Source organism: Arachis ipaensis, chromosome B3 (genome assembly GCF_059453495.1).
Source record: "Arachis ipaensis isolate K30076 ecotype BB chromosome B3, ASM5945349v1, whole genome shotgun sequence".
Classification (NCBI taxonomy): domain Eukaryota; kingdom Viridiplantae; phylum Streptophyta; class Magnoliopsida; order Fabales; family Fabaceae; genus Arachis; species Arachis ipaensis.
In genome coordinates this window covers 50840734-50912822 of record NC_142438.1, presented here as the reverse complement: position 1 = coordinate 50912822, position 72089 = coordinate 50840734, and the positions used below count along the sequence as shown (strand labels likewise).

Sequence of the window (72089 nt, the reverse complement as noted above, 5' to 3'; positions counted from 1 at the left end):
AATTCATAGAACTCAACAGGGCTCCTCTCCTAAACCTAAGAGGTTTAGAAACTCATACTGATGAGAAATACAATGGTAAAATGTGTATAATGGTAAAAGTGATGTAAAAGTGTTCGAATAACATGAATTAAATCCCTTAAATACTAAACTACTAACTAGTAAGGGTAAAACAGTCTTTTTAGTGCTAAAATCCACTTCTGAGGCCTACTTGGTGAGTGTTTGGGCTGAGCTTTGATGAGATTCACGTGCTATGAGGCTTCTAGGGCATTGAACACTGGCTAGGGGTCCTCTCTGGGCGTTTGGACGCCGGGCTCTGCTCTTTGGGCGCTGGACGCTTGGAAGGGGGCAGGAGGCTGGCATTGGACGCCATTTTTGGGTCTTCTAATCTGAAACAAAGTATGGACTATTATACATTGTTGGAAAGATATGGAAGTCAGCTTTCCATATCCATTGAGAACACTCCATTTGGATTTCTGTAGCTCCAGAAACGCTCTTCCGATTTCAAGGAGGTCAGATCTGGACAACATCTGCAGACTGCAGTGCTTTCTCTGTCTCTGAATCAGACTTCTGCTCCATCTCCTCAATTTCAGCCAGAAAATATCTGAAATTGTACAAAAACACAAAAACTCATAGTAGAATCCAAAAATTTGAATTTAACACTAAAACCTATAAAAACTTAATAAAAACTCAACAAAACATACTAAAAACTATATGAAAATGATGCCAAAAAGCGTATAAAATATCCACTCATCACAACACCAAACTTAAACTGTTGCTTGTTCCCAAGCAACTAAAAATATAGTAGGATAAAAATAAAATTAAGATACAATAAATCTTTAAGTTTTCAATGAAGCTTAGTTACAATTAGATGAGCGGGACTTAGTAGCTTTTTGCTTATGAATAGTCTTGACATCTCACTATCCATTGACACTCAGAATGGTTGGCTTCTTTAGGAACTTAGAATCCAGATGATATTATTGACTCTCCTAGTTCAGTTCTTTTTTATTCTCGAACACATCTTTTTAGAGTCTTGGTCGTGACCCTAAGCACTTTGTTTTCCAGTATTACCACCGGATACATAAATGCCACAGACACTTTAACTGGGTGAACCTTTTCAGATTGTGATCCAGCTTTGCTAGAATCCCCAGATAGAGGTGTCCAGAGTTCTTAAGCATACTCTTTTTGCTTTGGACCTCGACTTTAACCGCTCAGTCTCAAGCTTTTCACTTGATACCTTCACGCCACAAGCACATGGTTAGAGACAGCTTGGTTGAGCTGCTTAGACTAGGATTTTATTCCTTTAGGCCCTCCTATCCACTGATGCTCAAAGCCTTGGATCCTTTTACCCTTATCTTTTGGTTTAAAAGGTTATTGGATTTTTGCTCTTGCCTTTTGGTTTAAAGAGCTATTGGCTTTTTCTTTCTTTTTCTATTTTCTTTTCTTTTTCGCCATTTTTTTTCGAATGCATCATGCTTTTTCTTTTTCTTTTGTTGCTTTTTCTTGCTTCAAGAATCATATTTTGGATTTTTCAGATCATCAATAATATTTTTTCTTTTTCTTCATTCTTTCAAGAACCAGCATTCTAAAATTCCAACTTCAAATATGCACTGTTTATTCATACATTCAGAAACCAAAGCAATGCTACCACATCAACATAATTAAACTATTCTTATTTTAGACTTGAAATTTATGTAGCTCTTAATTCTTTTCAAATAAAAACTTTCTTTTAAACAAGGTGAGAGATGGAAAATTTTAAATCTTTAAAGCATAAATGCAAATGATCATGTAACAAGAGCAAGAGAACAGATAAAACATAACAAAAAACAGAAAATACACAAGAATAGGAGATAAAGAGAACGAATCCACCTTTAATGGTGGCGGCTAGTACTCCTTCTTGAGGATCCAATGTGGTGCTTGATCTCTTCAATGTCACTCTTTTGTCTCTGTTGTTCTTCCCTTATGGCTCTTTTCAGGAGTGGTAGAAGTCAAAAAGCAAAGATTTTCCAACACCAAACTTAAGAGTTTTGCTTGTCCTCAAGCAAATATGATAGGTGGGGAGTCTGTGGGACCCACTGGTCTTGAGAGGCTAGGGAATCCAGATTCTCTGTTTCTCTGCATTGGCATTTGAACGCCCAGGGGCTGCTCCCTGACTGGTGTTCAATGCCAGCAATGCTGTCCATGAGGGGCATTGAACGCCCAGCAGGGATACCCTGGCTGGCGTTCAACTTTAAAACTCCATCCAGAGTGTTCTATTTTCACTGTTGTGAAATTCTGTCTCTGTTCTGACTGTTGCATATGATCATGACTCTAAAAATAACTAAAAGAAAATCAAAATGAAAGAAAATAAAAATAATTGATTAAGATTGGGTTGCCTCCCAACAAGCGCTTCTTTAATATCATTAGCTTGACAGACAGCTCCTTTCAAGAAGGAAGATAGTTATAGAGGAATAAATCCATACTCCTTACTGGGAGCTTCCTTCCTGCGCTCTCATGGAATAGCTTAATAAGCTCAAGAGACAGGATTTTGTTCACTGCCTGAGGCAGGATTGGGCTTGCAACGATATGCTGGTGTCCCTCTTTTCCACTTCCCTCTTCTATGGTGAATACCATGATGAGATAAGTGAACACCACCATCATCCATGGTAAAAATCCTTCAGTAGGGATATTTTTGTTTTTCCAGCCCCTGGGTATCTTCCTTTTGAGGCCTTCCTCCTTTGTGGATAGTGTACATCCAACAGCAAACTTACGTTTGGTCTTAGGAGGGGTTGAATTAGTTTCATCCAAGGTGGAAAGCTTGGATGCTGAATCTTTTAGGCAAGTGCCTCCCTTGTCAGGGGGTAATAGAGGGTCCAAAACCTTGAACACCATCCAGTCCTTATGCAAGGTAATCTTTGTTTCTTGTGCCTCTTGGATTCCTAGCTTCTCCATTACAGAGAGTGGCATGAGGTTGATGCTTGACCCTAGGTTACACAGAGCCTTCTCAAAGGTCATGGTGCCTATGGAGCAAGGAATCAGAAAGCGTCCAGAATCTGGAAGCTTCTGAGGTAGCTCCTGCTGAACCAAAGCATGGAGTTCTTTGGAAACCAATGGAGGTTCTTTCTCCAAAGGCTTTGTACCAAATAGTTTGGCATTCAACTTCATAAGAGCTCCTAGGTACCAAGCAACTTGCTCTTCCCTAGTGTCTTCATCCTCATCCGAGGATGAGTGTTCATTAGAACTCATGCACTGCAGAAGTGCATGCAAAGGAACCTCTATGGTCTCTATATGAGACTTGGCTTCCTTTGGTTCTGGGATAGGGCTTTCTTGAGTGGGAATTAAGCACTCAGAAGGTGTGCTTTTACTGGCGTTCAACGCCAGCTCTGATAGCTCTTTGGGCGTTGAACGCCCAGGCTGTGCACCCTTACTAGCGTTAAACCCCAGTTCCTCTATCCTTTTGGGCGTTGAACGCCCAGCAGGGGTATCCTTGCTGGTGTTGAACGCCCAACACTAGCTTCTCTGGCTGGTTGGGCATTGAATGCCCAGTGAGGGGTTTAAAGAGTGGAAGATTGACGGTTTAGAATTCAGAATAAATACTCGTTGTAAGTATAGTTACTAAACCAAGCAATCAACCTTTTTTACAAAAGTTTTGGTTGTCACAAGTAACAAACCCCTTTTAAAATTGATAACCGAGTATTTAAACCTCGGGTCATCTTCTCAAGGAATTGCAGGGGAAGTATGTTCTTATTATTGGTTATGAAGATTGTAAATTGGGGTTTTGAAGGTGAGGAACAAGTAATTTAAATTGCAATTGAAGTAAGTAAAAGACTGTAATTTAAATAAATAACTGTAAAACACACTTTTGGCAAGGTATGAGAAATTAGAAGTCCTATCCTAGTTATCCTTATCAATGATGATGAAAATTGAATCTTAATTCCACTTAGTTAACCTTTGCTAGAGCAATGGAAGGTCAAGTGACTAATTAGTTAGATCCTCAAATCCTAGTTAATCCTTAAGGAAAGATTGAGATTATTGAAGTTCAATTCAATTAGCAAAGATAACGATTATCAATCATGTTGAGTTTGATAACTCCTGAGTTACTGATTTCTTAACCAAGACCAAAAGGGAAAAAGTAAATCTACTGGAATAAAAATGTCTTCAGATTGGGAAAGAAAGCAGTAATAAACTGAAATACCTCAATTAACATTAATTCAAAAGAATAATATGTAACATGGAAGAATTCATAAATTAAATTGAGAAAACAAGTAATTAAAAAGGAATGTTGAACCTGATAAAAAGAGATAATCCTGAAAGTGAATAAAATCCTAAATCTAAATCCTAATCCTAAAGAGAGAGGAGAGAACCTCTCTCAAAACTAAATCTAAATCATAATAATTGTGAATATGAAAGATTGATTATGAATGGATGCATTTCCCCACGTTATAGCCTCTAATCTATGTGTTCTGGGCTGAAAACTGGGTCAAAAACAGCCCAGAAATTGCCGGGGAAGAAATCTGCCATGCTGGTTTTTCGTCACTGCGATGCGTCCGCATGGAGCACGTGGTCGCATCGTCTACCGTCAGGAAAACTATGGCATATTATATATCAAATCGAAGCCCCGGACGTTAGCTTTCCAACGCAACTGGAACCGCGTCGTTTGGACCTCTGTAGCCCAAGTTATGACTGTTTGAATGCAAAGAGGTCAGGCTGACAGCTTTGCAGTTTCTTCAACTTCTTGTATTCCTTCCGCTTTTGCATGCTTCCTTTCCATCCTCCAAGCCATTCCTGCCCTATAATCTCTAAAAACACTTAACACATATATCAAGGCATCTAATGGTAATAAGACAGGATTAATATTAGCAATTGTAATATCAAAGAAGCATGTTTTCAATCAAAGCACATAATTAGGAAGGCAAATGTAAAACCATGCAAATAGTATGAATAAGTGGGTAAAGATTGATAAAATCTACTCAATTGAGCACAAGATAAACCATAAAATAGTGGTTTATCAACCTCCCCACACTTAAACATTAGCATGTCCTCATGCTAAGCTCAAGAGAAGCTATAAAAGAAGTAAAGAGGAATGGTAGAATGTATGAAATGCAACCTATCTATATGAATGCAACTACATGCAGAATGTTTCTACCTACTTGGTTAAAAGTAAATAAATCTTCAAGAATATACATAAATCAGATTTCACTAATTCAAATTATGAAAATAAAGTACAAATAGACTTGCAAGAAGAAAATAGCTCATGAAAGCAGGGAACAAGGGATTGAGCATCGAACCCTCACTGGTAGTGTATACACTCTAATCACTCAAGTGTTTAAGGTTCGATTATCTCAATTCTCTACTAACCTTGCTTTCTAAAGCTTGCTTCTCTTCTACCAATCAACAAAAATTTAATGCACAGATACACATATCAAGAGGTCTTTTAAGGGTTGTAATAGGGTTAGGGTCAAGGTAGGATTGTATTTGGCCAAGTGGACTAAAATCTGAATCCTTAATTAACTTAAAATTTCCACCTAACTTTAGACAATCCATGTAATCATAATACAAAACCTAACTATCCATTAACCATGTTTTCCACATATTCATGCATTCTAATTTTAAGTACAGTACATATGCATTGCTTTCTTTGGGGCATTTTGTCCCCTTTTTGCTTAATTGTTCTTTTTTTTCTTTTCTTTTTCTCACTTTTTTTTATATACATATTTTTTTTCTTTTCTTTTATTTTTTTCAATGCATATGATTAAATTATTAGATGCATGAATCATGTCCTAAACATTTTTTTTTCATATTTTCAGAAAATTCTAACATACTCAATTCTCAAACCAAATGTTTCCAAATTCAACTTTCCCACACTTAATTCATGAGCACTCTCACTAGTCTAAGCTAACCAAAGATTCAAATTAAGGACATTATTATTTTCCGCTTAGAGTTAATGATGTGCTAAAGTAAAGAATAAAGGGGTATAATAGGCTCAATATTGGTTTGCAAAGAATAATGAAAGGGTAAGGCCATATGGGTATGTAAGCTCAGTGAAACAAAGGCCTCAATCATGTAAGTGCATGCATACATCAAACTATGGAAATATAGAATTAAGCAAGACAAAGATCACAATTTTAGAGAGAAAAACACACACCAAAAATAAAATATTGGTTGATAAAATGCAACCAATTCAAATAGGCTCAAAAATCTCACAGGTTTTGTGTGTTCGAGTTCTGAACCATGTTCCAGTATAATATTTCTTCAAACAAGTGTAACATTAAATTTTATTCAAATTAGTGAAATGCTCTAAAAGGTTTCTTGAAAAAGAAAATATTACTTCAACCAAGTGGTAAAATATGCAAAAAAAAAAAATCAAACAAACATGCAAAGGCAACAACTAACTACAAAGAAAATTTAAACATTGGTGTTGAGACAAGAAAGTACTAACCCATGGAGATCGGTATCGACCTCCCCACACTTAAAGATTGCACCATCCTCGGTGCATGCTGAGATGTGCAGGTGGACGGGTTGTTCCAACTGATGTTTTTCTTCAAGGATTGTTCAGATGGACTTGTTTATCTCCCTTTTTAGAAGTTTCTCCCTTTTTCCGTCTTTGGTGGCCAGCCTGAAAGAAGAGAAAAAGAAGAAAAGTAACCCAAAAGATAGAAAATAAATAAAATATGGGTATTAATGCCAGATGATAAGGGTCTCATTTACATGGAAGCTTCAACATGTTCGTGAGAAAACAATAGAAGCATATGGCATATCAGTGGTGCAGAAATTGCAACAAAGGGGAGGAGTGTGGGTAATGAAAATATCAATATAAGTTCATGTCAATGCAAATGAAGTGCAAGTATCATAAAAGATTGGCATTGGCAGATAATTAATATCATCCCACAGTGTAAAACAAGTTACTAAGCACCAAAGTAAATTCAAGAAAAGATGCAACAGTTAAATAAGAATTTTTTTAAACCAACGAAAAAAATAATAAATTTAGAAATAAAAATATGCACAAAATTAAAATGCAATGAATGAAAGTAAGCAAATAAATAAAATAAAATAAAATAAAAGTGAAAAAGGATGAGAAGTTTAAAAAGATGAAGAAAAAAAAAGTAAGAAAGGAGAGAGAAAGAAGAGAAGATAGAAGAAATTAGGAGTAGGGAAGAAAAGATAAGATAATTGGCACTAATCTCGGTAAGTTGTGTGATGCAGACGACGCGGACGCGTGGGGCACGCGTTCGCGCGACTTGCGCTTATTCGGATTGACGCGGTCGCATCGGTCACGCGGTCGCGTGACTCGTTTATGCTACTGGCGCGAGGGCAGCCTCGCACTCGCACAACTCTCTGTTCAAAATCTTATTTTGCCAAATTTCGGGTGACGCGATCGCGTGGGTCATGCGATCGCGTGAGTGGCCAATATTAGGATATGACGCGGTCGCGTCGGTCACGCGGTCGCGTCGTAGGGCTTGTGCGTTTAGCACCAGTCCATCATCACTCCAGCATAACTTTCGGTCAAGCACCCTTTTCACGTCGATATTCAGGTCACGCGGCCGCTTGGGTGACGCGGTCGCGTGGGAGGCATTTTTCCCACATGATGCGGACGCGTCAGCGACGCTGCCGCGTCGCGTGCGTGCTTCTCTTTTTTTTATGCAGGATGCAAAATGATATGGATGTTATGAGAAATTCCAGGTTCAATGAAATAAAATAAAATAAAACTCAAAAACAAACAAAACGAAATAAAATTAAAATTAAAATTGCAAAGGAACGATCATACCGTGGTGGGTTGTCTCCCACCTAGCACTTTTAGTTAAAGTCCTTAAGTTGGACATTTGGTGAGCTTCCTGTTATGGTGGCTTGTGCTTGAATTCATCTAGAAATCTCCGCCAATGTTTGGAATGCCAACAGCCTCCGGGATCCCAAACTAGGCGCAGAAAGCCTTCAAGTAAGTTAAAGCAAGTGACAAGGCCCCAAGAGTGTTGATTTCTAGATTGAATTCTGGGGTCCCAAATCTTGCTTTTGCACCCGTCTTCTTGTTGAGCAATATTGTTCCATCCGGGTGGTTCAGCTTTAGAATTCTCATTGAAGCATCCAAACAGCTTCCTAGACCCATTCAATTGAGCTCTGCACCAACCTTTGCGTTTAAACTTAAAGCTTCCAACCATAATGAACCTTGCAGGACAATTCTTACCACTGACCGCCTTCCTCTTACTCTTAATGCCACAAAGAGCTCTAAGTTGACCATCCGTCTCCAGTAGCCCATATTCAAGTGGAATTAGAAAGCTAAGGGATATGAATTTTACCCACTTGAATGTTGTGAAGGATGATGGCAACTTAGGGGGAGGGGTCTCCAATAACTTCGGCAAGGTAATTTCAAGCTCCACTCCCCTGTGCTCTTTGACAGCTTCCACCTCTTTGCAAACTTCTTTAATTTCAACCTATTCCTCTTGGTAGCTTTCTTCCAATTCAATCTCTTCTTCATTACTTACCAAGGGCATGGGAGGTTGTGCTTCTTCTTCTTGAATCTCCATCTCTTGATCAACCTCTTCCAAGTCCTTAACCATGACGTGCCTTGGAGGTTGTACACTCTCCTCAACATCAACATCAAACACCGTGGAAGGAGGCTCTGTGACTGGACTTTCCAATGGAGGTACAACATCTCTTAAGTTTGCAACCACTTCTTCCTTTTTAATAATTGCTGCTTTGTCCAATTGTTTAAGTATAAAATCATACTCATCCTCGATGATTTTCTTTCCATGACAACTCCTTTCAACTACTCCTTCATCTTCAAGGGTCTCTCCTACCTTTACCCGTAGGGCCTCCTCTAGCTCTTTATGAAGTATGGATTCGTGAAGATGATTCCTTCTTTCCTGTTCCATATCAATAGCATAATTGGGATCATCTTGATCTTGGATTGATGGATGTGGGTGCTCTTCCATGGAGGGTGGTGATGGAATGAAAAGATCATTATGTGGTTGAAAAGGAAGTGCACTAGAGCTTGAGGGTTGAATATTGGAGGTAGAGGGTTGGTTCATGCGAGATATAAGATTTTGGAGTGTAGAGGTGAGACCAATGATATTAGAGATGAGTGTATTGTTATCCGATGGAGGTTGGGGTGGATCTATGTATGGCTCATTCGGTTCATAGGGTGGTTGGTATGGTGGATGTGGGATAGGGTCATATGGAGGTGAATGGTGGAAAGGGGCTTGTGAGTATGGTGATCCAAAGTCATGTTGAGGAGTGGTTTTATAGGCATATGGTGGTGGTTGTTGATAGTCCATTGGAGGTGGCTGTTGCCATGAGGGTTGATCAAATCCTTGTGGCTCCTCCCATCTTTGATTGTTCCAACCTTGATGCATGTTCTCATTATAATTTTCTCTTCCTGCAATATAATTGTAACCAGACTCATAGCCAAAGGGGTGAGAGTTCATAGTAGCAAATAAAAATTAAAAACGAAAATAAAAACAAATTTTAAATTAAAAGGTTATTTAAATTTGAATTTGAAAATTAAATTTTGAAATTTGAATTTAAAAAAAATTTTTAATTTGAATTTTGGAAATTGAAAATTGAAATTTGAAATTTTGAGTTTTAAATTTTGAATTTTTGAATTTAATGAGGAAGGAGAAAAACAATAAAATGACACCAAACTTAAAATTTTTTAGATCAAAACGAAGAAAACAACTAAGAACAACTTGAAGATCAAGATGAACACGAAGAACAAATTTTTGAAAAAAAATTTTAATAACTAAATAAAAGCCAATAACCTCTTAATTTACGAAAAAGTAAAAATAAAAACAAAAATAAAAACAAATAAACAAGCAAAAATAAAATATTTACAATAACCAACAATAAGGTACACGTTTGCAATTCCCCGGCAACGGCGCCATTTTGATGAGAGAACTTCTGCATGGTCTAGAAATTTGCGGATAAATCCTCGTTGCAAGTATAGTTTCTAAACCTTCAAAAGTCCTTTCATACAAACGTTTTGGTTGTCACAAGTAATAAACCCCTTTTAAAATTGATAACCGAGTATTTAAACCTCGGGTCGTCTTCTCAAGGAATTGCAGGGAAGTATGTTCTTATTATTGGTTATGAAGATTGTAAATTGGGGTTTTAAAGGTGAGGAACAAGTAATTTAAATTGCAATTGAAGTAAGTAAAAGACTGTAATTTAAATAAATAACTGTAAAACACACTTTTGGCAAGGTATGAGAAATTAGAAGTCCTATCCTAGTTATCCTTATCAATGATGATGAAAATTGAATCTTAATTCCACTTAGTTAACCTTTGCTAGAGCAATGGAAGGTCAAGTGACTAATTAGTTAGATCCTCAAATCCTAGTTAATCCTTAAGGAAAGATTGGGATTATTGAAGTTCAATTCAATTAGCAAAGATAATGATTATCAATCATGTTGAGTTTGATAACTCCTGAGTTACTGATTTCTTAACCAAGACCAAAAGGAAAAAAGTAAATTTACTGGAATAAAAATGTCTTCAGATTTGGAAAGAAAGCAGTAATAAACTGAAATACCTCAATTAACATTAATTCAAAAGAACAATCTGTAACATAAAAGAATTCATAAATTAAATTGAGAAAACAAGTAATTAAAAAGGAATGTTGAACCTGATAAAAAGAGATAATCCTGAAAGCGAATAAAATCCTAAATCTAAATCCTAATCCTAAAGAGAGAGGAGAGAACCTCTCTCAAAACTAGATCTAAACCATAATAATTGTGAATATGAAAGTTTGATTATGAATGGATGTATTCCCCCACTTTATAGCCTCTAATCTGTGTGTTCTGGGCTGAAAACTGGGTCAAAAACAGTCCAGAAATCGCCGGAGAAGAAATCTGCCACGCTGGTTTTTCGTCACTGCGACGCGTCCGCATGGAGCACGCAGTCGCGTCGCCTAGAGTCAGAGCAACTATGGCATATTATATATCAAATCGAAGCCCCGGATGTTAGCTTTCCAACGCAACTGAAACCACGTCGTTTGGACCTCTGTAGCTCAAGTTATGACTGTTTGAATGCAAAGAGGTCAGGCTGACAGCTTTGCAGTTCCTTCAACTTCTTGTATTCCTTCCGCTTTTGCATGCTTCCTTTCCATCCTCCAAGCCATTCCTGCCCTATAATATCTGAAAACACTTAACACACATATCAAGGCATCTAATGGTAATAAGAGAGGATTAATATTAGCAATTGTAAGATCAAAGAAGCATGTTTTCAATCAGAGCACATAATTAGGAAGGCAAATGTAAAACCATGCAAATAGTATGAATATGTGGGTAAAGATTGATAAAATCCACTCAATTGAGCACAAGATAAATCATAAAATAGTGGTTTATCAGGGTTCCTCACTGGCGTTCAGCGCTAGAATGCCTGCCTGTTTGGGCGTTGAACGCCCAGCCAATGCTCCCTGGCCGGCGTTCAACGCCAGCTCTGCTGCCAGGATGGGCGTTGAACGCCCAGTGAGGGATTTCTCACTGGCGTTCAGCGCCAGGCATGCTGCCAGATTAGGCGTTGAATGCCCAGTGAGATCTTCCTCACCAGCGTTCAATGCCTTCCCAATCTCTCCAGATTCGACCTTTGCCTTAGTGGAAGGTATCAGATTTAAACTTAAGCCAAGATCATATAGGATTTTGTCAAAAATGATATTTTCATTAGTCCATAGGATCTGAAAGGTCCCTGGATCTGGCATCTTCCTTGGCAGCCCATTCTGAATTAGGATACTATACTTCTTAGTAAGTACCTCTATTTCATCTCCCCTTAGGTCCTTCTTTTCAAAAAGAATACCTTTTAGATAGGCCGTGTATGGAGTCTTCTTTTCCAATACCTCTGTAGAAGAGATATTGACTTGCAGCTCCTTAAGAACTGTTGGAAAATGAGCCAGCTGCTCATCTGCCAGTTCTTTCTACACGCCTAGGAGAGATGGCTTTTGAGGCTCTATCACCTCTCCAAAGGCATGCTCTGTCGGAGTCACAGGCTCCTCTTGCACACCTAGAGAAGATTCAACTCGAGGTTCCTTCTCCTCTGTAGGAGCATGCTCAATGGCATTCTCAGGATCCTTCTGGTCCGTGATTGCCTTAAGTCCCTCAGTAGCATGCTCCTGAGGTTTGGCTTTCTTGGTACTAATGAGGGCCAGACACTCTTCTCTTGGATTCACTTCTGTGGCTCTGAGAAGAGTGTTAGGGTGTCTCTGCAGCTTCTGAGGAAGGTTCCTCTGAATGACTGCATTGCACTCCTTAGTAAGAGCTACTGTCTCTATTTCCCTCTAATCCTTCTTATGACTCAAAATGTCCTTCATGAACTTAGCATAAGAAGGCATATGTTCAAGAGCCTCTACAAAAGGGATCTTGATCTTTAATGTTCTGAGATAATCCGCAAAGTGAGCAAACTGTTTATTTTCTTCCTTTTGACAGAGTCTCTGAGGAAATGGCATCTTAGCCTTATACTCATCAATCTTGGTTGATGAAGGCCGAGTGCCATGTGTGTTGGAAGGGGGGTTACTACCTTGCTTAGGAGGGTTGTTATCAGTAAGTGACTGACCTCCTTTGCTTGGGCGTTCAACGCCCATGCTGCTGTCCCCTTCCTAGCATTCAACGCCAGGGACACTACCCCTTGTGGGCGTTCAATGCCAAGGGTGCTGCCTCCTTGGGCGTTTGAACGCCCAGTCTCTGCTCTTTCCTAGCGTTCAACGCCAAGAGTGATACCTCCCTGGGCGTTTGAATGCCCAAAGTCATCTTGTGCAGAGACCTGGTTGTACTGAGGTTGGGTGTTTAAAGATTTCCTGCTCCTCAGTTGAATAGCCTAGCATTCTTCTGTTATCTGCTGCCTTGTTTGACTCAGCTGGGCTTTTACATTCTTGTTAGAAGCCTGAGTTTTTCGCAAAGCCTCTTGCAAGTTCAGTAGTTGCTGGGCAAGGGCATGCAGTTGCTGAGTCAATGGGTCATTCTGTTCTAAAGGGTTAGGTTCAGTAGTTACTGCCTTAACCTCTCCTTTTATAGAAGTCTCAGTAGTTGAGTACAGATGCTGATTAATGGCAATTGTTTCAATAAGCTCTTGATCCTCTCCAATGGTCTTTCTCATGTGTATGGAACCACCAGCAGAGTGGTCTAAAGACATTCTAGCCATGTCTGAAAGTCCATAATAGAAGATGTCTAACTGTACCCATTCTAAAAACATTTTAGTGGGACATTTTCTTAGCATCCTCATATACCTCTCCCAGGCATCATAAAGAGATTCACTATCTCCTTGTTTAAAGTCTTGGATGTCCAGCCTCAGCTGGGTCATCTTTCTTGGAGGAAAGTATTGATTTAAAAACTTGTCTACTAACTGTTTCCAAATTTTTAAGCTAGCTTTAGACTGGTTATCCAACCACCTCTTTACTTGGTCCTTTACAGCAAAAGAAAAAAGCAATAATCTGTAGACATCTTGGTCTACTCCCTCATTGTGTACTGTGTCAGCAACCTTCAAGAAATCTGCTAGAAATTCTGTAGGTTCTTCCTGAGGAAGCCCAGAATACTGGCAGTTTTGCTGCACTAGAGTAATAAGTTGAGGGTTGAGTTCAAAGCTACTTGCTCTAATGTGAGGTATGCTAATACTTCTTCCATAGAAGTCAGTAGTGGGATTTGTATAAGATCTCAGAGTTCTTCTGAACTCTTCATTCCCATTTGGGTTCATGATGAAGAAAGGTAGAAGATGAAGAAGGAAGAAGATAGAAGGAGTAGAAGAAGAGATAGAAATAGAGAAGATAACAATAATTAAAATATTTTTTTGTTTTTATTTTATTTATTTATTTAAATTGAAATTAAAATTAATTAATTAAAAAGAATTTAATTCGAAAAAGAAGAGAGAAGAGTAGAAGAGTTAGTTAGGAAGTTTGAAAAAGAAGAGAGAGAAGATAAGCAATTAATAAAAAGAGATTTGAATTTAAGATTTGAAATTTGAATTTTAAATTTTGAATTTTTGAAAAAGTCAACAAGATAAGATACAGATTTGAAAAGAGATTTGATTTCTGAAAATGTTTAATTTTTTTTTAATTTAAAATTTGAAATTTGAAATTTTAATTTTTTTTTTGAAATAAGATAAGATAATATTTTGAAAAAGACATGATTTTTAATTTGGAAAAGATTTGATTTTTGAAATTTTGAAAACTAAGATAAGATAAGATAAAAATTTAAAATCAAAATCTGAGTTTTTATTTAAAAGATTTCAAAAATTTGATAAAAATAAAAATAGAAAAGATATTTTTTATTTTTGAATTTAATGAGGAAAGAGACAAACAAGTAAAAAGACTTAAGACTTAAAATTTTTAGATCTAGCCCCCTTAATTTTCGAAAATTTTGGAGGGAAACACAAAGGGACACCAAACTTAAAAATTTTAAGATCAAAACAGAAAAAAAGACTCAAGAACACCTTGAAGACTAACAAGAACACAAAGAACAAGACTCAAAAACTTTAAAGAACACAAGAACGTAAAAAGAACACTAAACTTAAAATTTTTAGATGAAAATGAAAGAAAATAAACAAGAAGACACCAAACTTAAAGAATTGACACAAGAATTAAACAAAGAAACTATTTTTGAAAAATTTTTGAAAGAAGACCTTATAGGGGACGAAAATTTAAACCAAGAACAAACACAAAAGACTCAAACACCAAACTTAAAAATTGAAACAAGACTCAAACCAAGAACAAGGATTGAACAAAGAAAAGAAAATTATTTTTGAAAAGCTTTTTGATTTTTTCGAAAATTGAAGAAGAAGAAAATAAAATTAAAAGACTCAAATAAAATAAAATAAAATAAATTACCTGATCTAGGGAGCAAGACAATCCGTTAGTTTGTCCAAACTCAACAATCCCCGACAAAGGTGCCAAAAAACTTGGTGCACGAATCCCCACACCTTCGTACAGCTGTACCAGCAAGTGCACTGGGACGTCCAAGTAATACCTGAGCGAGTCAGGGTCGATCCCACGAGTATTGTGATTTGAAGCATGCTATGGTTATCTTGCAGGTCTTAGTCAGGCGAATCAGAAGTTGATAGATAAATATTTGTGAGATCTAAACTAAGTTGACATGTAAAAAGGGTATAAAGCAAAAGGGGTAGAAAATACTTTGTAAGTTTGAATGTAAACAGGGATAGGAATAGGGTTAAGGATTGGAGTTGCTTTGTCTTTCTGAATTAACTCTGGTAGTACTGTCTTTTTTGCTTGTGAGTGCTCTTCTTCTATGGCAGGCTGTATGTGATCAATGCCATTGGCACGGTAATCAATCTCCTCTACTACATATCAAATGCCATTGGCCGTGGTCATTCAATCTGACGAAGGGTGAAGCTCTAGTAGTTCATTCTATTGGCGATCCTACTCAAAATGCCACAGACAAGGTTGAATCTTCCGGATCAGAGAATGCTGCTTCTTTGGATTCCAGCCTATACCACGGAGACCCTAATCTCCCCGGAAATCGGCTGAACTGGTGTCTCGAGAAGTCCCCAACGAAGTCGTGGATTAGCCGTCTGAGAGATGTATAAACATAGCTGTTGGTTTGCGCTTTCCAGTCACGTATTCACGCGAACCCAAGTAGACATGGGTGTTTGTTAGGCACGTTCGTCTTAGTATGATGAACAGAGCTGATTGTCACTAATCATCCTATTCACCATGTTGAAGAGCGAGTATACATCTTAGAAATAGATCAAACACGGATCAAAGAAGAAACAATAATACTTTTATTAATTCATAGGACCCAGGAAGGCTCCTCCCCTAAACCTAGGAGGTTTAGAAACTCATACTGATAAGAAATACAATGGTAAAATGTGTATGATGGTAAAAGTCAAGTAAAAGCGTTCGAATAACATGAATTAAATCCCTTAAATACTAAACTAATGACTAGTAAGAGTAAAACAGTCTTTTTAGTGCTAAAATCTACGTTTGGGGCCCACTTGGTAAGTGTTTGGGCTAATCTTTGATGAGATCCACGTGCTATGAGGTCTCTAGGGCGTTGAACACTAGCTAAGGGGTCCTCTTTGGGCGTTTGGATGCTGGGCTCTGCTCTTTGGGCGTTGGAAGCTTGGAAGGGGGCAGGAGGCTGGCGTTCGACACCAGTTTTGGACCTTCTAATCCGAAGCAAAGTATAGACTATTATATATTTCTGAAAAGCTCTAGAAGTCAGCTTTCCATAGCCGTTGAGAATGCTCCATTTGGACTTCTGTAGATTCAGAAAATCTCTTCCAAGTGCAAGGAGGTCAGATCCGGACAACATCTGTAGTGCTTTCTCTGTCTCTGAATCAGACTTCTGCTCCAACTCCTCAATTTCAGCCAGAAAATACATGAAATTGTACAAAAACATAAAAACTCATAGTAGAATCCAAAAATGTGAATTTAACACTAAAACCTATAAAAACTTAATAAAAACTCAACAAAACATACTAAAAACTATTTGAAAATGATGCCAAAAATTGTATAAAATATCCGCTCATCAGGCCTCTTCCCACCTTTTTTGAACAAAAGTTAATAATTTTAAGTATATAAAATTATTATATATTATATAATTTTATTTTTATTTAAAAAATAGAGTAAGTAATTGTCTTATATAAATAATTATATATAAAACTCAAAAGCAAGTAACAATATTTAACTTGAAGAAAATATTATTACTAATCACTTTTATTCAATGAAGAGTAAGTATGAGATGAGTTGCCAAATATACTATTACTTTTTATTTTTCTTTTTGCTTCATGATGCCTACAAATAAGAAAGAAAGTGATGATAGAATATTTATTTTAAATTAAATGAAACTAAATAAAATAAAACACAAATGTTTCATTGAAAATTTTTTAAAAAGAAAATAATTAATTATTATAAAGATAAAAATTAATTGTTATTGAAGAATTATCAAGATCCTTATTAGCGAAATCCCTTGACTCTTTCTCTTTTTCTTCTCCATGGCCATATTCTAAGCAAACTATCTCGTTGTCATGTGTAAAATTCGAGAGATTAGTAAATAATTAGCGAATAAATTAATTATTAATCAGAAAATTAGAAAATAGAATGTTATCATTTAATGTGGTAAAATTAATTAAAATATGAATTTAGACACTAATTTTAAAGAATTTAGCCCAAAATTGGACCAAACGGGCCAAATTGGACCCAAAATGGGCCCAACAAGCACACCTAATTAAATGAGCTTAAGCTCAATCTCTTTCTTCTTCAAGAAAAATGCTGAAGAACACAGCCAAGGGGAGGAGAAGTTTGTAAACCCTTGGTCTTGATTCCATCTTCCATAACTTCTCGCTCCGAGCTCCGATCACTGCACTGTTTGCTGCCACGTGACCGCAGCATCTAGCTCTACAAAGCCCAGAACTTAATTAGGTAAGGAAGCCACATTTTCTTTTTCAATTTTCTCTTCCCTAATTTCGAAACTCAATATGAAATTATGTTGAATTTTGCATGATTTCGGTGTTTAGGTTCGAGTTAACTTACGAGTATTGTTGGGTTTAGCTCGTTTGAGCTGTGGGACAAGTAAGTACCTTCAAACCCTTTTTATATATGTTGAATTAGTGAATTTTATTTTGATTATAGTGGTAATTTTGATAATAAATTGAAATTGAGTGTTGGATAGAGCCAATTTGAGGATTTGGAAGCTTGAGGTCAAGTTTAGGAAGCCGGGTTTTGTTAGTGAGGTTTTGGAATCTTGGAAACTTGTGGTGCGGGAACACTTGAGGTGTCCGGGTTTATCGGGAAATCAACTAAGGTATGGTTTTAGTTTCTCGTATTTAATATATAATGTCTTGTGAAAACTTAGGCTAAACGACCTAGGATAATTTGGATTGAGAATGTTGAACTTGATTGATAGACAGTTGACAATGTATGTGTGTGATTTGATGAGGCATGACAAATTTATTGTTTTGGCGGTATGAATATAGTTGATGTGGTAAGAAAGTTAATGAATGATGACTTTGATGATGGTAAATGAGAATGTTGACGGTGGATATGTTAAGGTTAATGATTTTGATATTATTATTGGAAATGTTAGAAGAATTTGTATGCAAGATTGAGGTATAATTGATTTTTAGTAGAATGTCGGGTTGTGATGCTGAATTGGTATGTTGTGGTGTTGTTTATGTGTATAGAAAGTTGATATTCAGATTGATTTTTGGTGAAAATAGAGGTTTATGAACTTTTGTGAAAATCTGATTTTTGGTCGAATGATGAACGGATTTTGATGGTTTAGAATTTCACAATAAATCCTCGTTGCTAGTATAGTTTCTAAACCACAAAGAATCCTTTCATACAAAACTTGTTTGTCACTAAAGCAAACCCAATAAAATTAATAACCGAAGTATTTAAACCTCGGGTCGTCTCTCAAGGAATTGCAGGGAGGTGTAGTTATTATTGGTTATGAGATTGTATCTTTTTGGGTTTTTGAAATAAGGAACAAGGAAATAAAATGCAAGAAATTAAATTGATAACCAGAAAAACTCTTAGCAAGGTATGAGAACTAGACGTCCTATCCTAGTTATCCTTATCAATTGTGATGAGAATTGTCCATTGCTCCCACTTAGTTAACCTCTAACTATGAAGGAAAGTCAAGTGGACTAATCAATTTGATTCCTCAAGTCCTAGTCAACTCCTAAGGAAAGACTAGCTTTAGAGGAATCCAAACCAACCAGCAACTTTCAATTAACAATCAACAAAGGAGTTTGATAACTTAAGAGTCTCCAATTACTCAAGCAAAGACAAGAATATAAAAATCTAACTTAAAACTCTCCCAAGCATTTTATCAAACACTTGGAAGGCACAACATAAAAACATAGAAAAGTAATAGGGAATGTAAAATCTAAAACCAACAATTGCAAGCATCAATAATAACAATTAAAGCAAGAATCAATAAACATGAAATACCTCGAATTGCATTAAATAGAAAATCAAGTCTAACATTAGAGTTCATAAAGCTAAATTGGGAAGATAAATGAACCAACAAGAGAAATAGATAAACTAAAAGACCAGAACAAATAAGAGTAGAAGAGAACTTAATTAAAGCAAAGTAGAATTCTCAAATTAAGAAAAGCTAAACCTAAAATCCTAACCTAGAGAGAGGAGAGCCTCTCTCTCTAGAAACTACATATAAAACCTAAATTATCTGAATGAATTCATGAATGAATGAATGTTGTGTGTTTGAATGAATAATGTGTGATTCCCCCATTCTGCAGCCTCTATTCTGTGTTCTCGGGCTTGGAACTGGGCCAAAAAGGAGCCCAGAAATCGATCCCAGCGCTTTCTGCAAGTTTCTGCACGTGGCGCATGTCACGCGTACGCATCACTTGTCTTCTGCGCTAGGCACGCGTACGCGTCGCCCATGCGTACGCATCGCTGCCAGTTTCTCAAAACTTCATTTTTCGCGTTCCTTCCACTTTTGCATGTTTGCTTTCCATCCTGTAAGTCATTCCTACCCTATAAAGCCTGAAAATACTTAACACACAGATCACAGCATCGAATGGTAATAAAGGGTAATTAAAATTGATAGTTTAAAGGCCTAGGAAACATGTTTTTAATTATATCACAGAATCAGGAAGGATTTGCAAAACCATGAAAATTATATGAATAAGTAAGCAAAGAATTGATAAAACCGACTCAATTGAGTACAAGATAAACCATAAAATAGTGGTTTATCACCGAACTTCGGCGAGCCATAACTTGGCTTCCGACCCCCCAAATTGTTTCAAACTTATTTCATATGAAAATTGGGTCCATGAAGTTTACGCTGTTCGAAGAACGGATGAAAAATATTTTAAAACAAAAAAGTTATTCGAATCAAAAGTTTGGAGTGCAAAATTGAAAATTCTGTAGAATTCAGCATTTTTTGCCAATCAGCAGGTCTTGTGTACGCAACCACCTGCACGCGATGCGACCAACCTTTTCGGGTTGGGCATCTCGCGTACGCGAGCAGGGTGCTTGCGTACGCGAGTGGGGAAAAACTCACCCACGCATACGCATGGCCCACGCATATGCGTGACCCCTGAAATCAGCAAAGTGAGTTTTGTGTTTTAAAACATAATTTTGAACCTTTAAACCTCTATTTTTACTCTTTTAGACCCTAAGGATTAGTTTTAAGTGTAGTAACGAGATTAAGCTATAAAAAGGGAGGTTACTTGGAAGTGAAGAAAGGTTTGACTTGTGATGTGACTGAGTTGAGGGGTGAAAGTTGAGATTGGCGATGACTGATTACGGCCAGAATGGTCGAGATGGCAAGGTCTGGGTGCGAACCTGCTTGCATATTAACTTGAAAATGTGTTTGGATGGCAAGTTGAGGACAGAGGATTCCCTCTCTTGTCATGATGGGAATGTGGAGAAGGTGAAAAGGTACTTTCCTTCGTATTGTTTCTCCTATATTCTTCTCTGGTTGCAAGGTGGAAAGGTACACTCCTTCGATGTGGAAAGGCACTCTCCTTCGTGAAACCTCCAGGAGAAGGTAGAAAGGCACTCTCCTTCATTAAAGTTCCTTCTGGGGATGCACAACCTAGAGACAAATGTCTGGGTTAGCTACCAGATGTGTCGGGTTATAGCAAAGTAACCGATACGTGAGCTCACGGCCAGCAGGACAAGCATGCATCATGGTGCATTTGTATGTTTTGTTTGAGTGTACATCATCTTGGCTTGCTTAATTGTTTATTCATGCTAATTGCTAATTGCCTACTTGTTATATATGGTTTTTGTATGTGCTTGCCTTGTCTATTTTGCTTGTCTAGGCACCGGAGTTGGAGGATTGGAGGAAAGGCAGAGGATTTGAGGGTTTTAATACGGTTTGGCTAGGTTTAGGATCCTTTAGAGAACCACCCTGACTTATGGTTTCCGCTTTAGTTCTTTAAGTTTTATAATTTAAGTGTTAGTGGTGTGCGAAATCGTAATCTTCAACAATGGCGCCAATGGCTTGGTGCTCTCAAACGTGAATCACACTTAGTCACAATTCCGCACAACCAACCAGCAAGTGCACTGGGTCGTCCAAGTAATAAACCTTACGTGAGTAAGGGTCGATCCCACGGAGATTGTTGGCTTGAAGCAAGCTATGGTCACCTTGTAAATCTCAGTCAGGCAGATTCAGATAGTTATGGAGATTTGATAATTAAAACATAATTGAAATATAAACTAGGATAGAGATACTTATATAATTCATTGGTGAGAATTTCAGATAAGCGTATAGAGATGCCTTTCGTTTCTCTGAACCTCTGCTTTCCTGCTATCTTCATCCAGTCATTCCTATTCCTTTCCATGGCAAGCTTTATGTAGGGCATCACCGTTGTCAATGGCTACATCCCATCCTCTCTGTGAAAATGGTCCAATGCGCTGTCACTGCATGGCTAATCATCTATCGGTTCTTGATCATACTGGAATAGGATTTACTATCCTTTTGCATCTGTCACTACGCCTAGCACTCGCGAGTTTGAAACTCGTCACAGCCATCCCTTCTCAGATCCTACTCGGAATACCACAGACAAGGTTTAGACTTTCCAGATCTCAAGAATGGCCGTCCATGGGTTCTAACTTATACCACGAAGATTCTAATATCTCAGACTCGGTCCTCTGTATTAGATATCTAAGAGATAGTCATTCTAGCTTGTTTGCATGTAGAACAGAAGTGTTTGTCAGGCACGCGTTCATAGGTGAGAATGATGATGAGCGTCACATAATCATCACATTCATCATATTCTTGGGTGCGAATGGATATCTTAGAGAAGGAATAAGCTTGAATTGAATAGAAAAACGGTAGTACTTTGTATTAATTCATGAGGAACAGCAGAGCTCCACACCTTAATCTATGGAGTGTAGAAACTCTACCATGGAAAATACATAAGTGATAAGGTCCAGGCATGGCCGAATGGCCAGCCCCCCAAAACGTGATCAAAGGATCAAAAGATAATCCAAAGATGTAAATACAATAGTAAAAAGTCCTATTTATGCTAAACTAGTTACTAGGGTTTACAGAAATCAATAAATGATGCAGAAATCCACTTCCGGGGCCCACTTGGTGTGTGCTTGGGTTGAGCATTGAGCTTTACACGTGTAGAGTCTTCTCTTGGAGTTGAACGCCAGTTTGTAACCTGTTTCCGGCGTTTAACTCCACTTTGCAACCTGTTTCTGGCTTTTAACTCCAGAATGCAGCATGGAACTGGCATTGAACGCCAGTTTGTGTCATCTAAACTCGGGCAAAGTATGGACTATTATATATTTCTGGAAAGCCCTCGATGTCTACTTTCCAACGCAATTGAGAGCACACAATTTGGAGTTCTATAGCTCCAGAAAATTCACTTTGAGTGCAGGGAGGTCAGAATCTAGCAGCATCTGCAGTCCTTCTTCAACCTCTGAATCTGATTTTTGCTCAAGTCCCTCAATTTCAGCCAGAAAATACCTGAAATCATAGAAAAACACACAAACTCATAGTAAAGTCCAGAAATGTGATTTTTATTTAAAAACTAATAAAAATATACTAAAAACTAACTAAATTATACTGAAAACTATGTAAAAACAATGCCAAAAAGCGTATAAATTATCCGCTCATCACAACACCAAACTTAAATTGTTGCTTGTCCCCAAGCAACTGAAAATCAAATAGGATAAAAAGAAGAGAATATACTATAAATTCTAAAATATCAATGAAACTTAGCTCCAATCAGATGAGCGGGACTTGTAGCTTTTTGCCTCTTGAATAGTTTTGCCATCTCACTTTATCCTTTGAAGTTCAGAATGATTGGCATCTATATGAACTTAGAATTCAGATAGTGTTATTGATTCTCCTAGTTCAGTATGTTGATTCTTGAACACAGCTACTTTATGAGTCTTGGCCGTGGCCCTAAGCACTTTGTTTTCCAGTATTACCACCGGATACATAAATGCCACAGACACATAACTGGGTGAACCTTTTCAGATTGTGACTCAACTTTGCTAAAGTCCCCAATTAGAGGTGTCCAGGGTTCTTAAGCACACTCTGTTTTTGCTTTGGACCTTGACTTTAACCGCTCAGTCTCAAGTTTTCACTTGACACCTTCACGCCACAAGCACATGGTTAGGGACAACTTGGTTTAGCCGCTTAGGCCAGGATTTTATTCCTTTAGGCCGTCCTATCCACTGATGCTCAGAGCCTTGGATCCTTTTTATTACCCTTGCCTTTTGGTTTTAAGGGCTATTGGCTTTTTGCTCTTTCTTTTTGGTTTAAAGAGCTTTTGACTTTTTCTGCTTGCTTTTTCTTTTTCTTATTTTTTCTCGCCATTTTTCTTTTCTCTTTTTTTTCTGCAAGCTTTTGTATTCACTGTTTTTTCTTGCTTCAAGAATCATTTTTATGATTTTTCAGATTATCAAATAACATTTATCTTTTTTCATCATTCTTTCAAGAGCCAATATATTTAACATTCATAAACAACAACTTCAAAAGACATATGCACTGTTCAAGCATTCATTCAGAAAACAAAAAGTGTTGCCACCACATCAAAATAATTAAACTAGTTTCAAGGATGAATTCGAAACCATGTACTTCTTGTTCTTTTGTAATTAAAACATTTTTCATTCAAGAGAGGTGATGGATTCATATTCATAACTTTAAGGCATAGACACTTAGACACTAATGATCATGTAATAAGACACAAATATAAATAAACATAAAGCTCAAAAATCGAAAAACAGGAAAATAAATAAACAAGGAGATTAAGGAATGAGTCCACCTTAGTGAGGGTGGCGTATTCCTCTTCTTGAAGAACCAATGGTGCTCTTGAGCTCCTCTATGTCTCTTCCTTGTCTTTCTTGCTCCTCCCTCATAGCTCTTTGATCTTCTCTAATTTCGTGGAGGATGATGGAGTGCTCTTGGTGATCCACCCTTAGTTGTCCCATGTTGGAACTTAATTCTCCTAGGAAAGTGTTGATTTGCTCCCAATAATTCTGTGGAGGAAAGTGCATCCCCTGAGGCATCTCAGGGATTTCATGGTGAGGAATTTCCTCATGCTCATGTTGAGGTCCATGATCTCTTATTTGCTCCATCCTTTTCTTAGTGATGGGCTTGTCCTCTTCAATGAAGATGTCTCTGGCCTTAGGTGCCATAAATGGTTATGAAAAAAAAAACAATGCTTTTACCACACCAAACTTAGAAGGTTTGCTCGTCCTCGAGCAAAAGAAGAAAGAAAGGATGAGAAGAAGAAGAGATGGAGGAGATGAAGGTGTGTGAATGGTTCGGCCACTGGGGGTTTAAGGTGGTTATGATGTGTGAAAAGGAAGGAGTGATGGTTTGAATTTGAGTGGGTGGGTGTAGGTGGGTGTATGATGGTTTTGGAGGGGAATTGGAGGTTATTTTGGGGAAGAGAGTTATGAAAAGGTGTGAAGAGGAGAGAAGAAGTGGTGGGGATCCTGTGGGACCACAGATCCTGAGGGGATCCTGTGGGGTCAACAGATCAAGTGGGGTCAAGGACTTAACATCCCTGCTCCAATTAGGCGTGTAAAACGCCCTTGCTGTGCAATCCTGGCATTTAACACCAGACTGCTGCCTGTTTCTGGCATTAAACGCCCAAATGCAGCTTGTTTCTGGCGTTTAACGCCAAGTAGATGCTTGGTTCTGGCGTTAAACGCCAGCTTGGTGCTTGTTTCTGGCGTTAAACGCCAGACAGATACTTGTTTCTGGCATTTAACACCAGCATGCCTCTCCTCCAGGGTGTGCTGTTTTTAATGCTGTTTTTCATTCTGTTTTTTATTTTTTCAGTAGTTTTTGTGACTCCACATTATCATCAACCTAATAAAACATGAAATAACAAAGAGAAAATAAAATAGATATAATTAAATAACATTGGGTTGCCTCCCAACAAGCGCTTCTTTAATGTCAATAGCTTGACAGTGAGCTCTCATGGAGCCTCACAGATAATCAGAGCAAGGTTGGAACCTCCCAACACCAAACTTAGAGTTTGAATGTGGGGGTTCAACACCAAACTTAGTGTTTGGTTGTGGCCTCCCAACACCAAACTTAGAGTTTGACTGTGGGGGCTTTGGTTGACTCTGCAGTGAGAGAAGCTCTTCATGCTTCCTCTCCATGGTTACAGAAGGAGATCCTTGAGTTTTAAACACAAGGTTGTCTTCATTCAGTTGAAGGACCAACTCTCCTCTGTCCACATAATCACAGCTCTTGCTGTGGCTAGGAAGGGTCTTCCAAGGATGATGGATTCATCCTCATTCTTCCCAGTGTCTAGGATTATGAAATCAGCAGGCATGTAAAGGCCTTCAACCTTTACTAACACGTCCTCTACTAGTCCATAAGCCTATTTTCTTGAGTTGTCTGCCATCTCTAATGAGATTCTAGCAGCTTGCACCTCAAAGATCCCAAGTTTCTCCATTACAGAGAGTGGCATTAAGTTTATTCCTGACCCCAGGTCACACAGAGCTTTCTCAAAGTTCATGGTGCCTATGTTACAGGGAATTAGAAATTTACCAGGATCCTGTTTCTTTTGAGGTAATTTCTGCCTATCCAATGCATTCAGTTCATTGGTGAGCAAGGGAGGTTCATCTTCCCAAGTCTCATTACCAAATAATTTGGCATTCAGCTTCATGATTGCACCAATGTACTTGGCAACTTGCTCTTCAGTAATGTCTTCATTCTCTTCAGAAGAAGAGTACTTATCAGAGCTCATGAAGGGCAGAAGAAGGTTTAATGGAATCTCTATGGTCTCTAGGTGAGCCTCAGATTCCTTTAGGTCCTTGGTATGCGAAATTGCTACTCGGGTTGTGAATTGTTGTTCGAAATTGATTCCTTGGCAATGGCACCAAAAACGGATGCACAGGACCATGGTCTAAACATATCTTCACAACTTCGCATAACTAACCAGCAAGTGCACTGGGTCGTCCAAGTAATACCTTACGTGAGTAAGGGTCGAATCCCACGGAGATTGTTGGTATGAAGCAAGCTATGGTCACCTTGTAAATCTCAGTCAGGCGGATATAAAATAGTAATGGGGTTTTTGAAAATTAATAAATAAAAGAAGGGATAGAAATACTTATGTAAATCATTGGTGAGAGTTTCAGATAAGCGAATAGAGATGCTTTCGTTCCTCTGAACCTCTGTTTTCCTGCTATCTTCATCTAATCAGTCTTACTCCATTCCATGGCTGGCTTTATGTGATACATCACCACTGTCAATGGCTACTTTCGGTCATCTCTCGGGAAAATGATCCAATGCCCTGTCACGGCACGGCTAATCGTCTGGAGGCATCACCCTTGTCAATGGTTTCATCTTATCCTCTCAGTGAAAATGGTCAACGCACCCTGTCACGGCACGACTATTCATCTGTCGGTTCTCGATCATGCTGGAATAGGATTTACTATCCTTTTGCGTCTGTCACTAACGCCCAGCAATCGCGAGTTTGGAGCTCGTCACAGTCATTCATTCATTGAATCCTACTCGGAATACCACAGACAAGGTTTAGACTTTCCGGATTCTCTTGAATGCCGCCATCATTCTAGCTTACACCACGAAGATTCTGATTAAGAGATCTAAGAGATACTCATTCAGTCGAAGGTAGAACGGAAGTGGTTGTCAGGCACGCGTTCATAGGGAATGATGATGATTGTCACGTTCATCACATTCAGATTGAAGTACGAATGAATATCTTAGAAGTGAAACAAGATGAATTGAATAGAAAACAGTAGTACTTTGCATTAATCTTTGAGGAACAGCAGAGCTCCACACCTTAATCTATGGAGTGTAGAAACTCTACCGTTAAAAATACATAAGTGAAGGTCCAGGCATGGCCGAATGGCTAGCCCCTCTGATCTAAGAACCAGGCGTCCAAAGATGGTCAAAAAGACGTCTAATACAATAGTAAAAGGTCCTATTTATAATAAACTAGCTACTAGGGTTTACAGAAGTAAGTAATTGATGCATAAATCCACTTCCGGGGCCCACTTGGTGTGTGCTTGGGCTGAGCTTGAGTGTTGCACGTGTAGAGGCCATTTGTGGAGTTGAACGCCAGTATTTGCGCCAGTTTGGGCGTTCAACTCTGGTTTTGGATCCTTTTCTGGCGCTGGACGCCAGATTTGGGCAGAAAACTGGCGTTGAACGCCAGTTTACGTCGTCTATTCTTGGTCAAAGTATAAACTATTATATATTTCTGGAAAGCCCTGGATGTCTACTTTCCAACGCAATTAGAAGCGCACCATTTCGAGTTCTGTAGCTCTAGAAAATCCACTTTGAGTGCAGGGAGGTCAGAATCCAACAGCATCAGCAGTCCTTCTTCAACCTCTGAATCTGATTTTTGCTCAAGTCCCTCAATTTCAGCCAGAAAATACCTGAAATCACAGAAAAACACACAAACTCATAGTAAAGTCTAGAAATGTGAATTTAACATAAAAACTAATGAAAACATCCCTAAAAGTAACTAGATCCTACTAAAAACATACTAAAAACAATGTCAAAAAGCGTTTAAATTATCCGCTCATCACAACACCAAACTTAAATTGTTGCTTGTCCCCAAGCAACTGAAAATCAATTAGGATAAAAAGAAGAGAATATACTATAAATTCCAAACTATCAATGAAACAGAGCTTCAATCATATGAGCGGGACTTATAGCTTTTTGCCTCTTGAATAGTTTTGGCATCTCACTTTATCCATTGAAGTTTAGAATGATTGGCATCTATAGGAACTTCAGATTTCGAATAGTGTTATTGACTCTCCTAGTTCAGTATGATGATTCTTGAACACAGCTTCTTTATGAGTCTTGGCCGTGGCCCTAAGCACTTTGTTTTCCAGTATTACCACCGGATACATAAATGCCACAGACACATAATTGGGTGAACCTTTTCAGATTGTGACTCAGCTTTGCTAAAGTTCCCAATTAGAGGTGTCCAGGGTTCTTAAGCACACTCTTCTTTTGCTTTGGACCTTGACTTTAACCGCTCAGTCTCAAGTTGTCACTTGACACCTACACGCCATAAGCACGTGGTTAGGGACAGCTTGGTTTAGCCGCTTAGGCCAGAATTTTATTCTTTTAGGCCCTCCTATCCACTGATGCTCAAAGCCTTGGGATCCTTTTTATTTGCCCTTGCCTTTTGGTTTTAAGGGTTATTGGCTTTTTGCTCTTGCCTCTTGGTTTTAAGAGCTTTTGGCTTTTTCTGCTTGCTTTCTTTTTTCTTTCTATTTTTTTTCGCCTATATTTTTTTTTCTGCAAGCTTTGTTCTTTGCTGCTTTTTCTTGCTTCAAGAATCATTTTTATGATTTTTCAGATTATCAAATAACATATCTCCTAGTCATCATTCTTTCAAGAGCCAACATATTTAACATTCTTAAACAACAACTTCAAAAGACATATGCACTGTTCAAGCATACATTCAGAAAACAAGAAGCATTGTCACCACATCAATATAATTAAACAAAGTTCAAGGATAAATTCAAAACTCATGTACTTCTTGTTCTTTTGAATTAAAACAGTTTTTATTTAAGAGAGGTGATGGATTCATAGGACATTCATAACTTTAAGACAAAGTTACTAACTACTAATGATCATTTAGTGAAGGCACAAACATAGATAAGCACATAACATAGAAAACGAAAAATAGAAGAAATAAGAACAAGGAATGAATCCACCTTAGTGATGGTGGCGTTTCCTTCTTGAGGAACAAATGATGTCCTTGAGCTCTTCTATGTCTCTTCCTTGCCTTTGTTGCTCCTCCTTCATTGCTTTTAGATCTTCTCTGATTTTATGAAGGATGATGGAGTGCTCTTGATGTTCCATCCTTAGTTGCTTCCAATAATTGTGTGGAAGAAAATGTATCCCCTGAGGTATCTCAGGGATCTCTTGATTTGCAGTCAAATGTTCTACCACTGAGCTATAGACCCTTGATGGAAGCTTTTGTCTTCCCTTTCCTCTTTCTAGAGGTTTCTCTGGCCTTAGGTGCCATCAATGGTTATGGAAAAAACAAAAAAGCTATGCTTTTACCACACCAAACTTAGAATGTTGCTCGCCCTTGAGCAAAAGAAGAAGGAATAGAAGAAGAAGAAGAAGATATGGGGGAGATGGAGGGATGTGTGTATTCGGCCATATGGGTGGGATTGGGTGGGGAAGAGATGTTGAATTTTGAAGGTAAGTGAGTGTATGGATGTGAGTGGTAGAGGGTTAATAGGGAAGAGTGTTTATTGGGAATAGAGGATGATTGAGAAGAGAGAAGATAGTGAGTGGAGGTATGTGGGGATCCTGTGGGATTCACAGATTCTGACATGATCCTGTGGGGTCCACAGATCCTGAGGTGTCAAGGCATTTACATCCCTACACCAATTTAGGCATGTAAAATGCCCTTGCACACAACTCTGGGCGTTCAGCGCCAGGTTGGTGCCCATTTTGGGCGTTCAACGCCCATTTGTTGCCATTTCTGGCGTTGAACGCCAGAACCATGCTTGTTCTGGGTGTTCAGCGCCAGGATGCTGCCCATTTTGGGCGTTCAGCGCCAGAACCATGCTCTGTTCTGGCGTTGAACGCCAGGCAGATGCTTCCTCAAGGGTGTAATTTTTCTTCTGCTGTTTTTGATTCTGTTTTCAATTTTTCTCTTTATTTTGTGACTCCACATGATCATGAACCTAAGAAAATATGAAAAACAAAAACAAAATTAGATAAATAAACATTGGGTTGCCTCCCAACAAGCGCTTCTTTAATGTCAATAGCTTGACAGTGGGCTTTCATGGAGCCTCACAGGTGTGCAGAGCTTTGTTGAGACTCCCCAACACCAAACTTAGAGTTTGGATATGGGAGTTCAACACCAAACTTAGAATTTGGTTGTGGCCTCCCAACACCAAACTTAGAGTTTGACTGTGGGGGCTTTGGTTGACTCTGCTTTGAGAGAAGCTTTTTATGCTTCCTCTCCATGGATGCAGAGAGAGATCCTTGAGTTGTAAACACAAGGTTGTCCTCATTCAATTGAAGGATCAATTCTCCTCTGTCCACATCCATCACAGCTCTTGCTGTGGCCAGGAAAGGTCTTCCTAAGATGATGGATTCATCCTCTTCCTTTCCAGTATCCAGGACTATGAAATCAGCAGGGATGTAAAGGCCTTCAACCTTTACTAACATATCCTCTACTTGTCCATAAGCCTATTTTCTTGAATTGTCTGCCATCTCTAATGAGATTTTAGCAGCTTGCACCTCATAGATTCCCAATTTCTCCATTACAGAGAGGGGCATGAGGTTTATCCCTGAACCAAGGTCACACAGAGCCTTAAAGATCATGGTGCCTATAGTACAAGGTATAATGAACTTTCCAGGATCCTGGGGCTCTTCTGAGGCAATGTCAGTTGATCCAGATCACTTAGTTCATTGGTGAACAAGGGAGGTTCATCTTCCCAAGTTTCAATGCCAAATAATTTGACATTCAGCTTCATGATTGCACCAAAGAACTTGGCAGCTTGCTCTTCAGTAACATCCTCATTCTCTTCAGAAGAGGAATAATCATCAGAGCTCATGAAGGGCATAAGGAGGTTCAATGGAATCTCTATGGTCTCTAGATGAGTCTCAGATTCCTTTGGTTCCTCAGAGGAAAACTCCTTATTGATCACTGGACGTCCCAGGAGGTCTTCCTCCTTGGGATTCACGTCCTCCTCTCCCTCATTGGGTTCGGCCATTTTGGTTATGTCAATGGCCTTGCACTCTCCTTTTGGATTCTCTTCTGTATTGCTTGGGAGAGTACTAGGAGGGATTTCAGTGATCCTTTTACTCAGCTGGCCCACCTGTGCTTCCAAATTTCTAATGGAAGACTTTGTTTCATTCATGAAACTTACAGTGGCCTTAGATAGATCAGAGACTAAGTTTGCTAAATTAGAGGTATTTTGTTCAGAGTTCTCTGTCTGTTGCTGAGTGGATGATGGAAAAGGTTTACCATTGTTAAACCTATTTCTTCCACCATTATTAAAGCCTTGTTGAGGCTTTTGATCCTTCCATGAGAAATTTGAATGATTTCTCCATGTTGAGTTATAGGTGTTTCTATAAGGTTCACCTAAATAATTTACCTCTGCTATTGCATGGTTCCCAGGATCATAAGCTTCTTCTTCAGAAGATGCCTCATGAGTACTGTTGGATGCAGCTTGCATTCCATTCAGACTCTGAGAAATCATATTGACTTGCTGAGTCAATATTTTATTCTGAGCCAATATGGCATTCAGAGTATCAATTTCAAGAACTCCCTTCTTCATAGGCGTCCCATTACTCACAGGATTCCTCTCAGAAGTGTACATGAACTGGTTATTAGCAACCATGTCAATGAGTTCTTGAGCTTCTGCAGGCGTTTTCTTTAGGTGTATGGATCCACCTGCAGAAGTATCCAATGACATTTTAGCTAAGTCAGACAGACCATCATAGAAGATATCCAGGATGGTCCATTCTGAAAGCATGTCAGTAGGACACTTTTTGGTCAGTCCTTTGTATCTCTCCCAAGCTTCATAGAGGGATTCACCTTCTTTCTGTCTGAAGGTCTGAACGTCCACTCTAATTTTACTAAGCTTTTGAGGAGGAAAGAACTTGGCTAAGAAAGCCTTGACCAGCTTATCCCATGAGTTCAGGCTATCCTTAGGTTGGGAATCCAACCAGAGTCTAGCTCTGTCTCTTACAGCAAAAGGGAAAAGCATGAACCTATAGACTTCAGGATCTACTCCATTAGTCTTTACAGTATCACATATCTGCAAGAATTCAGTTAAGAACTGAAAAGGATCTTCAAATGGAAGTCCATGAAACTTGCAGTTCTGCTGCATCAGAGAAACTAATTGAGGTTTCAGCTCAAAGTTGTTTGCTCCAAAGGCAGGAATGGAGATGCTTCTTCCATGTAAATTGGAATTTGGTGCAGTAAAGTCACCAAGCATTCTCCTTGCATTGTTGTTGGGTTCGGCTGCCATCTCCTTTACTTGTTCGAAATTTTCAATCAAGTTGTCTCTGGATTGTTGTAATTTAGCTTCTCTTAATTTCCTCTTCAGAGTCCTTTCAGGTTCTGGATCAGCTTCAACAAGAATGCCCTTTTCTCTGTCCCTGCTCATAAGAAAGAGGAGAGAAAAAGAAAAGAAGAGGAATCCTCTATGTCACAGTAAAGAGGTCCCTTATTGTTAGTAGAAGAAAAGAAGAAGAGAAAAATCTGAACTCAGAAAGAGAGAGAGAGAGCGTTCGGATTTTTTTTTGATGGGTGAGGAAGAGATGTTAGTAGATGAATAAATAAGAAGAAGGAGATGAGAGGGAGAGAGAATTTTCGAAAAATATTTTTGAAAAAGAGTTAGTGATTTTCGAAAATAATTTTTGAAAAAGGTTAGTGGTTTTTTTTTTTGAAAATTAAAATAAAAAATAAAAAAATTAGTTAATTAAAAAAAAGAAATTTTTGAAAAAGGGGGAAGATATTTTCGAAAATTAGAGAGAGAGAGAGTTAGTTAGGTAGTTTTGAAAAAGATAAGAAACAAACAAAAAGTTAGTTAGTTAGTTGAAACAAATTTTGAAAAGATAAGAAGTTAGGAAGTTAGAAAAGATATTTTGAAATCAAATTTTTGAAAAAGATATGATAAGAAGATATTTTGAAAAGATATGATTGAAATTAGTTTTTGAAAAAGATTTGATTTTTAAAATCTCAATTAATGACTTGGTTCACAAGAAATCACAAGATATGATTCTAGAACTTAAAGTTTGAATCTTTCTTAACAAGTAAGTAACAAACTTGAAATTTTTGAATCAAAACATTAATTGATTATGTTATTTTTGAAAATTTGATATAAAAATAAGAAAAATATTTTTGAAAAATATTTTTGGAATTTTCGAAAATAACTAAGAAAAATGAAAAAGATTTGATTTTTGAAAAAGATAAGATTTTCAAATTGAAAATTTGATTTGACTCATAAGAAACAACTTGATTTTAAAAATTTTTGAAAAAGTCAACTCAAATTTTTGAATTTGATGAGAGAAAAAGGGAAAGATATTTTTTTGAATTTTTTTATTTTTATTTTTGAATTTTTATGATGAGGGAGAAAAACATGAAAATTATGCAATGCATGAGAATTTTAGATCAAAACATGTGATGCATGCAAGAATGCTATGAATGTCAAGATGAACACCAAGAACACTATGAAGATCATGATGAACATCAAGAACATATTTTTGAAAAATTTTTTATGCAAAGAAAACATGCAAGACACCAAACTTAGAATTCTTTAATGCTTAGACACTAAGAATTCAAGAATGCATATGAAAAACAACATTCAACACAAAACAAAAAATCATCAAGATCAAACAAGAAGACTCACCAAGAACAACTTGAAGATCATGAAGAACACTATGAATGCATGAAATTTTCAAAAAATGCAAGATGCATATGCAAGTGACACCAAACTTATAACATGACTCAAGACTCAAACAAGAACAAAAAATATTTTTTATTTTTATTTTTTTTTTTTTGATTTTATGATTTTTTTTTTGGATTTTTATTTTATATTTTTCGAAAATTATTTAGAAAAGAGAAAAATAAGGATTCAAAATTTTTAATATGAATTCCAGGAATCTTATGCTCTAAAGCTCCAATCAAAGGGTCAGGCATGGTTTAATAGCCAGCCAAGCTTTAGTATGTAACTCAGACATGACACGTCTAACATGCCCTACAGTCGTATTAGACATGGCTTTACAGCCAGCCATGCTTCATGAAACACTAGAATTCATTCTTAAAAATTCTGAAGAAAAATTATATTTTTGAAAACATTTTTATTAAAAAAAAATTTTTTTTTCGAAAACAAAGGAGAAAATTTTGAAAGATTTTTAAAAAAAATTTTTTTGAAAACAAAACAAAAAGAAAATTACCTAATCTGAGCAACAAGATGAACCGTCAGTTGTCCAAACTCGAACAATCCCCGGCAACGGCGCCAAAAACTTACTATGCGAAATTGCTACTCGGGTTGTGAATTGTTGTTCGAAATTGATTCCCTGGCAATGGCACCAAAAACGGATGCACAGGACCATGGTCTAAACATATCTTCACAACTTCGCATAACTAACCAGCAAGTGCACTGGGTCGTCCAAGTAATACCTTACGTGAGTAAGGGTCGAATCCCATGGAGATTGTTGGTTGATGGGATATTTTCGTGGAAGAAACGAATTTCTCCAAAACACCCAGATCTAACCGGCAAGTGCACCGGGTCGCATCAAGTAATAATAACTCACGGGAGTGAGGTCGATCCCACAGGGATTGAAGGATTGAGCAATTTTAGTTTAGTGGTTGATTTAGTCAAGCGAATCAAGATTTGGTTGAGTGATTTGTGATTTGCAAAATGTAAATTGCTTGGAAAGTAAAGGGAATGGGTAATTGGCATGAAAGTAAAGAGAACTGAAAATTATAGTGCTGAATCTTAAAGAACAAGAAATTAAATGGCAGAAACTTAGAACGCAAGAAATGTAAATTGCAAAATCTTAAAGTGCAAGAAATGTAAATGGCTTGAATTGTAAAAGGAATTGGGAATTGGATTTGCAGAATTTAAACAAGGAAAAGTAAATTGCAACAAACAGAGAAGTAAAGGATGAATGGAATTTGAACCGGATCTTAAAACAGAATTTTAAATGAGCATGAAAACCGTAAACAGGGAATGGGAAGTGGGAAATCCAGATCTCAGGACCCAAGAGACTAGAAAACCAAGTCTAGATCTCAATCCCTTCCTAGATCCAACAAGAACAATTGCAAAGGAAATTTAAATTTCAAAGAAAGTAGATGAAAAGCAATTAATCGAAACCGAATTCAATTGTGCAGTAAAATAAAGCAGAGAGGTCTCAGGATGAGATTGAAACAGAATTTCTTCAATTCTCCAACCCAAGATCCAAGACAAGTGTAATTGAAATTCAAAACAAGAAAACTAAGAGGAAGGGAATTCAATTCTCCTTCCCCGAGACTTAGAAATTAAAATTCACTCAACACCCAAAAGCTTTCCAAAAACTCTCTATGAAAACTCCAAAGAAAAGCTCTCCTAAAACTTAAATTCTAATCTATTTATACACTTTCTTCAAATGGTCTTCAAGCCTTCAATTGGGCCTTTGCTCTTGGTGGAATTGGGTTGAGAGAGGCCTTGGTTGATTGCTCTTGGAGTTTGGAAAAGAACCGAATTGAACCGGGTTGGAATCATGAAAGCTTGAGTGAAAGTTGGAGTAAAAGTTAGGGTCTAACTTTTGCTCCAACTTTTCACATCAGCACCCTTGTTTTGCTGATACCAACGTTGGGGCAAAAGTTAGGGGTCTAACTTTTGCTCCAACGTTGGCCTCCCCTTAGTTCTTCATGGCGCCAACGTTAGCCAGAAAGTTAGGGGCTAACGTTGGCGCAAACTTTTGCTAGCCCAGGGAGTTTTTCAAGTGCCAACGTTAGCCAGAAAGTTAAGGGCTAACGTTGGCGCAAACTTTTGGTGCATCCAGGGAGTGTTTTTCATGCCAAAAGTTAGCCAAAAAGTTAGGGGCTAACTTTTGCTCCAACTTTTGCCCAAAAGTTAGCCAAAAAGTTAGGGGCTAACTTTTGCTCCAGCTTTTGCTTCCTGGTTCATAATTTATCCAAGACTCAAGTCATTCCTCCTAGCCATTCCTTCTTGCATCAACCTTTCTCCAAGCTTTCTTCACCTATCATTAATCAACCAAACACATCAAAGCTATGCTCAAAATCATGAGATAGTCATTCTTTCATAATATGTGACATTTATAGCATAAAACCTCATGAAATAGCATGAATTCATACATGGTTGATTAAATCAAAGGAACCATGAAAATCTACCCAATTGACTTGCTTTTGGCTCAAGAAAGTGCATAATTCAATTGAAAACAAAAGAAAAAGGCTAGTGAAACTAGGCTAAGATGACTTGTCATCACAACACCAAACTTAAAGCTTGCTTGTCCCCAAGCAAGAAATGAATTATGCTCAATAGTTCTTTCATTTAAGATGGATTGAAGAACAACTTGTCAGGTCCTGTGAGTGAAGTGATCAAGTGTCAGTGGGGTGAACTCTAAATCATATGCTCATGCAAGGGCTTCAGTGCTCACTAGTCCTCACATATTGGGAGTCTTAGGTCTTAGGATTTTCATCCAAATGATATCATGGAGATCTCTTTATATGTAGTCACCTTGAAGGAGCTTATAGTTTCTTTGCTTTGGCCTTGACTCTAAGTGTCATGTCTCAAAGCGGCTCTTTAGATAAGCTTTCAATCAATACTCCTAAACCAGTTGGTTTTAAGGTATTAGGTGTTAAAGCACCCCTAAGGATTTACTTGCTCAAGCCTCTTTCCTTGACACAGCTCAACCACAAGAATTTACTAGGCTAACAACTCTTTGAGTCATTGTTTCTTCTTTTTTTTCTGCCTAGTAATTGATGCTCAGAGCCTTGGGCCATGTTCTTTTTGTCTTTGTATTTTCTTTTCTTTCTTTTGTTTTGTTTGCTGCTTCTTGGATCAATAAATTTTTGAGAATCTCCACAATACTTCTTTGAACTTCATGTCCTGCCTATGAGCTCCCATGCAAGTTTTCACAAGCATGCAACCTCAATACATAATCATACAACTAGAACCACCACTTCTCCTAATCTTTTACTTGCCTCAAAATTGTTTAATTCCTCAATCCTTCTTTTCAAAGAACTTTCATGTGATGCATTTTTGAACATTAAGTGCAAACAAGTTTTGAAGAGAAAAATAATGTGAATGGTCAAGCATCTTGCTTATTGAATTACAGAAAAAACTATGCTATGCAGGCAGATAATCAGGGAAACTAAACCACTCTCAATTATAGCAGTGTTTGATGTAAGATAATCACTTAACAATACAACCTTTTGGAGTTCACTTGCTTTCCTTCTTTTCATCATCATCATTGCTGGCCTTTAGGTTCATCTTTTGTTTCTTTGGTTGATGATGCTTAATCCTTCCAAAAGCTTGTATGGACCTCTGCAATGATATTGAAAGTTGCTTGTTCCCCAAGCACTTGGAAACAATGGTTAGTCTGGCTGATTTATTTATGGGTTTTTGAACTTACTTTGGTGTGGGAACACCAAACTTAGTACCTTGCCAATGGTTCTTGTGCATCAGATTAACCATGTGTAAAACTCTTTTTCTTTTTCAAAAGTGACAAAACTGAAAACAGCAGAATAGTTAACTAGTTTGTCTACATGCTTGAAGCTAGCATTATGCAGAAAGTGAGAATGTGTTTTATGATGAAATTTTTTGGTGGAACACCAAACTTAGAATCCTGCATTCTCCTTTAGATTGTTTTGGTGTGTAACACCAAACTTAGCTTCTTGCATATAGATAAACCTAATTAACCTTTTTATTAAAATAGCTATCAAAAGAAAACTACCTCAGGTTGGGTTGCCTCCCAACAAGCGCTCTTTTATTGTCACTAGCTTGACATCCTTCATCCTCTGATCATGGAAGTTGAGGTTTCTGTTGCCTTTGGTTTCCTTCTCTTGCTATGGGCTTCCTTCTCTCTGTTTCTCTTTCCATAGCCTTCTTACTTTCCTCCATGACTCCCTTCTCTTTTAATCCAGCATCCTTTTCATGGCTCTTTGGGTTCAGAGTCCCCTTCTTCTCTCCCAATTCAGCAAGGTTTTGAACCAGTTGTTCTATCTGCCTTTCAAGTCTTCTGAGTGAAGCCTCTTGGTTCTTGCTTATCATCTCTTGATGTTTCTTTATTTCTTTCTGCTCTATTGCCATCATTTCTTGAATTTTTATGGACCTCTCCATCAGCATTTCTAGAATATAGATTCTTTGAAAGGTTGGGAGTGGTTCTGGCTGTGTCAATTGTGGTGGTCGATGAAGGTCATTTTGGGCGAATGGTGAGGTAGGACGGGGTTGGAAGTGCGTGTGATTGTTGTTGTGGGGGTGTGTTTTAAGTTGATTTTTGAAGCTGGGATTGTTGCTGTTGAAGTCCCTTGGTCTTTGGTTTTGGTTCTCAACCCCCCTCCCATTAGAATGAGTTCTCCAAGGTGGATTGTACACATCATTCTGAGGCCTGTGTTGGAGCATGCTAGAGTGATTGCTTGGAGACTGTAGTTGCTCATAACTTTGTTGCTCATGGTTAATGGCCCCAAAACTGTGTTCAGCTTGATTACACCCATATGAGCTTTGAGTCAGGTTGTATGTATGTACTACAGCATGTCTCAACTCAGTGATTTTTCTAGCCATCATGTCTAGTTGTTGTAGAGTCTGCTGATGCATCTGCTTGTTTTGGCTTATGACTGCACGAGCACCTTCAATTTCTTTCTCTTGTGTGAATGGATGCACTTCTGCCTCTGGCTTAACAACTCTCTGTGATGGGTTCAACTTGACTAGAAGTCCACTCATCAGTTCTTCCCATCCAATAATGCTTCCTTGTGGAAAAGCTTCAAACCATTGGGCTACATCATTCATGGCTATGGATAGTTGCTTCGAACTATGGGTTACATTATCATCCAAGGTGGGGATATTACTCTCATGATTGCTAGAATTTGTTGAGTTCCCTTCCATGATCTGCATAGTCACAAACAATTCAAGTGATGATTGAATATTTTCAAGCTTAGAATGTGATTCAGAAGGTTAGCTGGCACAAAGTATCAAACAGTTGATGGACTTGGGAGATTAGTGGCAGAAATTGCTTCTCTTGTGTAAGCAAGAGCATTGCATATAGCCAGAAATTTCTAGGAAAACTTCACTTTATTGCTAAAGCAAAGTTTCAGTCATCTCAGGCAAAAATTCAAACAGTTAGTGGGTTAATTGAAAATTAAAGGAACAGAAAATAAAAATGCTAGATCTAGATCACCACCTCACTTAATCATTGTCAATCTAATCAATCCCCGGCAACGGCGCCAAAAACTTGATGGGATATTTTCGTGGAAGAAACGAATTTCTCCAAAACACCCAGATCTAACCGGCAAGTGCACCGGGTCGCATCAAGTAATAATAACTCACGGGAGTGAGGTCGATCCCACAGGGATTGAAGGATTGAGCAATTTTAGTTTAGTGGTTGATTTAGTCAAGCGAATCAAGATTTGGTTGAGTGATTTGTGATTTGCAGAATGTAAATTGCATGGAAAGTAAAGGGAATGGTTAATTGGCATGAAAGTAAAGAGAACTGAAAATTATAGTGCTGAATCTTAAAGAACAAGAAATTAAATGGCAGAAACTTAGAACGCAAGAAATATAAATTGCGAAATCTTAAAGTGCAAGAAATGTAAATGGCTTGAATTGTAAAGGGAATTGGGAATTGGATTTGTAGAATTTAAACAAGGAAAAGTAAATTGCAACAAACAGAGAAGTAAAGGATGAATGGAATTTGAACCGGATCTTAAAACAGAATTTTAAATGAGCATGAAAACCGTAAACAGGGAATGGGAAGTGGGAAATCCAGATCTCAGGACCCAAGAGACTAGAAAACCAAGTCTAGATCTCAATCTCTTCCTAGATCCAACAAGAACAATTGCAAAGGAAATTTAGATTTCAAAGAAAGTAGATGAAAAGCAATTAATCGAAACCGAATTCAATTGTGCAGTAAAATAAAGCAGAGAGGTCTCAGGATGAGATTGAAACAGAATTTCTTCAATTCTCCAACCCAAGATCCAAGACAAGTGTAATTGAAATTCAAAACAAGAAAACTAAGAGGAAGGGAATTCAATTCTCCTTCCCCGAGACTTAGAAATTAAAATTCACTCAACACCCAAAAGCTTTCCGAAAACTCTCTATGAAAACTCCAAAGAAAAGCTCTCCTAAAACTTAAATTCTAATCTATTTATACACTTTCTTCAAATGGTCTTCAAGCCTTCAATTGGGCCTTTGCTCTTGGTGGAATTGGGTTGAGAGAGGCCTTGGTTGATTGCTCTTGGAGTTTGGAAAAGAACCGAATTGAACCGGGTTGGAATCATGAAAGCTTGAGTGAAAGTTGGAGTAAAAGTTAGGGTCTAACTTTTGCTCCAACTTTTCACATCAGCACCCTTGTTTTGCTGATACCAACGTTGGGGCAAAAGTTAGGGGTCTAACTTTTGCTCCAACGTTGGCCTCCCCTTAGTTCTTCATGGCGCCAACGTTAGCCAGAAAGTTAGGGGCTAACGTTGGCGCAAACTTTTGGTGCATCCAGGGAGTGTTTTTCATGCCAAAAGTTAGCCAAAAAGTTAGGGGCTAACTTTTGCTCCAACTTTTGCCCAAAAGTTAGCCAAAAAGTTAGGGGCTAACTTTTGCTCCAGCTTTTGCTTCCTGGTTCATAATTTATCCAAGACTCAAGTCATTCCTCCTAGCCATTCCTTCTTGCATCAACCTTTCTCCAAGCTTTCTTCACCTATCATTAATCAACCAAACACATCAAAGCTATGCTCAAAATCATGAGATAGGCATTCTTTCATAATATGTGACATTTACAGCATAAAACCTCATGAAATAGCATGAATTCATACATGGTTGATTAAATCAAATGAACCATGAAAATCTACCCAATTGGCTTGCTTTTGGCTCAAGAAAGTGCATAATTCAATTGAAAATAAAAGAAAAAGGCTAGTGAAACTAGGCTAAGATGACTTGTCATCATTGGTATGAAGCAAGCTATGGTCACCTTGTAAATCTCAGTCAGGCGGATATAAAATAGTAATGGGGTTTTCGAAAATTAATAAATAAAAGAAGGGATAGAAATACTTATGTAAATTATTGGTGAGAGTTTCAGATAAGCGAATAGAGATGCTTTCATTCCTCTGAACCTCTGCTTTCCTGCTATCTTCATCCAATCAGTCTTACTCCTTTCCATGGCTGGCTTTATGTGATACATCACCACTGTCAATGGCTACTTTCGGTCATCTCTCGGGAAAATGATCCAATGCCCTGTCACGGCACGGCTAATCGTCTGGAGGCATCACCCTTGTCAATGGCTTCATCTTATCCTCTCAGTGAAAATGGTCAACGCACCCTATCACGGCACGGTTATTCATCTGTCGGTTCTCGATCATGCTGGAATAGGATTTACTATCCTTTTGCGTCTGTCACTAACGCCCAGTAATCGCGAGTTTGGAGCTCGTCACAGTCATTCATTCATTGAATCCTACTCGGAATACCACAGACAAGGTTTAGACTTTCCGGATTCTCTTGAATGCCGCCATCATTCTAGCTTACACCACGAAGATTCTGATTAAGAGATCTAAGAGATACTCATTCAGTCGAAGGTAGAACGGAAGTGGTTGTCAGGCACGCGTTCATAGGGAATGATGATGATTGTCACGTTCATCACATTCAGATTGAAGTACGAATGAATATCTTAGAAGCGAAACAAGATTAATTGAATAGAAAACAGTAGTACTTTGCATTAATCTTTGAGGAACAGCAGAGCTCCACACCTTAATCTATGGAGTGTAGAAACTCTACCATTAAAAATACATAAGTGAAGGTCCAGGCATGGCCGAATGGCCAGCCCCTCTGATCTAAGAACCAGGCGTCCAAAGATGGTCAAAAAGACGTCTAATACAATAGTAAAAGGTCCTATTTATAATAAACTAGCTACTAGGGTTTACAGAAGTAAGTAATTGATGCATAAATCCACTTCCAGGGCCCACTTGGTGTGTGCTTGGGCTGAGCTTGAGTGTTGCACGTGTAGAGGCCATTTGTGGAGTTGAACGCCAGTATTTGTGCCAGTTTGGGCGTTCAACTCTGGTTTTGGATCCTTTTCTGGCGCTGGACGCCAGATTTGGGCAGAAAGCTGGCGTTGAACGCCAGTTTACGTCGTCTATTCTTGACCAAAGTATAAACTATTATATATTGCTGGAAATCCCTGGATGTCTACTTTCTAACGCAATTGGAAGTGCGCCATTTCGAGTTCTGTAGCTCCAGAAAATCAACTTTGAGTGCAGGGAGATCAGAATCCAACAGCATCAGCAGTCCTTCTTCAACCTCTGAATCTGATTTTTGCTCAAGTCCCTCAATTTCAGCCAGAAAATACCTGAAATCACAGAAAAACACACAAACTCATAGTAAAGTCCAGAAATGTGAATTTAACATAAAAACTAATGAAAACATCCCTAAAAGTAACTAGATCCTACTAAAAACATACTAAAAATAATGTCAAAAAGCGTATAAATTATCCGCTCATCAGTCCTCATTGAGGAACTCTTTATTGATCACTGAGCGTCCCAGGAGGTCTTTGATGAGTGGATAATTTATACGCTTTTTGGCATTGTTTTTAGTATGTTTTTAGTATATTTTAATTATTTTTTATTATATTTTTATTAGTTTTTAAATAAAAATCACTCTTCTGGACTTTACTATGAGTTTGTGTGTTTTTCTATGATTTCAGGTATTTTCTGGCTGAAATTAAGGGACCTGAGCAAAAATCTGATTCAGAGGCTGAAAAAGGACTGCAGACGTTGTTGGATTCTGACCTCCCTGCACTCAAAGTGGATTTTCTGGAGCTACAGAAGCCCAATTGGCACGCTCTTAATTGCGTTGGAAAGTAGACATCCTGGGCTTTCCAGAAATAATTAATAGTCCATACTTTACCCAAGATTTGATGGCACAAACAGGCATTCCAAGTCAGCTCAAGAATTATGGCGTTTAACTCCAAAACTGGCACAAAAGCTGGAGTTAAACGCCCAAACTGGCACAAAAGCTGGCGTTTAACTCCAAGAAAAGTCTCTACACATAGAAGCTTCAATGCTCAGCCCAAGCACACACCAAGTGGGCCCGGAAGAAGATTTCTGCATTAATTACTGATTTCTGTAAACCCTAGGCTACTAGTTCTCTATAAATAGGATCTTTTGCTATTGTATTTGGATACACGAGATATCTGGGGACGTTTAGTCCTTAGACCTTTGAGGCTGGCCATTCGGCCATGCTTACACTATTTGTTCTTATGTATTTTCAACGGTGGAGTTTCTACACACCATAGATTAAGGTGTGGAGCTCTGCTGTTTCTCATGAATTAATGCAATTACTACTATTTTTCTATTCAATTCACGCCTACTTCTTCTCTAAGATATCACTTGTTCTTTAACTTGATGAATGTGATGATCCGTGACACTCATCATCATTCTCACCTATGAACGTGTGCCTGACAACCACCTCCGTTCTACCTTCGATTGAGTGTGTTTCTCTTGGGTTTCTGATCTAAGATTAGAACCTTCGTGGTATAGGCTAGAATTATTGGCAGCTATTCCTGAGATCCGAAAAGTCTAAACCTTGTCTGTGGTATTCCGAGTAGGATTTGGAAAGGGATGACTGTGACGAGCTTCAAACTTGCGATTGTGGGGCGTGTGACAGACGCAAAAGGATCAATGGATCCTATTCCGACATGATCGAGAACCGACAGCTGATTAGCCGATGTTGTGACAGAGCATCAGGACCATTTTTACTGAGAGGACGGGATGTAGTCATTGACAACGGTGATGCCCAACATAAAGCTTGCCATGGAAAGGAGTATGAATGATTCGAAGAAGGCAATAGAAAAGCAGAGGTTCAAGGGGAACAAAGCATCTTCATATGCTTATCTGAAATCCACCAATGAATTACATAAGTATCTCTATCTTTATTTTATGTTTATTTTCATCACCTTAAACTCCATAACCATTTGAATCCGCCTGACTGAGATTTACAAGATGACCATAGCTTGCTTCAAGCCGACAATCTCCGTGGGATCGACCCTTACTCACGTAAGGTTTATTACTTGGACGACCCAGTGCACTTGCTGGTTAGTTGTGCGGAATTGTGACAAAGTGCGATTCATGTTTGAGAGCTCCAAGTCTTTGGCGCCATTGTTGATGATCACAATTTCGTGCACCAAGTTTTTGGCGCCATTGCCGGGGAAGGAACGAATGAACGAACAACAATTTTGCATTTGTTTCCGGCAACAACAGTGCCAAGTTTAGTCCAGCAACAACACCAAGTTTTTGGCGCCGTTGCCGGGGATTATTCGAGTTTGGACAACTGACGGTTCATCTTGTTGCTTAGATTAGGTATCTTTTCTTCAGAATTTTTAAGAATGAATTCTAGAGTTTCAAGGTGATGTTCCCACCATCACTAAAGCTGATTAATTCTCATCAATTTAGCTATTGAATGTAATGTCCTGCTGAAGCTTGGCCAAACATGTCTAATCTTTTTAGACTGAAGCTTTAGACTAACATTGCATGATTCCTAGAATTCTTATCAAAAGTTTTGATTCTCTTTATTTTCTTTTCTATATAATTTTTGAAAATCACAAAAAATTTATAAAACCATAAAAACCAAAAATATTTTATGTTTCTTGTTTGAGTCTAGTATTAATTTTTAAGTTTGGTGTCAATTGCATGTTTTTATTCTTCTTGCATTTTTCGAATTCATGCATGTTCTTCATTAATCTTCAAGTTGTTCTTGATGATTTCATTGCTCTGATCTTTAAATTCTCTTGTTTTGTGTGTTTTGTTGTTTCTTACATGCATTTTTAAATTGTTATAGTCCTTAGTATACAAACTTCTAAGTTTGATGTCTTGCATGCATTATTTATTTGATCTTAGTTGCATTTTTATTGTTTCTCATCATCAAAAATTCAAAAAAATATTTTTAAAACTATGTATTTTGAAGTCAATAATACATAGAATTGAAGATTCAGAACATTCAGCAGAGGAATCAAACAGAAAAAGCTGGGCATTCAAAACGCCCAGTAAAGAAGGAAACTGGCGTTTAAACACCAGCCAGGGTACCTGGCTGGGCGTTTAACGCCCAAAAAGGTAGAGTTTTGGGCGTTAAACGCCAGAATGGATGCCATTCTGGGCGTTTAACGCCAGGATGACACTAGAGGGAAGATTTTGTTTTTAATTCACATTTTTTTCAAGTTTTCATAAATTTTCAAAATCAAATCTTTTTCAAATCATATCTTTTCAATCATATCTCTTTAAAAATCAATTTCTTTCCATTTTATATTTATTTTTACTATTTTCGAAAATCCTTGTTATAATTAAAGATTTACTTCAAAATTTTCAAGTTGTTACTTGCCTATTAAGAAAGGATCAAACTTTAAATTTTAGAATCATATTTTTTAATTTCTTGTTAGTCAAGTAATCAACTTTAATTTTAAAAACTTTCTTTTTCTAATTTGATTTTCAATCATATCTTCTCAACCATATCTTTTCATTCACATCTTTTTCAAAATTAATTTTCAATCATATCTTTTTAATTTCTAATTTCAAAATCTTTTTCAAAATCACTTAATTTCTTTCCCAATTCTAATTTTCGAAAATCATCAATCAAATTTTCAAAATTTCTTTTAATTATTTCAAAATCTTTTACTTTATTTTCGAAAATTCTTCCCCTCTTTTCACATCCTTCTATTTAAGGGACTAAGACTCCTCCTCAATGTACAATTCGAACTCCCTCCTTCTTTATATGTTTGAATTCTCCTCCATCTACCTCCTCCTTCTATTCTTCTTTTCCTCTGACACCTCAAGGAATCTCTATACTGTGACATAGAGGATTCCCTACTTTCTTGTTCTCTTCTCTTTCATATGAGCAGGAACAAAGATAAAGGCATACTTGTTCAAGCTGATCCTGAACCTGAAAGGACCTTGAAGAGAAAGCTAAGAGAAGCTAAAGAATAATTCTCTTTAGAGGGCCTAACAGAGCTCTTCAAAGAAGAAGAACCCATGGCAGCCGAAAACAACAATGCCAACAATGCAAGGAAGGTGCTTGGTGACTTTACTGCACCTACTCCTGATTTCTATGGGAGAAGCATCTCTATCCCTGCCATTGGAGCAAACAACTTTGAGCTTAAGCCTCAATTAGTTTCTCTAATGCAACAGAATTGCAAGTTTCATGGACTTCCATTAGAAGATCCTCATCAGTTCTTAGCTGAATTCTTGCAAATCTGTCACACTGTTAAGACCAATGGGGTTGACCCTGAAGTCTACAGGCTTATGCTCTTTCCTTTTGCTGTAAGAGACAGAGATAGAACATGGTTGGATTCACAACCTAAGGAAAGCCTGAACTCTTGGGAAAAGCTAGTCAATGCCTTCTTGGCAAAGTTCTTTCCACCTCAAAAATTGAGTAAGCTTAGAGTGGAAGTCCAAACCTTTAGACAGAAGGATGGTGAGTCCCTCTATGAAGCTTGGGAAAGATACAAGCAACTGATCAGAAGATGCCCTTCTGACATGCTTTCAGAATGGAGCATCATAGGAATCTTCTATGATGGCCTGTCCGAACTATCCAAGATGTCATTGGATAGCTCTGCTGGAGGATCTCTTCATCTGAAGAAGACGCCTGCAGAAGCTCAAGAACTCATTGAAATGGTTGCAAATAACCAATTCATGTACACTTCTGAAAGGAATCCTGTGAATAATGGGACAAATCAGAAGAAAGGAGTTCTTGAGATTGATACTCTGAATGCCATATTGGCTCAGAATAAAATATTGACTCAGCAAGTCAATATGATTTCTCAGAGTCTGTCTGGAATGCAAGTAGCAACAGGCAGTACTAAGGAAGCTTCCTCTGAAGAAGAAGCTTATGATCCTGAGAACCCAGCAATGGAAGAGGTGAATTACATGGGAGAACCCTATGAAAATACCTATAATCCTTCATGGAGAAATCATCCAAATCTCTCATGGACGGATCAACAGAGACCTCAACAAGGTTTCAACAACAACAATGGTGGAAGAAACAGGTTTAGCAATGGTAAGCCTTTTCCATCATCTTCTCAGCAACAAACAGAGAATTCTAAGTAGAGCCACTCTGACTTAGCAACTATTGTCTCTGATTTAATCAAAACCACTCAAAGTTTCATGAATGAAACAAGGTCCTCCATTAGAAATTTGGAGGCACAATTGGGTCAGCTAAGTAAGAAAATTACTGAACTCCCTCCTAGCACTCTCCCTAGCAATACAGAAGAGAATCCAAAAAGAGAGTGCAAGGCCATAACCACATCTCACATGGCTGAACATGGAGAGGAGGAAGAGGTAGTGATTCCCACTGAGAAAGACCTCAATGGACACCCACTGACCTCCATGGAGTTCCCTAATGAGGAACCATGGGAATCTGAGGCTCATTCTGAGACTATAGAGATTCCATTGAATTTACTTCTGCCTTTCATAAGCTCTGATGAGTATTCTTCCTCTGAAGAGGATGAAGATGTCACTGAAGAGTAAGTTGCTAAGTACCTTGAAGCAATCATGAAGCTAAATGCCAAGTTATTTGGTAATGAGACTTGGGAGAATGAACCTCCATTGCTCATCAAAGAACTGAATGACTTGACTAGGCAGAGATTACCTCAAAAGAGACAGGACCCTGGAAAGTTCTCAACACCTTGTACCATAGGCACCATAACCTTTGAGAAGGCTCTGTGTGACCTAGGGTCAAGTATAAACCTCATGCCTCTCTCTGTAATGGAGAAGCTAGGGATCATTAAGGTACAAGCTGCAAGAATCTCACTGGAGATGGCAGACAATTCAAAGAAATAGGCTTATGGACTTGTAGAGGATGTCTTGGTGAAGGTTGAAGACCATTACATCCCTGCTGATTTCATAGTCCTAGAGACTGGGAAGTGTATGGATGAATCCATCATCCTTGGCAGACCCTTCCTAGCCATAGCAAAAGCTGTGATTGATGTTGACAGAGGAGAATTGACCATTCAAGTGAATGGAGACTTCCTTGTGTTTAAACCTCAAGGATATCCCTCTGTCACCATGGAGAGGAAGCACGAAGAGCTTCTCTCAATACAGAGTCAAACAGAGCCCCCACAGTCAAACTCTAAGTTTGGTGTTGGGAGGTTCCAACATTGCTCTGAACATCTGTGAGGCTCCATGAGAGCCACTGTCAAGCTATTGACATTAAAGAAGCGCTTGTTGGGAGGCAACCCAATTTTTACCTATCTATGTTAAAGTTCTATTTTCCTTTGTTATTTTATGTTTTCTGTAGGTTGATGATCATGTGAAGTCACAAAAATAATTGAAAAAGCAAAAACAAAGTGAAAAATAGAACACCCTGGAGGAGAACCCTACTGGCGTTTAAACGCCAGTAAGGGTAGCAGAATGGGCGTTAAACGCCCAGTCTGGCACCATTCTGGGCGTTTAACGCCAGAAAAGGGCACCAGACTGGCGTTTAACGCCAGGAATGGGCAAGAAGCTGGCATTAAATGCCAGAAATGGGCAGTCGCCTGGCGTTTAACGCCAGGATTGGTAGAAAGGGGCGTTTTGCACGCCACATGGTGCAGGGATGAGAAATCCTTGACACCTCAGGATCTGTGGACCCCACAGGATCCCCACCTACCCTACCACTCTCTCTCTTCTTCACCCATTCACCAATCACCTCAATACCTCTTCCCCAAAAACCCCTCACCTATCAAATCCCACCATTCTCTTCACCACTCACATCTATCCTTTATAAAACCCCACCTACCTCACCATTCAAATTCAAACCACTTTCCCTCCCAAACCCACCTTCTATAGCCGAACCATACACACCCCTCTCACTCCTATATAAACCCATCTTCACTCCTTCATTTTCACACAACCTAAACACCACTTCTCCCCCTTGGCCGAAACACAAAGCCCACTCTATCTCCTCTATTTCTTCTTCTTCTACTCTCTTCTTTCTTCTTTTGCTTGAGGACGAGCAACCTTCTAAGTTTGGTGTGGTAAAAGCTAAAGCTTTTTGTTTTTCCATAACCATTAATGGCACCAAAGGCGGGAGAAACCTCTAGAAAGAGGAAAGGGAAGGCAAAAGCTTCCACCTCCGAGTCATGGGAGATGGAGAGATTCCTCTCAAGGGTGCATCAAGACCACTTCTATGAAGTTGTGGCCAAGAAGAAAGTGATCCCCGAGGTCCCTTTCAAACTCAAAAAGAATGAGTATCCGGAGATCCGACATGAGATCCGAAGAAGAGGTTGGGAAGTTCTCACCAACCCCATTCAACAAGTCAGAATCTTAATGGTTCAAGAGTTCTATGCCAATGCATGGATCACGAAGAACCATGATCAAAGTGTGAACCCGGACCCCAAGAATTGGCTTACAATGGTCCGAAGGAAACACTTGGATTTTAGTCCGGAAAATGTAAGGATGGCATTCAACTTGCCCATGATTCAAGGAGATGCATACCCCTACACTAGAAGGGTCAACTTTGATCAAAGGTTGGACCAAGTCCTCATGGACATATGTGAAGAGGGCGCTCAATGGAAGAGAGACTCAAGAGGGAAGCCGATTTAACTAAGAAGGCATAACCTCAAGCCCGTGGCTAGGGGATGGTTGGATTTCATCCAACGCTCAATCATTCCCACTAGCAACCGGTCCGAAGCTACTATAAACCGGGCTATTGATGAGGGGCAGAAGTAGGTGAATTAAAAATTATTAAAATAGTTACGTTGCAAGTATAGTTCGTAACTCACCGAAAATCTGCCTATCAATTTAGAAATATGTCACAAAGAGTTTAAATTAAAAATTACTGGGAGTTTAAGTCCCAGGTCGTCTCCCAACGAGTTGCAGAAAAGTGTGCTATTTTATTAATCAGATGTTCCAAGAAGTTGAGTTAAGTAGCGGGAAAATTAAAAAAAATTTAAATAATATGAATAAAAGCCTTGACTGGGAGTTGATTAGTTGGAATCTCTATTATTAATGGGATGATTTCAAGATTAATTTATAATTAATGGTTGCTCTGTTTAGTTATCCCTTACTAGGTAAAGGAAAGTCAAACAAGTTGGAATGCTAGATCTATTCACGAGTTGCAACCCACTTAGTTCAAAGGGATTGGTGTTAGTGATTAGATAACAATCCAACAGTTAACCCAATTACAATTTTTCTTTCAATCCTTCCAACTCAAGAGTTCCTTTCAATCAACTCCCCATCAAGTGAGGGAACTACTCACTCATTGCAAATAATAAATCCATAACACATGAAAGGGAATTAAAAGAATACATGATTATTGGAATGGAGAAATAAATTAAAATGGAAGAAATAATCCTTGTATCAAATAATCATGAAAGTATTCAAATGATAGAATTGAACAAAACAAAGAACATGGAAGAATAAAACCAAGTTAAGAGAACGAACTAGAATGACAAGGTCTTGATGAGGAAAAATAACTCTTCTCAATGTTCCAATGCTAAGATCAATTCTCAAAATTCTAAAAACCAATAGAGAAAAACCTAGAGGAGGAAAAACTAGATCTCAAATTGTAAACTGTCTAGAATGAATGTTGTTGTTTGTTTCTGCATATTCTCTGGCTCTAGTCTGCTGTTCCGGGCCAAAAACTGGGTCGAAATAAGGTCCAAATCGCCCCCAGCGAAGTCTGCAGATTATGCAAATCGCACATGTCACGCGATCGCGTCATCCATGCGAACGCATCATTCGCGCTTTTCCTTGCCACGCGTTCGCGTCGTCCACGCTACCGCGTCGCCTGAGCTTTTCCAATCCGCGCGGCCGCGTGAGCCATGCGGCCGCGTCACTGCGATTCGCTCTTCTTCACGCGGTCGCGTGAGCCATGCGACCGCGTCACTTCTCGCTGGTTATCTCCTCAAATTCTTGTGTTCCTTCCATTTTTGCTAGCTTCCTTTCCAATCTCCAACTCATTCATGCCCTATAAAGTCTGAAACACTCAACACACAGATCACGGCATCGAATGGAATAAAGGAGAATTAAAAATACATAATTAAAGTCTCTAGGAAGTAGTTTTCAAACATGTTATAAATTCAGGAAAGGATTATAATTTCATGCTAATTTAATGAATAAGTGGGTAAGGATCATGATAAAACCACATAATTAAACACAATATAAACCATAAAATAGTGGTTTATCAACCTCCCCACACTTAAACATTAGCATATCCCCATGCTTAATTGAAGGAGATAAGGAAATAAGCATGAACATGTAGAAACTCATGAAATGCAATGCAAGCCTATATATAAATAAATGCAACTATATGATTCTTGCCCACTTGATCAAAAGTAAATAAGCTCTTCAAAACAATTACAAGTCAAATTCCACTAATTCTATCATTATACAATAAAATAGATAAAGGTGCAAGAAGATAGCTTATGAAAGCAGAGAACATGAAAATTCAAGCATTGAACCCTCACTGATAATGTATGTACGCTCTACTCTGTAGTGTATAGGGTAATCACTCTATCCTTCTCTAATCATGCTTTCTAACTTTTGTTTTTCTCCTAACCAATCAACAACAGTTAATATACCAATGCAAACATCATGAGGTCTTTTCAAGGTTGTAATGGGGCTAAGGTACAGGTGGGGGTATACATTTGGTCAAGTGAGCTAATAAATTGAATCTTTAATTAACTCAAGCTTCAACCCAACCTATATATTTTTAATGTAATCTTAAAGTTCATACCTAGCTACCCAGAATTCCTTTTTTCCATTCATACTCATGTATCAACTTTATATTTGATTTTATCATATGTGCATTGATCTTTGAATTCTGAATCTAACATTGGGGTAATTTTGTCTCCTTATTTATTTATATAAATAAAAATATTTTTTTTTTGGAATTAAAATAAATATAGCTTATCAATGCGCATAGATTTTTAATTCTTATAGTTTCACATGAGTAGGTATCCAAATTCCCATTAAATTCTCATGACTCATTCCCTTAACAACTTTTGTTCTCACAATTTCCCATACTTAACTAGCACACACAATTCTATCTTAAGTTAACCAAAGATTCAATTTGGGATATACAATTTTTTTCAGCTTAAGGTTAGTAATGTGGTAAAATATAGAACAAATGGGATTTAAAGACTCAAAGTGGTTAACAAAGGTAATTGAAAAGGGTAGGCTTAATTTGGATAAGTGAGTTTAAATAAATAATGGCCTCAATCATGTGCAAGCATGTAAATATAATAAATATTGGACATATAAGATAAAACAAAATATAGATTACAATCATAGAGAAGTAAACACACAAGAATGAAATAATTATGGTTAAATAATGTAACCATGCATAAAGGCTCAAATCCTTACAGGTTGTGTGTTCTTTAGCTCAAAAATCATGTTCCAAATACAACTCAAGCAAATTTATCATAAAAATTTTGAAAGTTTAGTGAAATTTTGTTCCAAAGATAGAGTCTTAAAAGAAACTTATTGTCTTTTTAATCAAGTAGAACATGCATGCAACTGTCCTAACCTATGCAATTTATTCTATTCTATAAAAGAAAGAAAATCTAACTAAAGTATCCTAATTATTGATGCTAGGGAAAAGAAATTACCTCCGGAAGTCAGGTACTGACCGACCTCCCCACACTTAAGGCTTTGCACCGTCCTCGGTGCCGTCTGTCAGGAACAGGGGAGGGCTGGTAGCAGTATCTCCACGATCGGGACCGTCATGGCTCCCTGTGCTGGTAAAGGAGGTGGAGTCCGAGGTATCCGAGTCCCTGAAGTATCCCTTAAGTAGCTCCTTGAATCGATGCTCGTTACGGCGCTCTCTCAACTTAGCTTTGTGTTCTTTCCGATCCAACCTTTCGATTATCTGCTGGAGCAATTCATCAGTTGTGGGTGCTTGTGGTGTTGAAGAAGGATTATCTTCAACTGGAGTAGTAGGAAGACTTGTAATGGCTACTGGAAGTCTGAGGTATTTCCCGTTAGGGACATACTGATCATCCCGTGGAAGCACGGCTTTGGTGTCCCCAGCTCTGTAGGAGACTCTGGCTGCTGAGACAAGATCTGAGACCAAGGCGGGGAAAGGTAAGTTGCCCGCAATTTGTATGTGTCCCATAGCATTCCGGATATGTCTTGAGAGATTCATAGGTTGGTCTGTAAGGATGCACCATAGTAGAACGGCCATGTCCGCAGTGAAGGAGGACTCATGAGTGCTCGGAAAGACGTAATGGGACATAATCTGTGCCCATACGCGAGCCTCCAAGGTAAGTGCTGAAGCCAAGATTCCCTTAGGGCGGGTACGGTGGTATCCGTAGATCCAACGGCTGCCAGGTAATGCGATAACTCCGAGAACGGAGTCCCAGTCAAATTGGTACCTCTGGCGCTTAAGTGCGACTTCTTGGAAGGTGTCCATTCCTTCTGGAATAGGGGGAAGACTCAGAGCTTGCTGAATGGCCTCTTCTGTGATGGGGACTTGCTTCTGCCGGACATAAACAGACTGCAGGGTTGGCATGTAGAAGTTAGAGTAGAACTCAACTACCCAAGAAAGATTGACCTGCCTTGGCTGTCTCCGTAGGAAACCCCATTGTGTTCGTTCAATTTGCGGCTCAACAAAGGTAGCAATATTGGACGGGAGGATAAGAAGGTATTCATTGTTATAGTTTCTTTCCGCCAGGATAGGAAACATCTGCTCACAGTAGCGATTGGGAAATCGCGCAGTGTCTTTTGCTGGAAAGGCTTTCTCCTTTTCATCAACCTTTATTATCCTCTTAACTCTTTTTGTTGAGGGCTTGACTGCGGTTGAAGAAGGCTCTGCCACTAATGCTCTTTTAGTTCCTCTTCTTGCTAGTGGTTTGGAAGTAGCTTTCTCTTTTCCTTTCTTGGTGGCCATCCTGAAAGAAGGGAGGAGAAAGTAAATTAAATTCAAAAAGATATACAGCCAGGAAGGAAACGGAAAAGAGGGTGATGGATGCACATTAAGATATACTAACATTAGCACATGCTCGCGAGTACATGTGAAAAGCCAACAATGGAAAATAGCTAGTGCATATAAAAACAAGTGACTGCAAGGTGTTTATTGGCATGCCGGCAAAGGGCATGAGTAGCATAGACCAAGCAAGACTTTGTAACAAACCATCACGTTTGTATTGACAATTAAATTCAATTAATACAATAGTAAAGGAAAGTTGTAAAAAGCAAGCATTGAATAGTATAACAACATAGAGAAGTGCATAATGCCATTTGAGCTTTTTCACAAACACATAGCATGCATGATGAATAAGGTATAGAAAATATGAAGGTGAACATGCAAGCAATCCCTTAATTAGAATAAAAATAATTGTCAAACAATTTGCAACAATCCACAAGCATATAATGACTCAAAAAATTTCTAACACCATGTAAAAAGGAAAAGAAAAAGAGGGAGAATATGAATAATGAAAAGAAAAATAATATATATAAAATAATACATAAAATGATAGAAAAGAGAAGAAGGAAGAAGAAAATAGAACCTTGGTAATGGAGGTGAGAGAGAGAGAGAGTGATAGGTGAGATTGGAAGAAGAAGGGAGAAGGAAGAAATAAGGAGGGAAAAGAAAAATTAGGATTTGGAGGAGAGAAAGATAAGATATGTGGCAATTTTTGGATGAGCTGTGCGGCGCTTGCGACGCGGCCGCGTGGGGCACGCATTTGCGTGGATGCGCTTCAAGTATGGTGACGCGATCGCGTCGGTCACGCGGTCGCGTGACCCATGTTGTGCTTCTGGCGCGAGTGCAGCCTCGCACCAGCACAACTCTCTGTTCAAATTAATTTAGTTGCCGAAATTGGGGTGGCGCGATTGCGTGAGTGTGCGTCCGAAAACGGATGACGCGGCCGCGTCGGCGACGCGGTCGCGTGATAAGGATGGTGCCTCCAGCACCAATCCAGCATCACTCTCGCACAATATTTCAGTGTGCACCCTTTTACGTCGAAAACTCAGGGCACGCGGCCGCGTGGGGCACGCGGTCGCGTGGGAGGCCATGATTCCCATGCGACGCGAACGCATCAGTGACGCGGTCGCGTGGGTTGATTTGTGCCATTGGCACGCCTCCAGCCACACTCTAGCGTAACTTTCTGTTCATTTTTATTTTTCTTGACTCTCCCTGTGACGCGGACGCGCCGCTGATGCGATCGCGTCGCGTAGCAAAATATTTTTTTTTACATGTAAATGTAGATGCACGAAAGTACTACAAAAGAGAAGAGTTATTGAATAGGAAAAACTAAAAATAAAGAGAAGAACGATCATACCATGGTGGGTTGTCTCCCACCTAGCACTTTGCTTTAATGTCCGTAAGTTGGACGCTCCACTAGCTCAATCTTCTGCTATGTGGGGATCTTCCAAGAGGAAGATCTCAAGCTCCTTGTTTCTCTATTTCTTCTCGCCATGGTATAGCTTCAGGCGTTGTCCATTAACCTTAATAAGTTCAGAGCTTGAAGGATGGCTTAGGTGATAAACTCCGTACGGTTCGGCCTTCTCTACTCTGTATGGACCTTCCCATCTTGATCTCAATTTGCCTGGCATGAGCCTTAGTCGAGATTTGTAAAGGAGGACTAATTCCCAGGTTGGAACTCTTTCTTCTTGATGTTTTGATCATGTACAGCCTTCATCTTTTCCTTGTATATTCTGGAGTTTTCATAAGCTTCTAGGCGAAGGCTCTCCAGTTCTTGCAGTTGTAACTTCCTTTCAGCTCCGGCTTTCTCAATTCCCATGTTGCACTCCTTAACTGCCCAAAAGGCTCTGTGTTCTACTTCAACTGGGAGATGACAAGCTTTTCCATAAACCAAGCGGAAAGGACTCATCCCAATGGGTGTCTTGTAGGCTGTTCTGTATGCCCATAGTGCATCTTGTAGCCTGGTGCTCCAGTCTTTTCTATGAGGCTTTACTATCTTTTGCAAGATACGCTTAATTTCTCTGTTTGACACCTCGGCTTGCCCATTAGTTTGGGGATGGTAAGCTGTTGCAACTTTATGAATTATCACATGCTTCTTCATTAATCCTGTCAGTCTCCTGTTACAAAAATGGGTGCCTTGATCGCTCACGATTGCTCGTGGTGATCCGAAGCGACATATAATATGGTTTCTCACAAAGGAAACAACAGTGTTAGCATCATCAGTGCGGGTAGGAATTGCTTCCACCCATTTAGAAATATAATCCACAGCTAACAATATATAAAAATATCCATTAGAGTTTGGAAATGGACCCATGAAGTCAATGCCCCAAACATCAAAAATTTCACAGAAAAGCATAATTTGTTGAGGCATCTCATCCCTCCTGGATATATTACCAAATTTCTGGCATGGGAGACAAGATTTACAGAACTCAGCAGCATCTCTAAAAAGGGTAGACCACCAGAATCCATAGTCTAAGATCTTTCTAGCTGTCCTTTGAGGACCAAAATGTCTTCCACTCTCAGATGAGTGACAGGCCTCTAAAATGGACTGGAATTCTGATTGAGGCACACAACGTCTAATTACTTGATCAGCGCCACATCTCCATAAATATGGGTCATCCCATATATAATATTTAGACTCGCTTTTCAGCTTGTCTCTTTGATGCTTAGAAAAATTTGGAGGAAATGTGCGGCTAACTAAATAATTAGCAACAGGTGCATACCAAGGGACTACCTCAGATACTGCTTGCAGGTTATCAAAAGGAAAATTATCATCTATAGGAGTAGAATCATCCTTAATATGCTCAAGGCGACTCAAGTGGTCTGCCACTAAATTCTGATTACCACTCCTATCCTTTATTTCTAAATCAAATTCTTGTAACAGCAGTATCCAACGTATGAGTCTTGGTTTGGATTCCTTTTTAGCTAATAAATACTTTAAAGCTGCATGGTCCGAATACACTACTACTCTAGTACCAAGTAAATAAGCTCGAAATTTATCTAGAGCAAAAATAATAGCAAGAAGCTCTTTCTCAGTAGTAGTATAATTGGACTGGGCAGTGTCTAAAGTCTTAGATGCATAAGCAATAACGAAAGGATCCATACCTTCACGCTGAGCCAACGCTGCTCCTACTGCATGGTTAGAAGCATCGCACATGATTTCAAATGGCTGGCTCCAGTCTGGTCCTCTCATAATTGGAGCTTAAATCAGAGCAGTCTTCAGCTTATCAAACGCTTGTTTGCAATCCTCACTGAACTCAAACTCAATATCCTTCTGCAGTAATCTGGATAAGGGAAGTGCGACCTTACTAAAGTCCTTAATAAATCTCCTGTAAAAACCTGCATGGCCAAGGAACGAACGGACTTCCCTCACAGAAGAGGGGTAAGGTAGACTAGAAATAACATTCACCTTTGCTGGGTCTATAGAAATGCCATTATTAGATACCACATGTCCTAATATAATTCCCTGTTTTACCATAAAGTGACATTTTTTAAAATTTAATACAAGGTTTGTATTAACACATCTATCTAATACTCTAGATAATCCATCTAAGCAAAGGCTAAAAGAATCACTATAAACGCTAAAATCATCCATAAAAACTTCCATACAGTCCTCAATAAGATCAGAGAAAAGACTCATCATGCACCTTTAGAAAGTAGCTGGTGCATTGCACAAGCCAAAGGGCATTCTCTTATAAGCATAAGTCCCAAAAGGACAAGTAAAAGTAGTATTTTCCTGATCCTCAGGAGCTATATGAATCTGGAAATAACATGTGTAACCATCTAAAAAGCAATAATGTGATTTACCTGACAGGCGATCCAGCATTTGATCAATGAATGGAAGTGGATAGTGATCCTTACGAGTAGCTTGGTTGAGACGCCTGTAATCAATGCAGACTCTCCAAGCATTCTGAACTCTAGTTGCTATGAGCTCTCCATGCTCATTCTTCACTGTAGTGACTCCGAACTTCTTGGGCACCACTTGTACTGGGCTTACCCATTCACTGTCTGAAATGGGATATATGATACCGGCTTCCAATAGTCTGGTCACTTCCTTTTTGACAACTTCCAATATAGTGGGATTCAATCTTCTTTGGGGTTGATGGACAGGTCTTGCTCCCTCTTCTAAAAATATTCTGTGCTCACATACTTGAGGGTTGATGCCTACTATGTCTGCCAAGTTTCACCCAATTGCCTTCTTATGCTTTCTCAGCACATCAAGTAACTGCTCTTCTTGTTGAGAAGTAAGTTCCCTTGCAATGATAACTGGAAACCTCTGCTCATCTTCAAGATAAGCATATTTGAGATGTGGGGGAAGGGGTTTCAATTCTAACTTCTGATCATGAGCAGGCTCTAGATTATCTGGGGCTTGTGAAAATGGCGAAGTGTCCTCATTGTCAATTAAAAGGGTCCCCACACTTGGACCTTGTCCAGTGTGCCTCTCTTCTAACTCTTCCTCGTGAACTTCAGCTACACTTTCATCTATGACATCACACTGGAAGATGGAACGATCTTCTGGGGGTTTGTCAATGACTCCATTCAGATTGAAGATTACTATGCGGCCATCTATTTCAAAGGAGTATGTTCCTAAAAAGGCATCCAATTTGAATTTTGATGCCTTCAGGAATGATCTCCCAAGTAGGATTGATGATGGCTTATCTGAATCATTATGGGGCATCTCCAAGATATAAAAATCAGTGGGAAATGTAATCCCTTTAATGTTCACCAAAACATCTTCAGCAACTCCAGCCACTGTAATAATGCTTTTATCTGCTAACACAAAACGAGCTGCCAGCCTTTTTAAGGGAGGGAGCCTCAAAATATCATATATAGACAAAGGCATTATACTTACACATGCTCCTAAATCACACATGCAATCATAAATTACTACACCACCAATAGTACAGCTAACTATACAAGGACCTGGATCACTACATTTTTCAGGTAATCCTCCCATTAAAGCAGATATAGAACTACCTAAAGGAATAGTTTCTAATTCATTAATTTTGTCTTTATAGATACACAAGTCTTTTAGAAACTTTGCATATTTAGGTACCTGCTGAATAACATCAAAAAGAGGAACAGTTACCTCAACCTTTTTGAATATTTCTACCATTTTGGGGTCGGATTCCAGCTGCTTCCTGGGCTTCCTTGCAAGTTGTGGAAATAGAATTGGAGTAGTGTTCTCTGTGGTGTCTGCGCCTTTTGGTGCTTCCTCCTGTGGTTGAGCTATTTCTTCTTCAGCTATGTCCTGTATGTCCTCTTCCTCTTCAACATCTTCTATTTCTACTACCTCTTCAGCTGAGGTGTGTTCTGATGGGCTTGGTTCCTCCTGATTCCTCTCCTGCAGTGTGCTTCCCGACCTTAGGGTGATGGCATTAATGCCTCCCTTTGGATTGGGTAATGGTTGAGAGGGGATTCCAGTGGAGCTTGAAGGTTGGTTACTGGAATTTTACGTTGATCCAATCTGTGACATAAGAGCTTGCAAAGTAGAGGTGAGACCATTCAGACTGGCGTTAATACTATTCATGTTATTTTCCATGGTTTGTTGTCTTCGCTCAAAAGATTGTAGTAGTTCTTCATTAGGAGATAAAGAAGAATGAGTAAATTGAGATGTCTGTTGTTGATTGTTCTGTGGTTCTTGGTTTTGCCTCAGGTGAGGTGCTCTGTAAGGTTGATTCTGCTGCCTGTTGTTGTTATGATTCCACCTCTGATTTCCCTGATTATCCCTGCCTCCTCTGTTATTGTTGTCCCTCCAATTCTGGTTAGAATTATCCTGCCATCCGTGGTTATTATTTCCACTTTGATTGTACCCTTGGTTGGGGCGGTCATAGAAGTTATGAGTGGATGCCGCCATGTTATCTTCTTGTTGGAGCTGCGGGCATTCATCAGTGTAATGGCTATAATCAGCACAGATTCCGCAAATTCTTTGTGGGACTAGTTGTTGGTTTTTCTGTGGCGGAGGGGGTTGAGCTTGCTGAGCTTGTTGTTGATTCAATTGCATCTGCTTCAGCAAGTTGGTCATCTCATATATACTCTGAGCTAGAGCAGCAGTCTCTCTGTTAGAGGATACTTCTGCAACGGCTTTTGAACGGCCTTACTTTTGCCTGTGATTCCTAGTAGATTCAGCTAAATCACTGATCAATTGCCAAGCCTCATCAATGGTCTTGTACTTCTTCATAGACCCATTGCTAGCACTTTCCAATGTGGTCTTATCTTGGGGCCTCATGCCCTGTGTGACATAGCTAAGCAACACTATCTTGTCAATCCTGTGGTGGGGGCATGCTTCCAGAAGATTATTGAAGCACTCCCAGTATTCAAAGAGAGTTTCATTGTCATCCTGAACAATTGTGGAAATATCCTTCCTCAGTTTATCAGTAACTTCAGATGGAAAGAATTTCTCCAAAAACTCCTTTCTGAGTGTATCCCAGTTGGATACATTTGTCAGAGGTTGAGTGTAGTGCCACTCTCTTGCTTTTCCCTCGAGAGAAAACGGGAAAGCTTTTAGCAAAATTGAAGTTTCATCAGTACCATCACGCCTGACAGTAGAACAGGCTGCCTGGAAATCTCTCAAGTGCTTGATAGGCTCTTGAGCAGGTAGGCCATGAAACTTGGGCATCAAGTTTAGCAGTGCGGTCTTTATTTCAAAATATGTAGCCACCGCTGGATGATGCGCTTGAAACGGTTGCATTGTAAAATCAGGGGCTCCTTCCTCCTGGATGGTAACTCTCCTAGCTGCCATGTCTTCTGCATATAAAACAACCGAATCAGTAGAACGGGGGCTGGTTTCTTCCTCAAGTTCACTTTCAGATCCGCCCTCAGAGCGGACTAACCGATGCTGTTCTCACCTTATTCGTGAAATAGTCCTTTCAATTTCAGGATCGAATATTAGCAAGCGCGGATCAGGAAGTGAACGCGTCATTTGACGGAAGAAACATGCAGCTCATAGTAGCAAAATAAAATAAAATGCAAATAAATAAATTCTAATTAATAACTTTAGCACTCTATTGCAACTCCCCGGCAACGGCGCCAAAAATATGAGGGGCAAAAGTAGGTGAATTAAAAATTATTAAAATAGTTACGTTGCAAGTATAGTTCTTAACTCACCGAAAATCTGCCTATCAATTTAGAAATATGTCACAGAGAGTTTAAATTAAAAATTACTGGGAGTTTAAGTCCCAGGTCGTCTCCTAACGAGTTGCAGAAAAGTGTGCTATTTTATTAATCAGATGTTCCAAGAAGTTGAGTTAAGTAGAGGGAAAATTAAAAAAAGAAATTTAAATAATATGAATAAAAGCCTTGACTGGGAGTTGATTAGTTGGAATCTCTATTATTGATGGGATGATTTTCAAGATTAATTTATAATTAATGGTTGCTCTGTTTAGTTATCCCTTACTAGGTAAAGGAAAGTCAAACAAGTTGGAATGCTAGATCTATTCACGAGTTGCAACCCACTTAGTTCAAAGGGATTGGTGTTAGTGATTAGATAACAATCCAACAGTTAACCCAATTACAATTTTTCTTTCAATCCTTCCAACTCAAGAGTTCCTTTCAATCAACTCCCCATCAAGTGAGGGAACTACTCACTCATTGCAAATAATAAATCCATAACACATGAAAGGGAATTAAAAGAAGACATGATTATTGGAATGGAGAAATAAATTAAAATGGAAGAAATAATCCTTGTATCAAATAATCATGAAAGTATTCAAATGACAGAATTGAACAAAACAAAGAACATGGAAGAATAAAACCAAGTTAAGAGAACGAACTAGAATGACGAGGTCTTGATGAGGAAAAATAACTCTTCTCAATGTTCCAATGCTAAGATTAATTCTCAAAATTCTAAAATCCTAGAGAGAAAAACCTAGAGGAGGAAAAATTAGATCTCAAACTGTAAACTGTCTAGAATGAATGTTGTTGTTTGTTTCTGCATATTCTCTGGCTCTAGTCTGCTGTTCCGGGCCGAAAACTGGATCGAAATAAGGTCCAAAATTGCCCCCAGCGAAGTCTGCAGATTATGCAGATCACACATGTAACGCGATCGCGTCATCCATGCGGACGCGTCATTCGCGCTTTTCCTTGCCACGCGTTCACGTCGTCCACGCTACCGCATCGCCTGAGCTTTTCCAATCTGCGCGGCCGCGTGAGCCATGCGGCCAGGTCACTGCGATTCGCTCTTCTTCACGCGGTCGCGTGAGCCATGCGACCGCGTCACTTCTCGCTGGTTATCTCCTCAAATTCTTGTGTTCCTTCCATTTTTGCTAGCTTCCTTTCCAATCTCCACCTCATTCATGCCCTATAAAGTCTGAAACACTCAACACATAGATCACGGCATCGAATGGAATAAAGGAGAATTAAAAATACATAATTAAAGTCTCTAGGAAGCAGTTTTCAAACATGTTATAAATTCAGGAAAGGATTATAATTTCATGCTAATTTAATGAATAAGTGGGTAAGGATCATGATAAAACCACACAATTAAACACAATATAAACCATAAAATAGTGGTTTATCAGCTATCATGATACATAGCATCATGATTGGAGAGGAAGTGGAAGTTCATGAGGTTATATCCCAAGAACTCTACAAGGTGGCAGACAAGTCCTCCACTGTGGCAAGGTTAAGCCTTCCCTCATCTCATTTGTCACCTCTGCAATTCGGCTGGAATTGACATAGAGAAAGACATCCTCATTGATGAGGACAAGCCCATCGCTAAGAAAAGGATGGAGCAAACAAGAGATCCCACTCATGGACAAGAGCATGAGGAATTTCCTCATCATAAAATCCCTGAGATACCTCAAGGGATGCATCTTCCTCCACAAAACTATTGGGAGCAAATCAACACCTCCCTAGGAGAATTTAGTTCCAACATGGGACAACTAAGGGTGGAGCACCAAGAGCATTCCATCCTCCTCCATGAAATTAGAGAAGATCAAAGAACCATGAGAGAGGAGCAACAAAGGCAAAGAAGAGACATTGAGGAGCTCAAGCACTCCATAAGATCTTCAAGAGGAAGAACAAGCCGCCATCACCAAGGTGGACCCGTTCTTTAATTTCCTTGTTCTTTATTTCCTGTTTTTCGAAAATTGTGCTTTATGTTTATTTATGTTTGTGTCTTTATTACATGATCATTAGTGTCTATGCCTTAAAGCTATGAAAATGAATCCATCACCTTTCTTAAATGAAAAATATTTTTAATTGAAAAAGAAAAAGAAGTGCATGAATTTCAAATTTTAAAACAGTTTAATTATCTTGATGTGGTGGCAATACTATTATTCTTCTGAATGAATGCATGAACAGTGCATATTTTTTAATTTGATTGTTTATGAATGTTAAAACTGTTGGCTCTTGAAAGAATGAAAGAAAAAGGAGAAATGTTATCTGATGATCTGAAAAATCATAAAATTGATTCTTGAAGCAAGAAAAAGCAGTGAAAAGCTTGCAAAAAAAAAAGAGAGAGAAAGAAAGAAAAAGAAAAGCAAGCAGAAAAAGCCAATACCCCTTTAAACCAAAAGGCAAGGGTGAAAAAAAAAGGATCCAAGGCTTTGAGCATCAGTGGATAGGAGGGCCCACAGGAATAAAATCCTGGCCTGAGCGGCTAAACCAAGCTGTCCCTACCCATGTGCTTGTGGCATGAAGGTGTCAAGTGAAAACTTGAGACTGAGCGGTTAAAGTTGAGGTCCAAAGCAAAAAGAAGAGTGTGCTTAAGAACCCTGGACACCTCTAATTGGGGACTCTAGCAAAGCTGAGTCACAAATCTGAAAAGGTTCACCCAGTTATGTGTCTGTGGCATTTATGTATCCGGTGGTAATACTGGAAAACAAGGTGCTTAGGGCCACGGCCAAGACTCATAAAGTAGCTGTGTTCAAGAATCAACATACTTAACTAGGAGAGTCAGTAACACTATCTAGATTCTGAGTTCCTATAGATGCCAATCATTCTGAACTTCAAAGGATAAAGTGAGATGCCAAAACTGTTCAGAAGCAAAAAGCTAAAAGCCCCGCTCATCTAATTAATACTGATCTTCATAGATGTTTTTGGAATTCATTGTATATTATCTTCCTTTTATCCTATTTGATTTTCAGTTACTTGGGGACAAGCAACAATTTAAGTTTGGTGTTGTGATGAGCGGATAATTTATACGCTTTTTAGCATTGTTTTTAATATGTTTTTAGTATATTTTAATTAGTTTTATTATATTTTTATTAGTTTTTAAATAAAAATCACTCTTCTGGACTTTACTATGAGTTTGTGTGTTTTTCTCTGATTTTAAGTATTTTCTGGCTAAAATTGAGGGACCTGAGCAAAAATCTGATTCAGAGGCTGAAAAAGGACTGCAGATGCTGTTGGATTCTGACCTCCCTGCACTCAAAGTGGATTTTCTGGAGCTACAAAAGCCCAATTGGTGTTCTCTCAATTGCGTTGGAAATTAGACATCCTGGGCTTTCCAGAAATATATAATAGTCTATACTTTGCCCAGGATTTGATGGCCCAAACAGGCGTTTCAAGTCAGCTCAAGAATTTTGGCGTTTAACTCCAAAACTGGCACAAAAGCTGGAGTTAAACGCCCAAACTGGCACAAACGCCCAAACATACCAAGTGGGCCCGGAAGAAGATTTCTGCATTAATTACTGATTTCTGTAAACCCTAGGCTACTAGTTCTCTATAAATAGGACATTTTGCTATTGTATTTGGATACACGAGATATCTGAGGACGTTTAGTCCTTAGACCTTTGAGGCTGGCCATTCGGCCATGCTTACACTATTTGTTCTTATGTATTTTCAACGGTGGAGTTTCTACACACCATAGATTAAGGTGTGGAGCTCTGCTGTTCCTCATGAATTAATGCAATTACTACTGTTTTTCTATTCAATTCACGCCTACTTCTTCTCTAAGATATCACTTGTTCTTTAACTTGATGAATGTGATGATCCGTGACACTCATCATCATTCTCACCTATGAACGTGTGCCTGACAACCACCTCCGTTCTACCTTCGATTGAGTGTGTATCTCTTGGGTTTCTGATCTAAGATTGGAACCTTCGTGGTATAGGCTAGAATTATTGGCAGCCATTCCTGAGATCCGGAAAGTCTAAACCTTGTCTGTGGTATTCCTAGTAGGATCTGGTAAGGGATGACTGTGACAAGCTTTAAACTCGCGATTGTGGGGCGTGTGACAGACGCAAAAGGATCAATGGATCCTATTCCGACATGATCGAGAACCGACAGCTGATTAGCCGATGTTGTGACAGAGCATCAGGACCATTTTCACTGAGAGGACGGGATGTAGCCATTGACAACAGTGATGCCCAACATAAAGCTTGTCATGGAAAGGAGTATGAATGATTGGAAGAAGGCAATAGAAAAGCAGAGGTTCAAGGGGAACAAAGCATCTTCATACGCTTATCTGAAATCCACCAATGAATTACATAAGTATTTCTATCTTTATTTTATGTTTATTTTCATCACCTTAAACTCCATAACCATTTGAATCCGCCTGACTGAGATTTACAAGATGACCATAGCTTGCTTCAAGCTGACAATCTCCGTGGGATCGACCCTTACTCACGTAAGGTTTATTACTTGGACGACCCAGTGCACTTGCTGGTTAGTTATGCGGAATTGTGACAAAGTGTGATTCACGTTTGAGAGCTCCAAGTCTTTGGTGCCATTGTTGATGATCACAATTTCGTGCACCAGTCTTCCTCACTGGGATTCACGTCCTCTCCCTCCTTTGTAGGTTCGGCCATGATGGTTAAATCTATGGTCGTGCACTCTCTCTTTGGATTCTCTTCTGTATTGCTTGGGAGAGTACTAGGAGGAGTTTCAGTGACTCTTTTACTCAGCTGGCCCACTTGTGCCTCCAAATTTCTAATGGAGGACCTTGTTTCATTCATGAAACTTACAGTGGCCTTAGATAGATCAGAGACTATATTTGCTAAGCTAGATGAATTCTGCTCAGAATTCTCTGTCTGTTGCTGAGTGGATGATGAAAAAGGTTTGCTATTGCTAAACCTGTTTCGTCCACCATTATTAAAGCCTTGTTGAGGCTTTTTTTGATCCTTCCATGAGAAATTTGGATGATTTCTCCATGAGGGATTATAGGTGTTTCCATAGGGTTCACCCATGTAATTCACCTCTGCTATTGCAGGGTTCTCAGGATCATAAGCTTCTTCTTCAGAAGATGCCTCTTTAGTACTGTTGGATGATTCCTTCAATCCATTCAGACTCTGAGAGATCATATTGACTTTCTGAGTCAATATTTTGTTCTAAGCCAATATGGCATTCAGAGTATCAATTTCAAGAACTCCCTTCCTCTGAGGCGTCCCATTACTCACAGGATTCCTTTCAGAAGTGTACATGAACTGGTTATTTGCAACCATGTCAATGAGTTCTTGAGCTTCTGCAGGCGTTTTCTTTAGGTGAATGGATCCACTGCAGAATGGTCCAATGACATTTTAGATAATTCAGACAGACCATCATAGAAGATATCCAGGATGGTCCATTCTGAAAGCATGTCAGAAGAATACCTTTTCGTCAGTTCCTTGTATCTCTCCCAAGCTTCATAGAGGGATTCACCTTCCTTTTATCTGAAGGTTTGAACATCCACTCTAAGCTTGCTAAGCTTTTGAGGAGGAAAGAACTTGGCTAAGAAAGCCGTGACCAGCTTATCCCAAGAGTTCAGGCTATCCTTGGGTTGAGAGTCCAACCATATTCTAGCTCTGTCTCTTACAGCAAATGGGAAAAGCATAAGCCTGTAGACCTCGGGATCAACCCCATTGGTCTTAACAGTATCACAGATCTGCAAGAATTCAGTTAAGAACTGAAAAGGATCTTCAGATGGAAGTCCATGAAACTTGCAGTTCTGTTGCATCAGAGAAACTAATTGAGGTTTAAGCTCAAAGTTGTTTGCTCCAATGGCATGAATTGAGATGCTTCTTCCATGTAAATTGGAATTTGGTGCGGTAAAGTCACCAAGCATCTTCCTTGCATTGTTACTATTTTCGGCCATGTCTCCTTCCTTTTCAAAAATTTTTGTCAGATTTTCTCCAGAGAGTTGAGCTTTAGCTTCCCTTAGCTTCCTCTTCAGAGTCCTTTCAGGTTCAGGATCGGCTTCAACAAGAATGTTCTTATCCTTGTTCCTGCTCATATGAAAAAGCAGAGAACAGAAAATATGGAATCCTCTATGTCACAGTATAGAAATTCCTTTATATGAGTAGAAGAAGGTATGAATAGAAGAAGGAGAATCCAAACACAAGGGTGAGGAGTAGGTTCGAATTCTTAGATGAAGAGGGGTGTTAGTAATTAAATAAATAAATAGAAGGAGGTGAGGGAGAAGAATTTTCGAAAATTTAAATAAAATAAAAATATTTTAAAATTAAAGTTAAAATTCAAAAATTAAAATTGAAATCAAATTAAATTGAAATCAAAATAATTAGTTAATTAAAAAGAAAATTTGAGAAAGAGGGAAGGGATTTTCGAAAATTAGAGAGGGAGTTAGTTAGGTAGTTTTGAAAAAGATAAGAATCAAATAAAAAGTAAAGTGGTTAATTGAAAAGGATTTGAAAATCAAATTTGAAAAGATAAAAAGTTAGAAAAGATTTTAAAATTAAATTTTGAAAAAAATGTGATTGAAATTTAATTTGAAAAAGATTTGAAAAAGAATTTCAAAAAGATTTGATTTTGAAAATTAAAGTTGATTACTTGACTAACAAGAAACAAAAAGATTTGATTTTAAAATTTAAAGATTGAACCTTTCTTATTAGGCAAGTAACAAACTTAATATTTTTGAATCAATCACATTAATTGTTAGCATTGAATTCGAAAATATGGAATAAAAATAAGAAAAAGATTTTGAAAATTAATTTGAAAATTTCGAAAATATGAAAGAAAAATTGAAAAAGATTTGATTTTTGAAAAATATTTGAAAAAGATAGAATTTTTAAATTGAAAATTTGATTTGACTCATAAGAAACAACTAAATTTTAAAAAGTTTTGAAAAAATCAACTCAAATTTTCGAAAATTTATGAGTGAAAAAGGGAAAGATATTTTTTTATTTTTGAATTTTAATAAAGAAAGAGAAAAACATCAAAAAGACTCAATGCATGAAAATTTTGGATCAAAACACATGATGCATGCAAGAATACTTTGAATGTCAAGATGAACACCAAGAACACTTTGAATGTCAAGATGAACATCAAGACTTATTTTTGAAAAATTTTCAAGAAAAGAAAACATGCAAGACACCAAACTTAAAAATTTTTATTCTTTAGACATTAATAATTCAAGAATGCATATGAAAAACAAGGAAAGACACAAAACAAGAAAATATGAAGATCAAACAAGAAGACTGGCCAAGAACGACTTGAAGATCATGAAGAATGCAATGCATGAAATTTTCGAAAATAATTTTTTAGAAAATTAAAAAGATGCAATTGACACCAAACTTAAAACTTGACTCTAGACTCAAACAAGAAACACAAAAATATTTTTGATTTTATGATTTTATAAATTTTTTTTTCGAAAATAAGAATAATAAAAACAAAAAGGTTAAAGTTAAAATAAAGTTGCCTAATCTGAGTAACAAGATGGACCGTCAGTTGTCCAAACTCGAACAATTCCCGGCAACGGCGCCAAAAACTTGGTGTGCGAAATCGTGATCTTCAACAATGGCGCCAATGGCTTGGTGCTCTCAAACGTGAATCACACTTAGTCACAATTCCGCACAACTAACCAGCAAGTGCACTGGGTCGTCCAAGTAATAAACCTTACGTGGGTAAGGGTCGATCCCAGGGAGATTGTCGGCTTGAAGCAAGCTATGGTCACCTTGTAAATCTCAGTCAGGCGGATTCAGATAGTTATGGAGATTTGATAATTAAAACATAATTGAAATATAAACTAGGATAGATATACTTATGTAATTCATTGGTGAGAATTTCAGATAAGCGTATAGAGATGCCTTTCGTTTCTCTGAACCTCTGCTTTCCTGCTGTCTTCATCCAATCATTCCTACTCCTTTTCATGGCAAGCTTTATGTAGGGCATCACCGTTGTCAATGGCTACATCCCATCCTCTCTGTGAAAATGGTCCAATGCGCTGTCACTGCATGGCTAATCATCTGTCGGTTCTCGATCATACTAGAATAGGATTTACTATCCTTTTGCGTCTGTCACTACGCCCAGCACTCGCGAGTTTGAAGCTCGTCACAGCCATCCCTTCCCAGATCCTACTCGGAATACCACAGACAAGGTTTAGACTTTCCAGATCTCAAGAATGGCCATCCACGGGTTCTAACTTATACCACGAAGATTCTAATAACTCGGACTCGGTCCTCTGTATTAGATATCTAAGAGATACTCATTCTAGCTTGTTTGCATGTAGAACGGAAGTGTTTGTCAGGCACGCGTTCATAGGTGAGAATGATGATGAGCGTCACATAATCATCACATTCATCATATTCTTGGGTGCGAATGGATATATTAGAGAAGGAATAAGCTTGAATTGAATAGAAAAACAGTAGTACTTTGTATTAATTCATGAGGAATAGCAGAGCTTCACACCTTAATCTATGAAGTGTAGAAACTCTACCGTGGAAAATACATAAGTGATAAGGTCCAGGCATGGCTGAATAGCCAGCCCCCCAAAACGTGATCAAAGGATCAAAAGATAATCCAAAGATGTAAATACAATAGTAAAAAGTCCTATTTATGCTAAACTAGTTACTAGGGTTTACAGAAATGAGTAAATGATGCAGAAATCCACTTCCGGGGCCCACTTGGTGTGTGCTTGGGCTGAGCATTGAGCTTTACATGTGTAGAGGCTTCTCTTGGAGTTGAACGCCAGTTTGTAACCTATTTCTGGCGTTTAACTCCACTTTGCAACCTGTTTCTAGCGTTTAACTCCAGAATACAGCATGGAACTGGCGTTGAACGCCAATTTGCATCATCTAAACTCGGGCAAAGTATAGACTACTATATATTGCTGGAAAGCCCTCGATGTCTACTTTCCAACGCAATTAAGAGCGCGCCATTTGGAGTTCTGTAGCTCCATAAAATCCACTTTGAGTGCAGGGAGGTCAGAATCCAGCAGCATCTGCAGTCCTTCTTTAACCTCTGAATCTGATTTTTGCTCAAGTCCCTCAATTTCAGCCAGAAAATACCTGAAATCACAGAAAAACACACAAACTCATAGTAAAATCCAGAAATGTGATTTTTATTTAAAAACTAATAAAAATATACTAAAAACTAGCTAAATTATACTGAAAACTATGTAAAAACAATGCCAAAAAGCGTATAAATTATCCGCTCATCAGTCAGCGTTCTAGGATTGCCTCTGGCTTTTTCGGGACCTTATATCTTATGTATGCGGCACCACTATCATGCTGAGAACCTCCGATTCTCATTCCATACGTGTTGTTATTTTTCAGATACAGGTTGAGAAGCACCACACTGTGTATTCTGGAGACTCTGAGGAAGCGAAGAACCTTTGGGATTCAGGGTTGTATTTTTTTATATTTATATATGTATATATATATATATATATATAGATTTTCCACCTTGTATTTTATGTTTATCCCTCTTAGAGGTTGACTCGGAGAAACAGGTTGTCGGTTTTCTGTTTTGGGGTAATTTTTTGTGTGTATATGTATACTCTGGTCGGTCTTTGCTTCACAGGCTGAGCCTAGAGCTTGTTAATTATATTTTTGGAACTCCGATCACATATTTATATTATCTTTTCCATTCAATCTTATCCACCTTTCTACTTTTATCTGATCGTGAGTATTGCATTGTCCTGCTTGTATTTTGTTCAATAACTTTTCTTCAAAGGCTCCTAGATAAAACCTTTTCCATCTATATTATATATAATTTTACTTTTAGAGGTCGTAATACCTCACCACCTCAGTTTTATGACTTAGGCATAAGACTCTGTGTGGTAGGGTGTTACATTATGGTATTAGAGTAATTCGTTCCGTAGAGCCTGGAGAATGGATTGACTATGCTTTTGAGCATACTCTGTTTGTGTGTACATGCTATTTAGGATGTCTACTTGACATATATAACATAACTATTCATGAGCATTACTTTTGGAGATTCGAAGCGCTAGATTTGAGATATTAAGACTGATCACCTTAATATCAATTGTTCGGTGTGGACAAGACCCAAATATCATCTCATGGACGCGAGCGAGGCTATCCGATTGATTCTTATGACCGCACTGGAGATGATGGCTACCGTTACGTGAACTACTGCTGAAAGGATGGCACATGCAAACTGGGAACAGTGATGAAGGCGGTAATATATCCCACGGAGATTGATAGTTTTAAGGGTGAGGTATTCGGAGAGCGCTTCCATCTACTTTCTTTAATAATAGGAATTTTCGAGGGCAAAAATTTTTGTTAGGGGGTAGGATGTAAAACCCGAAAGATTAGTAAATAATTAGCGAATAAATTAGTTGAGGAGAGAATGTTGAGATTGGTGATGACAGAGTATGGTCGGAATGGTCGAGATGGCAAGGTCTGAGTGCGAACCCGCTTGCGTGTTAACTTGAAAATATGTTTGGATGGCAAGTTGAGGACGGAAGATTCCCTCTCTTATCATGATGAAAATGTGGAGAAGATGAAAAGGCACTCTCCTTCGTATTGTTTCTCCCACATTCTTCTCTGGTTGTAAGGTGGAAAGGCACACTCCTTTGATGTGGAAAGGCACTCTCCTTCATGAAACCTCCAGGAGAAGGTGGAAAGGCACTCTCCTTTGCTAAAGTTCCTCCTGGGGATGCGCAACCTAGAGACAAATGTCTGGGTTAGCTACAAGTTGTTTCGGGTTCTGGCAAAGTAACTGACACGTGAGCTCACGGCCAATAGGACAGGCATGCATCATGTTTCATTTGTATGTTTTTGTTTGAGTGTGCATCGTCTTGGTTTCCTTAATTGTTTATTCATGCTAATTGCTAATTGTCTACTTGTTATATATTCTTTCTATATATGCTTGCCTTGTTTGTTTTACTTGTCTATGCACCGGAGTTGGAGGATTGGAAGAAAGGCGGAGGATTTGAGGGTTTTAATACGATTAGGCTAGGTTTAGGAGTCTTTAGAGAACCACCCTGGCTTATGATTTTTGCTTTAGTTCTTTAAGTTTTATAATTTGAGTGTCGGTGTTCTAGGATTGCCTCTGGCTTTTCCAGGACCTTATATCTTATGTATGCGGCACCACTATCATACTAAGAACCTCCGGTTCTCATTCTATACGTGTTGTTGTTTCTCATATACAGGTTGAGAAGCACCACACTGTGTATTCTGGAGACTATGAGGAAGCGAAGAACTTTTGGGATTCAGGGTTGTATTTATTTATATTTATATATGTATATGTATATAGATTCTCCACCTTGTATTTTATGTTTGTCCCTCTTAGAGGTTGACTCGGAGAAATAGGTTGTCAGTTTTCTGTTTTGGGATAATTTGGTGTGTGTGTGTGTGTGTGTGTGTATATATATACTCTGGTCACTCTTTGCTTCGCAGGCCGAGCCTAGAGCTTGTTAGTTGTATTTTTGGAACTTTGATCTCACATATTTATATTATCTTTTTCGTTCAATCTTATCCACCTTTCTACTTTTATCTGATCATGAGTGTTGCGTTGTCCTGCTTGTATTTCGTTCAATAACTTTTCTTCA

At 38.5% G+C, this 72089-nt stretch overlaps 3 non-coding genes across 3 annotated transcripts; 2 read left to right on the top strand and 1 right to left on the bottom strand.

The window, feature by feature from the left end:
• The first annotated feature begins 31343 nt into the window (after nucleotides 1-31343).
• LOC148570613 (small nucleolar RNA R71) lies at nucleotides 31344-31452 on the top strand. The gene has a single exon (XR_015880483.1). It is a non-coding gene; the product is annotated as a small nucleolar RNA R71 (small nucleolar RNA).
• Nucleotides 31453-45947: 14495 nt separating this feature from the next.
• On the bottom strand, nucleotides 45948-46055 carry LOC148570612 (small nucleolar RNA R71). Its single transcript, XR_015907974.1, has one exon. It is a non-coding gene; the product is annotated as a small nucleolar RNA R71 (small nucleolar RNA).
• A 13629-nt stretch (nucleotides 46056-59684) lies between these two features.
• On the top strand, nucleotides 59685-59791 carry LOC148570611 (small nucleolar RNA R71). The gene has a single exon (XR_015908220.1). It is a non-coding gene; the product is annotated as a small nucleolar RNA R71 (small nucleolar RNA).
• Nucleotides 59792-72089: the final 12298 nt, after the last annotated feature.